Raw genomic sequence first — 72089 nt, 5'->3', positions numbered from 1 at the left:
GTACTAACTAAACAATACAAGAATCTAGCTAAATACAACAGGTGTGACTAGATTACAGAGAGCAGATACAGGACAGGGATAGCAGTAAAGCTGGGCCTTGCTAACTACAAAATAGTACAATAATCTATCTAACACAGAAGTAGTACAGTAGAGTAGGACAGGTGAGAGCACAGGTAAGGTAACTAGTAGAGACTAGAGCACAGAGCAGGGCAGGCACAGGGCCTAGCTGCTGGCTGCAGGCCTGCAGCAGCACCAGTGACAGTCTCCCTCCCTAGTCCCTAATCACACAAACTAAACTGCCTAAAATACGATCTATCTACAATACAAAGCAATACAGGTGAATATCAAGTGTTGGAGTGTAAAAACGCTAGGTGTATTGAACAATAAATGCACTTGCACAGACAAAAAGCACTGGAGCAGTCTCTCAGTAGAGTCAGTCAGTAAGTCGCAAGCAGGACGAGTGAGGCAACATGGCGCCCACTATTTATAGAGGGGGGCTTGGCCAGGCTCCCCCTCTGTGATTGGCTGCAGTCAGAGGGCTGGGAGCCCTCTGATTCGCTTGTGAGGACTCGAGGTGACGTGACGCTATCCGAGCTGATGATGCTATCCGAGCTCGGATAGCTAGGATATCTCCGGATAGCTGCTTGCTATCCGAGTGCGCTCGGATAGCACAGCCCGGATAGCTAATACTATTCGAGCTCGGTATTCGAGCTCGAATAGTGAAAAAAGAGCTAGGATATCCGAGTATCTCGGATATCCTAGCTCGGATGAGCATCACTGATGGACAGACTCGACCAAGAGACAACTCTCTCTCTAATCGAATCTGATCGGAGAGAGATCTTTCAGCTGCCCATACACCACAGGCTGATTCCCAATCAATTTCAGCGTGAAATCTCTCAGCATCCGCTGCCTCGCCGCTGTATGTGTGTGTAATGTGTAAATGTGCTGTAATGTGCGTGTATACGTTACCAGTCCTGTGTCGCGGTGCCCGTCCGTCTTCCGCCTCTCTTCAATTATCCGCATACACGCTGCGGCGTGGCGTGTGTGATGTCATGCGCCAGCGTGCTATGCGCCGCCAGCATGTATGCCGCTAATAGAAGAGTGGCAGAAGACGGACGGGCACCGTGACACAGGACTGGTAACGTATACACGCACATTACAGCACATTTACACTGTGGGAACAGCGCCAGGGGTTTTGTTGCTTTGATTGCTCAGTTGCCATCGCACAACCGGTCAAGCAAGTCAGCCCGACATCTTGCATGTCCGACCGAATCATGCAACCAATTTAGGCCCAAAATTGGTTGCATACACTTGGTAGCAACGATTTTCATCCGATTCTGATAATCAAATCGGATGGTCAGCTGCCAAGTCGCCTGATTGTATAGCCTACTTAAAGTATACCCGAGGTGACATGTCACATGAGGACATAGTCATGTGTATGTACAGTGCCAAGCACACAGATAACTATGCTGTTTTTTTTTTTTACTTCCTCTCCTTGAAAGAGTTAAACATCAGGCATGCAAGTGACAGTTTTGTCTGGGTCGGGACTGGGTCAGACCATAGTGTAACCCTCACTGATAAGGAATTACATGAAACACTTTCCTGGCAGTAAATGCCTTCTGAGAGCTAGAGGAGATAAAAAGGGTCAACAGTTCATAGATTTTAGCTCTAGCATACTTCAATAAATGTGTCATTGAGCCGAGACAATGAAACAGTAAGACATTTAAAAGTACATTTAAAGAGAACCAAAGATGAAGCACCCTCATGTATTTTACCTTATAAATCAGTGGGAACATGACAGTAAACACCTAATCTGCTCTTTGTTTCATTGTTCTCTGTTTAATCTGACTGTTATCACCTCTGATAAGAATCCCCGACTGAGCACTCAGTCTAGCTTTGCTACGGAAAGATTATAGCTGAGTCTGTCTTCTCTGGTGTCTTTTCAAGCCCAAGCCTGCCCCCTTGTGGCTCTGCTATAATGACTCAGCAATAATCATTCCCTGCAAAGCCAGACTGAATGCTCAGTCCGGGATTCTTATCACAGCTGATAACAGACACTTTTAGCAGTGAGGATGTTCCAACTGATATATATGGTAAAATACACAAGGGTGCTTCGTCTCTGGTTCCCTTTAAATATAATATAAAATACTATGTCTAAAAAAATGTTAATTTTAGGAGGAGGACAGATTTATCTCATTAGTTTATTTTGACCTTGTGTTTCCTTTAACATCGCCCCCCAAAAATGGATTGTAATTCTGTTATTCTGGAATTAAAAAGCGGTATGAATTGTGTGTGGCCATGTTTGGAAGCTGTTAGATAGGGAGACCATGTACATGATGGAGAATAATGCGGAAATGACTTGGAGGGATGTAGCTGAAGACAGGGCATCTCTAGGAAAACTACAAATGAGATTAAACTCCTAGAGAGCTTGTCAATTATAATTACAGAAATGTCAAATCTCAGAAGCGAATAGTAAATTGTACACTTGCTAAAACAAATAAAGAGTTGCCACCAAAGGATAATCAGCTTAGACAACTCTTCCTCCCTTAGTTTGTAATTAGGAGGCAAGCGTGGAGAAGGTATTAGTTCCAGGGAGGACATTGTGGCAGCTGTGGCGATGTATATAAGGGGAATGCTGGACCAGGGCAGTAATTCAGCACCCGAGTATCGGACAGCAGATCCAGAGAGGAGAATGGAGAAGAACTCAGTGGTAGCTCTGCTTCTGTGCCTCATCCTCCCCATACAAAGCGCTCCACTACAGGTAACTATGCAAGTTCTTAAAGGGGACCTGAACTCAAAACTTCCTCTCTGCTCTAAAAGATAAGCAACAGCGTAATAACCTTTAAAGGACATCCGAGGTGAAAATAAACTGATGAGATAAACAATTGTATCTATCCTCCTTCTCCTAAAAATGATTTTTTTTTTAGACACCCTGCAGTTTTATTTTATATTATTATATATGTATAACCTAGTTTTTTATGTTTTTACTGTTTCATTGTCTCTGCTCATGCAAGAGCTCAAATCTATGAACTATTGACCAATGGTATCTCTTCCATGATTTTTTATTTTATGTCTGACAGTTACACTTTAAACAATACTAGTTGCCTGGCTATCCTGCTGATCCTCTGCCTCTAATACTTTTAACCACAGACTCATAGATGCTTGTTTCTGGTGTGATTCAGCCACTACTGCAGCCAAATAGATCAGCAGGGCTGCCAGGCAACTGGGATTGTTTAAAAGGAAATAAATATGGCAGCCTCCATCTACCTCTCGCTACAGTTGTCCTTTAAGGACCAGAGATTTCTGGTGCAAAAAACGGGGCTTTCCGACAAATCACTGCACAGACCCGCTACTCCCGCCGCTCACCCATCGCTGAATGCTCCTCGCTCTGCTTTTGTTATGATGGCAGAGCTCTGTGAGCCAATGAGGGGCCAATTTAATTGGCTACTGACCCTGTCTTCAATGTAAGCCAATGGAATTGGCTCAGAGTGATCACGGGGACAGGAGTAACGTCATGGCGCCGGTAGAGCAAGGGGCTTGCGGCAAGAGAGAGATGAGCGGGAGTGGCAAGAGCGGCAAGTCCGCATGGTGCGGTAACTGAAATCTACGCCCTGGCAGCAATAAGCAGCCACAAAAAGTGCATGGATTTCAATTACCCTGGTCCGGAAGCGGTTAAAAGATATTTATTTATTTGGAGAGGAAGTTTTACTTTATTCCTATATATGGCAATTTTACTTCCACAACAAATGGAAATTTCACTTATGATTGTGAAACTAATGATATTTTTACCCCCATAAGGTTTTGGTTAAATAAACTTTTTTTTAAGAATGATACTGCTAAAAGATATTTATAAAACAAAAACCACAAATCTGTTGCTGTCTTCATAAAATGTATTGGCATTCCCAGCTGTACTCTAGAGTTGCCAACCTATTTTTTGTGTTCATGGATAAAAAGAAAACATTTAACATTTTTGCAAGCAAGTAAGAAAAAAGAACATGGTGTGGTTGGTACTGGTAACTTTTTTTTTTTGCTATTGTGACACCCCCATTAGAATCATTTATTGTACTTTTGTTTGACTAATGTAGTGGCTGGATAGTGTACTGGCTAAGGGCTCTGCCTTTCACATGGGAGACTGGGATTTGAATCCTATTATGCAGGAGAACAGAGGCGGCAAAAGGATAAAAGGAAGCTAAATGAGCTTGGTAAATAGAGGAGGTAGTGGTGGACTTACCTCCTCCAAGTAGACACACAACAACTGTAGTAAAGACAGTCAATATATTTTATTTATGAACTCCAAATATGCAACGCGTTTCGCAGGTTTGATCCCGCTTCATCAGGCAATAACAACCGAGCAATAGCATATGTGGTCAGTAGAAGAGCCAGGCACCTCTGTGTCTGGGATTTGAATCCTGGTTAGGGTCAGCACCTATTCAGTAAGGAGTTCAAGGCAAGACTTCCTAAATCTGCAGTTTTGCTTTGAGTCCAACAGGAGAAAAGCATTATATAAATGTTTGGATTATTGTTTGCATACCATATGTCACCTTTGCTCTACTTGGAGGAAAATGTAGATTGTTTTTTATGAACAGAGCAAAGAAGGAAAAAAAGGCTTTTTTTAATACTAATTTTATAGTGGACAACCTTGCCGGGGACCATTTTGTGTGCGAATTATAATGTCGCTGGTGAGCTGGATTCCCGGGGGTGTTAAACACTATTCCCCCTCCCAGTTGTAGCAACTTGGAGGGAGAAGTCATTTAGGGTCCAGCGATCCCTGAATTACCCTTGCCCAGGGCGCGTACTATAGCATCAGTGGGGCCGCCCAGCTTTGGCGCTCAACCATTTCTGCCTCGTATCAGATCAAATGGTTGGATTTGTACTTTGCTTATAGTGAGACATCAGTACCCATTCCACCTGTGGCAAGATCTGTACACAAATGCCAATCCGCCCTGGAGACTGGCATGCATATTTATGCTCTTTCCTTATGCTGCGTACACTTGCGATAACGATCGTTCGTAAACACCAATTAACGATCGCTCGTCCGACAATTGCATAAAGTTCTTTCCGTCGCGATCAGAAGCGATCGTTAAGGAGAGCGAGGAAAGTGCAATCATTGCACGAGCGAATTTTCCAACAAGTTGGATCCTATCGCGCCATCATCGCTGTTAAAGAAAGGTGTGTACAGCAATTGTGCGAGAACGATCGTTACAGAATGTAGTGCGCAACTGCGCAAATAGCTGGAACCTACGTATTTCCGGTGTATTGTGTTTGGTAACGATCGTTCTGTGAGAATTTTGGGAAAAAACAACAAAAAACATCAATCTTGCTGTTAATCCAAATGTTTTGTAAAACATTAATTACGTCATATCCGTGTGCGCACGCAACCATTCGTCACTGATCGTTTGTTTCTGCAATAACAATCGCTGCGCTACGTTCTCAGTTGCCTAATTTGCATTTACTGCTCTGCTCGTCCAACTATCGTTCATCGCGGAACTATCGTTCCTAACGAACGATCGTTATCGCAGGTGTGTATGTACCATTAGTCCCGGGCATTAACATAAAATTCACTAAGAAGGCGAGGTATTTTTGAAACTTGCAACAGCTGTACGAAGAGGAACAGTTCCACTGAAATTTCCACTTTTACTGTATAGATTTTTATACATACCCGTGTATGATTTTTAGTACTAGAACTTTTTCTACAATCTTCTGTTAAAAACTATTACCCATGCAGTTGAGTACTATTACACATTTACTAAATTAATAATATATAAAATGGTGGTGTCTATAGTTTGCATACTGAAAAATGCCATTAGAAATCTAAAAAAAAAAAAATACTCAAAACAATATATAAAAAAAAATAATAATAAAAATATATGACACAAAGTACGGTACTCTCTTGCTAAGTGCACAATAATACTCAAGCACTGCGTATATGATACCAGTATATGAATTTTACTACTATAGCTTTTTCTTTTAATTGTTTGTTCAAAATTATGAACTGCATGTTCAAGTACTAATAGACATGTATCAAATCAATAACATATAAAATAGTGGTGAATCAACATTTAAAAATGTTTTTTTCAAACTAAAAAATATCATTTAGAAATCCAGAAAAAAATACACAATACAAATAAACAGAAATCCAGAAAAAAAAGCAATTTGCAAAAAAAAAAAAATTACATGACAAAAAGCTATTTTTTACTAAGTGCACAAAAAATATTCAGGCAGATGGATGACTATTGACTAACAAATGAAATGGGCATAAAACAATATAAAAAAAATTACATGACAACAAGTACTTTTTTTGCTAAGTGCACAAAAAATACTCAGGCACTGAGTATATTATACCAGTGTATGATTTTTAGTACTAGAAGTACTAATACATATTTAATAAACCAATAATATATAAATGATGAATAAACATTTTAAAAAGTTTGCAAACTGAAAAAATGCTGTTTAGAAATCTAAAAAAAAAAAAATACACAAAGCAATATACAAATAAATTACATGACTTAAAGGTCATTTTTTGCTAAGTGCACAAAAAAATATTCAGGCAGATGGGTGACTAATGACTAACACATGAAATGGACAAAAATGGACAGACTGCATTTCATTTGCAAGCCATCCATCTGTTTGATTTTTCCCCCCTGCAATTACCAGTGGTAGAAAAGGCCTGTAATTACTTTTTTATATTCATTTTTTTTATATTGCTCTTTCAAGTTTTTGATACCGTTATGTGGATTTTATCAGTATGCAAACTTAATTAAAATATATATTTATCAGATGGCTACAGCAGCTCTATGACCACCATAAGAAAGACCCGCGATGTGATCTAATATCGAGGAAAGGTGGTAGACAACAGATATGAGCAGAGCTGGGACAAGGTCCTCCAGCACCCAAGGGTGAGACACCAAAGTGCTCCCCTACAAACCCTACCCTCCCCCCCCCCCCCGCACCCCAGCCATCACAGACTGGTTGCTAATAGACTAAGAGCCTCCCAGGCCCCCCGACACCCCCAACACCTTAATCTCTAGTTGTCTGGCTTGCAATCACTGCCATGTATCCCCTTTTCTTATTTTTCTTTGCTTCAAAAACAATAGGGGAATGATAGCTGAGTGAGTTGTGCGCCCCCTGCTACACTGCGCCCTGAGGCTGGAGCCTCTATCACCTCTGCCTCAGCCTAGCCCTGGATATGAGATATACATCTATTATTTTCCTGGTTTAGATGGTTTACTTTTAATCATTTAGACTAATTGTATATCCCACTTATGGTTGTGGGTATGATTAATAATTTATTGTCATGATTGATGTTGAACAGTGAACCTAGTTCTGGGATTATTTTTTATTTATTTATTTTTTTTATATTTTTTTAAGCTCTTTTAACATTTTAGAATAAAATATAGGAGTTTTAGATGTAAGATGGCATGCGACTTTTCTTTCCTAAATAAAATTAACCCATTCAGGTTCCGTCGTTTTCACGTGAGAAATGTTCACTTCCCATTCATTAGCCTATAACTTTATCACTACTTATCACAATGCACTGATCTATATCTTGTTTTTTCCGCCACCAATTAGGATTTCTTTGGGGGGTACATTTTGCTAAGAGCCACTTTACTGTAAATGCATTTTAACAGAAAGAATAAGAAAAAACGGAAAAAAATCATTATTTCTCAGTTTTCAGCCATTATAGTTTTAAAATAATACATGCCTCCATAATTAAAACTCACGTATTGTATTTGCCCATATGTCCTGGTTATTACACCATTAAAATTATGTCCCTATCACAATGTATGGCGACAATATTTTATTTGGAAATAAAGGTGCATTTTTTCCGTTTTGCATCTATCACTATTTACAAGTTTAAAATAAAAAAAATATAGAAATATTTCATCTTTACATTGATATTTAAAAAGTTTAGACCCTTAGGTAAATATTTACATGTTTTTTTTTTTTTTATTGTAATGTTTTGTTTTTTTTATAGTAAACATTTTATTTGGGTAGTTTTGGGGGGGGTGGGAGGTAAACAATAGATTTATAATGTAAATGTGTGTTCATTTTAATTTTTTTTTCTTACAGGTGTAGTATTACTTTTTGGCCACAAGATGGCGGCCATGAGTTTGTTTACATGACGTCACTCTAAGCGTAACACACGCTTACAGTGACGCATCGGGGAGGGAACAGCCAGAAAAGGTGCAGCTTCCGAGAGAAGCTGTCGCTTTTTCAGCTTGGGAGAGGAATCAATGATCGGGCACCATAGCCCGATACATTGATTCCCTGGCTACCGAATCCGCGGCCGGGAGTGTGCGTGCACGCGCGATCGGCCGCGGGAGCGCGCGGCAGCGCGCATGGTTCCTGGACGTAGAAACTACGTCCAGGAACCAAAATAGGTTAATAATATTCCCCGCTATACTCCCACTGACCATATTCTTAGCTAAATAAGCTCAAGCGCTAGCGTTTTTTAAAGTGCTATTCCAATAATACCCCATGGGCCCGTTCTTACTTGGGCGATTTGCGTTAATCGCCAGCGATTAACGCAAATCGACAAACGCAAGCGTGTAACCTGCACCATTTTCAAGCGATTTCCCAGCGATCATGTTTCAGTGCTATAGAAGCGCTAAACGCGATCGCTAAAAAAATCGCCAAGTGTGAATGGCGATTTTTTTTTGCATTCAACGCTAGCGTTTTGCGTTTAGCAAGTGTGAAAGGGCCCTTAAGGTGCCCATACATCTAGAAATTTTACTGTACGGTCGACCATTTCAAACAATCATTTTATCAAATCGAGAGAGAATCAAGTGTGTTCTAGAATTCCCAATCGATGAAAAGTGGCTGATATCATGTCAAATCGACCAGCTTAGTTGATCGGGCAGGATGGAAGATATCGATCGATCGCACAGGAATCAGCTACTGACTCTTTTTGCATTCAGGGCATGGAGACTAGAGATGTCGCGAACGGTTCGCCTACGAACGGTTCCAGGCGAACTTTGGGGGTTCGCGTTCGCCTGCATCAGGCGAACTTTTGCGGAAGTTCGATTCACCCCATAATGCTCTATTGAGCAAAACTTTGACCCTCCATATAACTGTCAGCAGACACATTATTGCCAAACACAATGCTCTCACTGCTGGAGGCCCTCCCTCCTCCAAGCAAGGTCCTTATACCATTTGACTGGTGCTTTGAGTCCGCCAGGAGAAAAGCGCGATATAAATGCTATTTGTCTTGTCTTGTCTGCCTACACTAATTAGTTATGGGACAGCTGCTACACACTCTGCTAGGGAGATTTTAATTAGCCTCTTGTGGGTCCCCTCCTCCCACCTCCCTCCTACCGGAGGGAGGAGGGTCTCATCTGCCAGGGAATTATACTATTACAAAAACCAGTTTACATCATACCATAGCTGGGAATCGAACCCAGATCTTACTGTGTGGTGGGCAAGTCACCCTAACCACTGTACCACTACAGTAGTAACTGAAGCTGGCCTAAAATTGACCATTGATGCTCAATGCAATAGAAACATTAGGTTGCTTAAAGGGAACCTTAACTGAGAGTGATATGGATGTTTCCTGTAAACAGTACCAGTTGTCTGACAGTCCAGCTGATCTTTGTGACTGCAATAGTGACTGAATCACACCCTGAAACAAGCATGCAGCTAATCCAGTCTGACTTCAGTCAGAGCACCTGATCTTCATGCTTGTTCAGGGGCTGTGGCTAAAAGTATTAGAGACACAGGATCAGCAGGTGATTCAGGCAACTGGTATTATTTTAAAAGGAAAAATCCATATCCTTCTCCGTTTAGGTTCCCTTTAAGGATTTGTAGCATAAAAGCCAACTTACATTGGCTGGGGTTTGAACCTGGGTCTCATTGTGTGGTGGGCAAGCACCCTAACCACTGTACCACAACAGTACTAACTGAAGCTGGCCTAGCATTTACCATTTATGCTCAATACAAGAGAAAAAGTAGACAAGACAAATAACATTTATATCACACTTTTCTCCTGGCGGACTCAAAGCACCAGAGCTGCAGCCACTAGGGCATGCTCTATAGGCAGTAGCCGTGTTAGGAAGACTTGCCTAAGGTCTTCTACTGAATAGGTGCTGGCTTACTGAACAGACAGAGCTGAGATTTGAACTCTGGTCTCCTTTGTCAGAGGCAGAGCCCTTAACCATTACACCATGCAGCCACTGCTTACAGATATGTAGCCAGACATGGCCTGTCTGTTCAGTAAGCCAGCACCTATTCAGTAGGAGACCTTAGGCAAGTCTTCCTAACACTGCTACTGCCTATAGAGCATGCCCTAGTGGCTGCAGCTCTGGGGCTTTGAGTCCGCCAGGAGAAAAGTGTGATATAAATGTTATTTGTCTTGTTTACTTTTTCTCTTGTATTGAGCATAAATGGTAAATTTTAGGCCAGCTTCAGTTACTACTGCTGTGGTACAGTGGTTAGGGTGCTTGCCCACCACACAGTGAGACCCAGGTTCAAATCCCAGCCAATGTGAGTTGGCTTTTATGCTACAAATCCTTAAAGGGAACCTAAACGGAGAAGGATATGGATTTTTCCTTTTAAAATAATACCAGTTGCCTGAATTGCCTGCTGATCCTGTGTCTCTAATACTTTTAGCCACAGCCCCTGAACAAGCATGCAGATCAGGTGCTCTGACTGAAGTCAGACTGGATTAGCTGCATGCTTGTTTCATGGTGTGATTCAGCCACTATTGCAGTCACAAAGATCAGCTGGACTGCCAGACAACTGGTATTGTTTACAGGAAACATCCATATCACTCTCAGTTAAGGTTCCCTTTAAGCAACCTAATGTTTCTATTGCATTGAGCATAAATGGTAAATTTTAGGCCAGCTTCAGTTATTACTGTTGTGGTACAGTGGTTAGGGTGATTGCCCACCACACAGTGAGACCCAGGTTCAAATCCCAGCCAATGTGAGTTGGTTTTTATGCTACAAATCCTTAAAGGGAACCTAAACGGAGAAGGATGTGGATTTTTCCATTTAAAATAATACCAGTTGCCTGAATCGCCTGCTGATCCTGTGTCTCTAATACTTTTAGCCACAGCGCCTGAACAAGCATGCAGATTAGGTGCTCTGACTGAAGTCAGACTGGATTAGCTGCATGCTTGTTTCAGGGTGTGATTCAGTCACTATTGCAGTCACAAAGATCAGCTGGACTGCCAGACAACTGGTATTGTTTACAGGAAACATCCATATCACTCTCAGTTAAGGTTCCCTTTAAGCAACCTAATGTTTCTATTGCATTGAGCATAAATGGTAAATTTTAGGCCAGCTTCAGTTACTACTGTAGTGGTACAGTGGTTAGGATGACTTGCCAACCACACAGTGAGATCTGGGTTCGATTCCCAGCCATGGTATGATGTAAACTGTTTCTTTAAATAGTATAATTCCCTGGCAGATGAGACCCTCCTCCCTCCGGTAGGAGGGAGGAGGGAATAGGTAGAAGGGTAGAAGGGTAGAAGGGTGGGAGGAGGGGACCCACAAGAGGCTAATTAAAATCTCCCTAGCAGAGTGTGTAGCAGCTGTCCCATAACTAATTAGTGTAGGCAGACAACTGAGTCAAATGGCATAAGGACCTTGCTTGGAGGAAGGAGGGCGGGTCCTCCAGCAGTGATGTGTATTTCACTCAATCAGGTGTGCCTCCAGGTATTAGAGCTCTTGAAACATGTTTTCTATCATTTTTCCAGCTGGTAGAATTTTTTAAAATTTTCAAAGTTCGCCCCCCCATTGAAGTATATTGCGGTTCGCAAACTTTTTCGTGAACCGAACCTTTCGCGGAGGTTTGCAAACAGGGTTCGTGAACCTAAAATCGGAGGTTCTCGACATCTCTAATGGAGACACAACATCAGTCAGATCGATTAGTGAAGATGAATTGCATAGGAATCGCTTGTAGTGTGTGGGCCACTAGTTGATCAACTTTTGATCAACCATACTGAACTCGATTCCCCCAAAAAGTTGATCGCTTTGTAGATTGAATCAGAATCACTAGATGTATGGCTACCTTAAGGATCCCAAGCTAATGTACAATACCAATCTATATACTAGTGTGTACTTAAAGCAAGTTCGAAGTTAAAATAAAAAAACAAAAAAAAACAAAAACAGATACTCACTTAACTACTTCCGCCTTTTGGACGTTGCCATTACATCCAAAAGGCTGCATCTGCACTGCTGCGTGTGCCCACGTGCTCCCGTGCAGCTGCTCGTTAGCCCGGTGATCAATGAATGGGAACACAGTCCTCATTCATTGATCAAAGTCCTCGTTAGAAAGATCGACTGGCTTCTTTTAAAAGCCCGGATCTTTCTAAAGAAAAAAAAAGTTTCCCGTCCTCCCTTCACTTCCTGTAATTGAGAGAGCTCGCTTACAAGACTAAAAAAAAAAAATTGGACTGTGGCCTCTTGTGGCCAAATAGTAAACTACATCTACATATATTTTTTTTATAAATACAATTTATTACATTTAAAATTAACTGCTTACCCCCACACTCCCAAAAATACACAAATACATTTTTTATTAAAAAAAAATGTACAATAAAAAAACAAAAAAACAAAACGTAAATTGTTACCTAAGGGACTGGACTTTTTAAATATGCATGTGAAGAGGGAATATTACTATTATTTTTTAAATTATAAGCTTGTAAATAGTGATGGATGCAAAACTGTAAAAATTCACCTTTATTTCCAAATAAAATATTGGCGCCATACATTGTGATAGGGACATAATTTAAATTGCGTAATAACCGGGACAAATGGACAAATAAAATATGTGGGTTTTAATCATGGTAGCATGTATTATTTTAAAGCTATAATGGCCAAAAACTGAGAAATATTTTTTTCCATTTTTTCTTAATATTCCCGTTAAAATGCATTTAGAAAAAAATAATTCTTAACAAAATGTACCACCCAAAGAAAGCCTAATTAGTGATGGAAAAAACAAGATATAGATCAATTTATTGTTATAAGTAGTGATAAAGTTATTGGCGAATGAATGGGAGGTGAAAATTGCTTAGATGCATAAAATGAAAAACGACTGAAGGCTGAAGTGGTTAAAGCAGGGGTCTCAAACTCGCGGCCCACGGGCCATTTGCGGCCCTCGATACAATATTTTGTGGCCCTCGCTGGCAAAAGCTTCCTTATAGTTTGCTTCAGTGCTCCCAAGTAATCCGCCGCATCCCCGCCGCTGAACGAGTCATGCAGAGCCCCCAAATCACCTGAGGGGCAATCCGCCGGCATTTCCTGGAAGGGGCAGAGCTTTCAGCTTCAGCTCTGCCCCTCCTGACGTCAATCGCCACACAGATCGCCGCCTCTCTCCGCCTCTCTCTGTGAAGGAAGAGTGAGAGGGGCGGGCAGAGGCGGCGATGCGCCGCGATTGTGAAACTCCATATGCGGCCCAGCCTCATCCTGACTTTGCCTCCTGCGGCCCCCCAGGTAAATTGAGTTTGAGGCCCCTGGGTTAAAGGATACCCGATGCGAAAATAAACGAATGAAATAAACAATTGTATCCATCTTCCTTCTCCTAAAAATGACTTTTTAAGATATTCCACAGTTTTATTTTATTTTTAAATCTAATTTTTCAGTTTTAACTGTTTTATTGTTTTTGCTCAATGGCACATTCATTGAAGTATGTCAGAGCTAAAATCTAAAAACTGTTGATCCTTTATATCTCTTTCCTGCTCTCTGAAGCCATTTTTCTGCTAGGAAAGTGTTTTATAGTTGGAACTTCTTATCAATGAGGGTCACACTGTAGTCACTTCTTGTCTGGACTGAGTCAGCCACTTATGTACCTGATATTTAACTCTTTCAGGCAAAGAAAAAAGGAACACAGCATAGTTATTTGTGTGCTAGACACTGTACATACACATGTCTATCATCATGTCACATGTCACCTCGGGTATCCTTTAAGAAGAGGGAAGGTTCTGGGACCTATAGAGCCTTCTCGTTCTCCTCCCGGTCTCCTCGTTCCCCGAAAGTCCTCCGTTTGAATATCGCATCACAGGAGACGTTGGAAATCTTTGGGAGCACTCCCAAACACCGGTGGCTCTGTACTGTGCACGTGTGATTGCGTGAGAGAGGGTGCTCACGCGTGCACAGTATGGAGTGGTCCTTCTTTCGGAAACCCGAGTGCTTCTGAAGACTCTTGAAGCCAGTCCAACGTGTAAGAGAGCAGTCTACGACCCATGGGTCGTAGACTGCTAACGGGGTAGCCTGTGGGGGAACGCGGGAACCGTGAGAGCAGTGGGTAGGCTCTATAGGACCCTCTCCCTCTCCTTAGGTGATTATCTGTTTTTGTTTTGTTTTTTACACTTCAGACTCCCTTTAACTGGTCTACTTGAAAAGTCACAGACTTGTGACTAAAGACAAACACTATTTAGAAGTTTTGTGGCTGATAACTTTTGATGGACACAAAAATGTAATAGGCGCAAATTATAAATGTTATTCCTACTTAATTCTCAGTCCAATAGCACTTCCAGAAATCCTTCTTTAATATTCACAGACCCACCACGGGGAAAACTTTGAGAACTACAATCATGAAAATATGGTTAGCGGCGAGCCTGTTAAACACGATGAAATTAGTTTTAAAGAAATAATTGATTGTTTCTGAAAGCGTAAAGGTCTACTAAGGCTCCTAATTAGTTCTTATTTTGTTTTTCAGCTATCTGGTCTGGAAGTGCAGTTCCAAGGTAAGAGATTAAACCCAGCGGTGCTTTGAAATTCTGTAGCTTTAGAAAGTTTATGAAAGATCAAGGACTATTGAACAGAATGCTTCCAGTTATAGTTTTTCTCCTGTATTTATTTTGATGCGAAGTGGAGTATTGCAATGAATGTGAAAATCGTCGTAGGGAAATAGGTAAAGGTAGGAGGTTCCCCAAAAATAAAATAAAAAAATCCAATAAATATCAAGTACGAAATATATGAAGTGGTGTAAAAAACTGGTTGGACTGGCTATCGGGTATCCAAGAAGATAAGCGGTTCAGATCATACTTACCTCCTGTGTAATCTACTCCTCAATCTCTTTCTACTCTCCTGAGTCCCATTTGTCCACTGTGATCAATGGAATTCTCCGTCCTCCATTTAGAAAATGGCCATTACCCCATAACAGCTTCCTGGTCAGCACACTGTTAAACTGTAAAATCACCCACTTGAGCCATAGGGAAACATGGACATTACCTTGCACATTCAGTTGTAACTGACAGCTGCTGATATATAACTAACAGCAACTGCTATATTTCATTCCTGACAAAATCTTGTCAGAACTGGAGGGGATCACTGTAAGAAGAAAATGTTGAGCTTATGAGAGGAACTGACAGTGAGGTTAGTATGTAATATTCATTTGCAGCTATGACGTGTTTATTTTAAATAATTTTACTCACTTCAGGTTCCCTTTAAAGCCAGGTAGTATTCAAAAGTTTTTCTTGAAGAGGAGCTGTCAGCCACACTATCTCAGAAAAAAACCACATATATAAGTAGATAAATACTTGCTCTACTTACGTAACGTATGTGTTGCACTGTCCACATTTTTATTTTAGTGATTTTTTCTATAGTAAAAAAAGAGAACATCCTTCTTAGGATTTTCCATCTTAATGTGTCTATTTTGAAGCCAATCTTGATGTAATTTCCTCCCTTACTCTCCTCTGCCTTATTGTGTATGCATTGCCCGCCCTACTCCCAGTCTTCAGGCACTCTCTTCCAGCTCTGAGTGATTTTCTCAGCTTCTCAGCATGAGAAATATTGGCCAATCAGAGAATGGGGGAGGGGAAACCAGGAGGGAAAGAGGCTTCAGTTAATCAGGCTGCATTAGCTATGTCTGAGGGGAAACCCAGCATGCCCTGCAACTTCCTTTGTGCGGCAGATGTACCAAAGAAGAGCCACAGAATCTGGGGAATGTTGTTTTATGGAGAATAAAAATAAAAAAGATTTGTAACTTTTGGATTGCCTGGTTAGCATCCTTATTACTTCTTTACCAGATAAAAATTAGGAACTGATTTTTTATTTTATGCCCGCCAGTTACACTTTTACTTTATTAAGCACTTTGCTGGACAACGCATTTCACAGTAAAAACTGCTTCCTCAGGTCAATTCTCGTGCCGTCACTCTGGACGCCTATCTTTTTTTATTCTATTTTTTGGGCACCTCGTACTTTTACCTATTTCTCTACAACTGCCCCCTGGTCTCCCGGGCTTGACCCCAGAGGAAAATTTGGGAGTAGCGATTAGCAAAGTACCACCAAAGGCCGAGTGGGGGTGGTACTTCCCAAAAAGCTCTTTCAAGTGGCTACCATCCAGCAACCCTACTTTGTGAGTTTATCATTATAAATATTCTAACATCAGCTCTACAATATAACAATACTGCACCAGATTGGGCTCTCGGTGTCCTTGTGTTTTTTTTTCACAAGTCTGAAATATGAAAGTCAGTTGTTGTCTGCACTGTACTAGCTGGTGAGGAGGCCACTCAGTGAAGCCATTAGTAAACCACTGTGGATAAAGCAGCAAGGACAGCCATACTATCCCAGGGAAAGAAAACACACACGCACGCACGCGCATACAAAAATAGATAGATACTTCTTCTACTTGCATAACATACATATTGTACTGTCCACATTTTGAGTTTGGTAAATAAAGAGAAAACAATTTCAGTGATTTTCCATCTTTACTGCCTCTGACTGAAGCCAATCCTGATGTCATTTCTTCCCATAGTCTTTTTTTTTCTTCTCCTAGAAACTGCACTGTTATATCTAGCTTGCTTGGTAAGCACCCATGAGCACAGCATAGATCATATTTTAGCAGCTTCTGCAGAGGTGTGAGGTGTATTTCCCTTCTCAGCCTCCTGTCACCCTGAACTGCCCTTAGCCAATCAGAGAGAAACAGGAATGTGGGTGGACGGGGAGATGACAAGCTTTCTTCTCCCCGGCAAAATACAAAACAGAGCCAGGCTGACTGAGATAAGATTTTGTACAGCAGAAACAATTGTGAATACATTGGAATGCTTGCAATTCAGGGTCAGGTTTTAGACTGCATTATAAACACAGAGCAGTGGGTAAATGGAATTTGATTTTATGGCTGACAATCCCGCTTTAACCACCCCATAGATTTACTGACGCTTTCTCCCATAATCCTCCAGTACCTCTAATACCTCCCATAATTCTCTGCATTTTTCTAAAAAAAAAAAAAAAACTTTTTAAAAGGAAAGTCTTACAATCCAAGACCTGTTGACATCACAAAATAGAAAAGAGGAACGGCATTCCTGGAAAGAAAGATTGTAGGTGGAGCCCGGAAAGATAAGTCACTACCCTGCATGATGGGAGCGAGGGGGCTACATCTTACTACCTATAGGTAGTCCTGCCATTTATTATATACTAGTTGACCTAAGCCCGTTTACAAATGGGCTCTAGGTCTTTTCACACCGCCACCAACAGTCAGTGCCCTGTCCGCCCTGTGTGCACCTGTCCGTTTTTAAATGGACTCAGGTCAACTAGTAAATAATAAATAGGCAGGTCCTACTATAGGTAGTGAGATGCACCCGTCCCACACGCGCGCACACATCCGCCCGGCTCCCTGGCCCCGTCCTCCTGTCCCAACGCCTGTCCGTCCTGCCCATGCGCAGTAGAGCAACACACGGACACAGGGGTATTATTAGATAGTATTGTATTCATAAAGCGCCAACATATTACGCAGCGCTGGACATTAGTTATGGTAACAGACAATATTTAGGGGTGACTTACAGCAATACGACAATACAGGAATACATGCAAACCAGATCACGCAGCACAGTATGAGTACTGCTAAGTAATGCTTGGATGGAGCCTGAATGGAGCATGGAGATTAGGCAAGTCAAATTCACTCAGATCCATAGGATGGGTGTGCAGTGATGGAGGTGCGTGAACAGGTAGGAGACATAAGGAGGAGGACTCGGCCCGAAGGCTTACAATCTACAGGGAAAGGTAGGGACACGAAAGGTCCCTAATGCTTATCTATACAGCAGGGCTACATCTGGTTAACTCTAGGGGGTCCTGCCAGAGACGTAGCTAGGCTTTTCAGTGTCCGGGGACGACGTGTGGTCGTGGTCCTGGGTAGAGTAAAATGTTCAAGTGCCGTTTAGATAGCCAAATGTGTCCCCCTTTAGTTAGCCAGATGTGCCCCCCCTTTAGATAGCCAGATGGGCCCCCCTTCCCCCTGTTTAGATAGCCAGATGTACCCTCTATAGTTAGCCAAATGTTCTGCTGTTAACACTTCTGTACTCCTCTGCAGAGGGAGGGAGAGAAGCAGGGGTACTTCGGGCAGCCAGCAAGCCGCCTCTCAAGCACATGGGGGTGCGGTGGCCATGATATGTGCCCCCTAAGTGCTGCACCCGGGGCACGTGTTCCTCCTTGTACACCCATAGCTACGCCTCTGGGACCTGCCTATCTATACTGGGGGGTTACATCTGGCTACCTATACTGGTGGGGGGAGCCTTTGGCTTCCTATGCTGGTTTCTACCAGAAGAGCCCCTCTGGCTACCTAAAACTGGTGTGCAGGGAGGAGAGGCACAAAGGGGTCTTATGACTTTTTTTTGGGGGGGGGGGGCATCAAAAATTGAACACAAATTATGCATATTTGCAGGCGTAATTGCGATTCACACATGTAGTATGCAGTACGTGATGTAATCGCAATTACGCAATGTGAAAGTTCGCATAATCAAATTGACCTATTATGAGCACGGTGCACCACTATTCCTGATCCTGACCACACAGCTTCCATCAAGGAGAGAAAGGGATGTCCTCAAGCATACAAAACTGTAGCTACAAGTTCACTCCCTGCTGTACACAGTGTAGGCTACATCAGTGTCAGGAGAGAAGCAGCTTGTTCATTCGATGTCTGGCTATTTCGGAGGCCGGCGCTGATACTTGGTCCGATGAAGTTAGTTGTGTATACTTAAAAAACGCGTTGCCCTAGTGCAAATAGAGTTCCTCTTTACCTTACATCCGTATCATCCTTGAGGAAAGCCACTTCTTACATTTTCAGGATTTTAATTACCCTTCCTGAGTCCCTTTTCCCTTTATTGTTCAATTTTAAAGTGGACCGGTAATTTTGCACAGGACAGAAGGAAAACCTATAGAAATGTAACCTGTATGTATTTAGAGAGTTTAGCCTGTCTAATTCCCCCTCATCTGTGACTAGTCACAAGTGTAATCTGATCTCTCAACTCAGGAATCCCGGCAGCCTCGGCAGAGCAGCTAAGTTGTAAACCCAGGATGTTAACCCTATGGGCTTGATTCAAAAACCCGTGATAACTCTTGTCATGGTTGCGTTAGCGTTTTCGCATGAAAATTGGCGTTTTCTCGCCAAAACGTCCACAATTTTATGCTCCAATTTGCGTTTGCGTGCAAAAACGGCCGCTATAATGCTAGCGCGACCGTGATAATAGTTATCACGGCTTTGTAAATCAAGCCCCATGTCTGCTTCCATACCCAACACATAGCATATTTATTGCAGGATTTTTATCAGCTGTAAAAAAACAAAGGTAAAAAAACAACGGTAAAGCACCTTCTGTAAAGGACCTCTGTCGCGAAAATCTTAACATTTTAAATATATGTAAACATGTACAATTAAGAAGTACATTTCTTCCAAAGTAAAATGAGCCATAAGTTACTTTTTTCCTATGTTGCTGTCACTTACAGTAGGTAGTAGAAATCTGACAGAACCTACAGATTTTGGACTAGCCCATCTCTTTATGGGGGGTTCTCAGGGATATCTTTATTTTCAAAATGCACTTACTGAATGGCAGTTGCTCCGTCTAACTGCCAAAAAAGTGTACAGCGAGCAGAGAGGCTGGCCAGCATCTTTGTATAAAGATTTTTCAAGGAGTGTCTATATAAAGAATAAAGACCAGGCTGAGAGTCCCCTAGGGAGAGCTGGACTAGTCCAAAACCTGTCGGTAATGTCAGATTTCTACTACCTACTGTAAATGCCAGAAACATAGGAGAAAAGTAATTTATGGCTCATTTTACTCTGGAAGAAACGTACTTCTTATTTGTATGTGTTATAAATTTTAAGATTTTCGTGACAGTTCCTCTTTAAGGTTATTCTGCTGTTGCTTATTGTTCAGTGCAGAGAGGAAGTTCTGAGTTCCGGTCCACTTTAAACTTGTTAAACCCTGTGTCACCTATCTAAGAAAGTTGCAAGAATTTAAAAAAAGAACTCTGAGATTTGATAAATAAAACGATCTTTCCTGTTAGATCAATTATTGTAATTCAACTTTAAATACTGTTTTTCACTTGCGCATAATCAGTGGTGCTCTAGGTAACTGCCTATGTTGCCTATACCCAACAACAGCCCTGATTGTAGTCAGGGATGGACAGCATGTCACCACATCCTGGCTCTGATGTTTGTGCATTGCTTTGGAGTAATATTATTATTATTATTATTATTAACATATTAGCAGCTTTAATAATGGTATCTAATTTAAAATAAGTGCTCTGCTTGTGACCTCAGTCGGCAGAACTGGTTGTGCTGTAAATTCTTGGGATGCTTTGATGTCTCTCTGCTAGCAGAAAATACAGAAACTGAAAGCAGAAGTCCTCTGTTATTGTATCACACTGCCCCCTAGTGAGAGGTGGATATCAATACACATTGCAGCAGTACTAATTAAAAGCAGGGAAATGTAACAAATAAGAAAAGGTGCTCAAATAAACTGGCCTGGAGCACTTGCAAGCCTCTAAATAAATTGGCTGCTAAAGGGTTAATATTGTGGTATTTATATAAAGCTGACCCGAGTAATGTACTGTAGTCATGTTATTGTGGTATTATTACTAATATTACTATTATTGTCCTTTTCCAAACAGATTCACAGCCATCAACAAAATCCTCGTTTGATAATGTAATCAGCTCTCTAGAAGAAATGAACAAAGGTAATATATAAATACAGCGTTTGGCTAAAATGCTATAACCTCCCTGGCGGTAATGCTGAGCTAGGCTGGGGCTAGCCGCTGGGAGCTCTATGCAGAGTATTGCACGCAGCAGGAGCTTTTACCCACCTCCCGGGGGATCCAGACGCAGGCAGCCATTCTACTTCCTGTCCTTGGAGGCTCTGAATCACTCTGGGGAGATCACCGTCAGTGATCTCACTACAGAGTTACAGCGCCACCTGGAGGATGGAGGTAAAATTGCAGCACTGGAGCCCAGGGTGGTGAGTGAGAGCAGGGGCTGCTGCTGGCATTCTGGCAGCATAATTGTTTCCTGATTTTAGGGTCTGAAACTTTTTTTAAAGACCCTAAAATCCCAAAATAATCATACCGCTAGGGGGGGTTAAAACTGACGGGGGATACCTGGAAAGTAACAGCCATTTAATCATTTAGGCCCCTTTTATACAAACTGGGGTGAGTCACGTTGCGATACTCTCCCCCGTCACAGCGCGTCACAGTGGCCATTAAAGTCAATGACATGACACACTGCCTGCTGCGGTGCGCCGCGATGCGAAGGGAGAGCTCCGGGCACCGCAGAAGTAACACACAAGCTGCAGTGCATTGCCCTGCAACTCCCAAAGTTTTTCTTTGGTCGCACCATGGCTATAACGCGCACCAGTGTGAAAGCAACCGCAGCGCACCAGTGTGAAAGCAACCGCAATGCACCAGTGTAAAAGCAACTGCAGCATACCAGTGTAAAAGCAACCGCAGCGCACCAGTGGGAAAGCAACCGCAGCACACCAGTAGGAAAGCAACCGCAGTGCACCAGTGTAAAAGCAACCGCAGCGCACCAGTGTAAAAACAACCGCAGCACACCAGTGTAAAAACAACCGCAGTGCACCAGTGTAAAAGCAACCGCAGCACACCAGTGTAAAAGCAACCGCAGCGCACCAGTGTAAAAACAACCGCAGCGCACCAGTGTAAAAGCAACCGCAGCGCACCAGTGTAAAAGCAACCGCAGCGCACCAGTGTAAAAACAACCGCAGCGCACCAGTGTAAAAGCAACCGCAGCGCACCAGTGTAAAAACAACCGCAGCGCACCAGTGTAAAAGCAACCGCAGCACACCAGTGGGAAAGCAACCGCAGCACACCAGTGCAAAAAGCAACCGCAGCGCACCAGTGTAAAAGCAACCACAGCACACCAGTGGGAAAGCAACCGCAGCGCACCAGTGTAAAAGCAACCGCAGCGCACCAGTGTAAAAGCAACCGCAGCGCACCAGTGTAAAAGGCAGAGCGGTCATTTTGGCGCACGCTCTTCCCCGCACTGCTCTTGACCTGGTCGCAGTCATAGACATAATGCTATTATGTCTATGGCCATGCAAGGCCATATTCATTGGTAAATCCGTCCGGATCCCGAAATGCTTCTACGTTACGACTCAGAGGGGTAATAGTAATTAATGCCACCCTGAATTCATGCGGCAGCAGCAGGGCCGGATTTACCATAAGGCAAAGTAGGCACGTGCCTGCAGGCACCTGATGATGGAAAGGCGGCCTATTCCTCTCCCCCAGTGCCTCCCTCCTTCCCTATGCAGAGTCCCGAGCAGAGTGTAAATGAGAGGTTACTCATCCTGCTCTCAGCATTACACTGAGGAGATCTCCCTTCAGTGTGGGGCTGTGGGGCACCACTAGCTACTTAATACTTAGGATAGCTCTGGCTTTATTATACTAAAGGGCACCTGTAGCTACCTATGATGGGCAAGGTAAGTAAGGGTGAAGTGATAGCTGAGACAGCCAGCACACTTGCAGTACAGTACGGTGGGGGTTGTAAGTTCATGGAGGGCGGAGTCTAGGGTGCCAGGACATCTGTGCCTATAGGCTCCTGTGATGTAAATCCAGGCCTAGGCAGCAAGGTGAGCCATCATTTGACACACCCTGCACCAAAATGACTTGGTGCCAAAATGCCACGTACGCCGTAAAAGAACCCCCCTCCCAAAAAAAAATTTTATTCACTTAAATCACTTTATTTAAAGGAAATCTAAGATGTAAATAATGTATATATTTATACTTACATGGTGCTTCCTCCAGGCCCACGAGGTACCCGGGCTCCCTTGCCGTCCTCTTTAGCCACTCCCTTCTTTTTTAGGCCGCGCCCACAGCCCCCGTCACACCCCCACAGCTGGGAGAATGCTGCACCTGCGCAGTAGTAGTACTGCACAGGTGCATAACACTCCTGGGCGCGGGAGCGCGGCAGTGCTGGGCATGTGCAGAAGTGGATGACTGGCCAGAGATCCCAGGGTAGGAGAATATCAAGAAAAGAGAAGCGGCCAGAGAGGATGTCAAGGGACCCCACGCACCTTATGGAGCTGGAGGAAGCACCAGGTAAGTATAAACAGACCCATTATTCACATCTCAGGTGCACTTTATGCATTTATTAGATCTGTATACAAGCCTTTCAGTCCTTTCGTGGTAGTAGCATCGCACTCCTCACCTATAGGTTGGAGGGATGGGGGGGGGGGAGCTTCAAGTTAATAGTGCTAAACAAACAGTTACCAGCATCCTGCTGTCACATGACACGTTATATTACACACAAAGAACACCTTGCATGGCCGATAAAAGCAAACGGCTGCTACTTTCTTTACGATTCTCCCTCTGGGCGATGTTGCTAAACTCTCACAAGAGGCATCTGTCTCTCGCTGTTGTTTTGAAGTTTGCTGTAACATGGCGACGCCCACCGCGAGATGAAGACGCCGAGGGAGGGCTCTGGACACGTTTTCATGCATTACATTAAGATTTTTTACCGCTCTTATCTTCCAGCGCCAAAAACAACAATGCAACCTTCTTCTGCAGAAGACGTCATGAGCATCATAGACCAGCGGAACAAAGGTAATCAGAGCAGCCACCGGATACATAAACAGCAATCATACACAAAGCAGATAGAAACTTAAAGAGGCCCTGTAGTGACATATAGTGGAATGCAGTAAAGAGGCCCTGTAGTGACATATAGCAGAATGCAGTAAAGAGGCACTGTAGTGACATATAGTGGAATGCAGTAAAGAGGCCCTGTAGTGACATATAGTGGAATGCAGTAGAGAGGCCCTGTAGTGACATATAGTGGAATGCAGTAAAGAGGCCCTGTAGTGACATATAGTGGAATGCAGTAAAGAGGCACTGTAGTGACATATAGTGGAATGCAGTAAAGAGGCCCTGTAGTGACATATAGCAGAATGCAGTAAAGAGGCACTGTAGTGACATATAGTGGAATGCAGTAAAGAGGCCCTGTAGTGACATATAGTTGAATGCAGTAAATTATTCTGGATACCCACTTTTATAGCAATTTTCCTGGTTTCAAGAAACATTTCCTATAGCTATATATTGCTGTCTATTAGTATGTAGCCCCACCCTCCCAGTGATGCTTAGCCTAGGCTGTTTAGCTATGCCAAATTTTACAACCAGAGCATTCTGGGAGACCAGGTATTATTTCTACTGGCTTTAGAACAAAGCCAGTAAAATGTGTTGAAATGCACAAAAACACACTTAAAAAAGGCATGCTTTTTGACATGCATTTTAATGCATCACTGTGGCGTAGTGGTTAGCGCTGTCACCTTGCAGCGCTGGGTCCCTGGTTCATATCCCAGCCAGGTCAACATCTGCAAGGAATTTGTATGTTCTCCCTGTGACTGTGTGGGTTTCCTCCGGGCACTCCGGTTTCCTCCAACATCCCAAAAACATACAGATCCGTCCTCCTAAATTGGCAATAGACTACGATACTTACACTACACGATACATACATATACATATGACTATGGTAGGGACTAAATTGTGAGCTCTGAGGGACAGTTAAGTGAGAAGACAATATACTCTGTACAGCGCTGTGTAATATGTTGGCGCTATATAAATACTAAAAAATAAATAAAATAAATTTCAAATGCATTTACTAGTGTGAGCCCTTACCCCTGGCCTTAGACTACAATTGACATATGTTATGACTGTCAGGGCTGGGCCGAGGCATAGGCTGGAGAGGCTCCAGCCTCAGGGCGCAGTGTGGGAGAGGGCGCACAATTCATTCAGCTGTCATTCCTAATTGTGTATGAAGCAGAAAGAAATAAGAAAAGGGGATACATGGCAGTGACTGCAAGCCAGATAACTAGATATTACGGTGTTGGGGAGGTTGTGAGCCCTGTGGCCCTCTTAGTCTAATAGCAATCCGTGTGTGACAGCTGAGGTGGGAGGGATGGAGGGGCGCACTTTGGTGTCTCAGCCTTGGGTGCTGGAGGACCTTGTCCCTGCTCTGATGACTGTGGTAGGGATTCAGGCATGGGCAAACTTGGCCCTCCAGCTGTTACGGAACTACAAGTCCCACAATGCATTCCAGGAGTTTGACAGCCACAGTCATGACTCATAAAGGCAAATGCATTGTGGGACTTGTAGTTCCGTAACAGCTGGAGGGCCGAGTTTGCCCATGCCTGGATTAGATAGTGAGCCCCTCTGAGGACAGATAGCGACAAGACTGTAAATGATTTTAGCGCTGTTGGTGATACATAAATAGTAAAAAATAATAATAATACAAGTATGTTTAAGGTAACCTTCATTGAAAAAAAATAAAAATAACTTACTTGGGGCTTCTACCGGCCCCCTGAAGCCGCCCTGTGCCGATCCTCCGGTCCCCCGCAGCAAGTCAGTTTCGCCTTTGCCGGAGGATTGCTCAGTGACGGTGTGGGCACAGGGCGGTTGCAGAGGGATAGTGGAGGCCTCAGGTAACTTAAATCCCACTCAATTTTTTTTTTTTCAATTAAATGGAACCCGAGGTGAGAGGTAAATGGAGGGTGCCATATTTATTCCTTTTTAAACAATACTAATTGCCTGGCCTGATTCTGTGTCTCTAATACTTTTTTAGCTGTAGACCCTGAACAGGCATGCAGCAGATCAGGTACTCTGGTTTTACTGGACTAACCATTCTGATTCTGATTCTGATTCTGATATGCTTATTCCAGGGTTTTGGACTTTTGACATTTCTTAAGCCAGAAGATCAACAGGGCTGCCAGGCAATTGGCATTGTTTACAAGGAAATAAATATGGCACCCTCTCACCTCGGGTATTCTTTAAAGGGAACCTAAACTGAGAAGGATATGGATTTTTCATTTTAAAATGATACCAGTTGCCCGACTCCCCTGCTGATCCTGTGTCTCTTATACTTTCAGCCACAGTCCCTGAACAGACATGCAGATCAGGTGCTCTGACTGAAGTCAGACTGGATTAGCTGCATGCTTGTTTCAGGTCTATGATTCAGCCACTACTGCAGCCAAAGAGTTCAGTAGGATGCCAGGCAACTGGTATTGTTTAAAAGGAAAAATCCATATTCTTCTCTCTTTAGGTTCCCTTTAAAAGTGTGGTTTTATTGCATTACTTTATTTCAGCCACTAGATGGAGGCAAAGCACAGCACTGCAGTACTCGGGATGAAGGCTGCATAACGTTATTACAGCCACAAGTTGGCACAACACTGATCTGAGCAGCACTTGGGCTAAAAGTGTGTGAGCTTTTATTTAATTCCCTTTCAAACCAGATTATCCCAAGTGCTGCCCAGTATAAACCATTCCTGCACACAGGGCCGGCCTTAGGTTTCACAGCGCTCTGAGCGAAACATGATTTTTGAGCCCCCCCCCCCCCTTCATCCTTTTCCCACGTGCATATACACGCACGCACGCATACACACACACACAAGCCTATATGCAATACCCCTTTTCTCCAGAGATATCTTCTAGGACAGTGGTTCCCAATCTTTTTGACGTCGTGACACATCACGCCAAATGCTCAGATCTCCGTGACACTTCACATATGTATAATAGAAAAATACTATTAATAATCACGAATGGATGGAAAGAGTGCTTTATCCTGAATATACTTAAAAATGAAGGCTAGAACCTTTCAGGAATATTAATAAAAACAATCAGTGGGACAGTTAGCCGCCTCCTCCCCCATTTAGAATGATAGCACAGCACTGACAATTTGCACCACGCATTATAGCTGCAGTGTGCCCCCCCCCCCTCCAAAATGCCCTCAGACTCAGTATAGATAGGTAGCCAGGTATAGGTGCCCCCAGTATAGGATCTCATGTATAGGTGCCCTCAGTATAAGTTGCCAAGCATAGGTGCCCCCGGTATAGGAAGTCAGTTGAAGGTCTCCATCCCCCCCATAGGTAGCCAAGCGTAGGTGCCTCCAGTATAGGTAGCCAGGAGTAGGTGCCCTCCCTCAGTATAGGTAGCCAGCTATAGGTGTCCCCAGTATAGGAAGTCAGGTGTTGGAGCCCTCAGTATAGCTAGCCAGCTATAGGTGCCCTCAGTATAGGAAATCAGGTGTAGGTGCCCACAGTATAGGCAACAGAGCCGGGACAAGGTCCTTCAGCACCCAAGGCTGAGACAGCAAAGTGCGCCCCTCCATCCCTCCCACCCTGGCCGTCTCACACTGATTGCTAGTACACTAAGAGACGCCCCAGGGCCCCCAACATCCCCAACTCCTTAATCTCTAGTAATCTGGCTTGCAGTCACTGCTGTGTCTCCCCTTTTCTTATTTCTTTGTGCTTCAAACACAATTGGGAATGACAGCTGAATGAATAGTGTGCCCCCTCCTACACTGCGCCCTGAGGCTGGAGCCTCTCCAGCCTATGCCTCGGCCCGGCCCTGATAGGCAACCAGCTATAACAAGCTGGCGCCCTGAGCGACCGCTCCGGTCACTCATATCAAAGGCCGGCTATGCGGCTGCACAGAATTCTGAGCACTAGTGTGGGGTTACATCCTGCAGGGCAGCCATCAGAAATTTTGGGGCCCCTCACACATCATCAGGCTTGGGTCCCCCCTTCCCTGGGCCCACCCAATGATTGTTGTGCGTGCCCACCCACTAGCCACCCCACCCCCTTGTCCATCCCTGTGGCTCTTTTGTCCGCCTCTGTTCCCCTGTGCCTCTTTTTTCCCCCAATGTTACTTCTTATCTGTCTCAGCGCGTCCCCCTGCCCTAGCCAGGTGTAGGTGCCCCCAGTATAGTTATCCAGGCATAGGTGCCCCCAGTATAGGTAGCCAGGTATAGGTTCCCCCAGTATAAGTAGCCACCTATAGGTGGTGCCCCAGTGTAGGTAGCCTGGTGTAGATGCCCCCAGTATAGATAGCCTGGTATAGCTGGTGCCCCAGTATAGGTAGCCTGGTGTAGATGCCCCCAGTATAGGTAGCCTGGTATAGCTGGTGCCACAGTATAGGCCAGCAAGATACAGGTGCCCTCAGTACTGGTATTCAACTATAGGTGGTGACCCGGTATAGGTAGCCTGGTATAGTTGCTCCCAGTATAGATAGCCTGGTACGGGTGGTGCACCAGGATAGGTTAGCCAGGTACAGGTGGTGCCCTCAGTATAGGTAGCGAGATATTGGTGGTGCCCCAGTATAGGTAGCTAGGTATAGGTGGTGCCCCAGTATAGGTTAGCCAGGTACAGGTGCCCCCAGTATTGGTAGCAAGCTATAGGTGCCCCAGTATAGGTAGCCAGGTACAGGTGGTGCCCTCAGTATAGGTAGCCAGGTACAGGTGGTGCCCTCAGTATAGGTAGCCAGGTATTGGTCCCCTAGTATAGGTAGCTAGGTATAGGTGGTTCCAGCCCCAGTATAGGTAGCCAGGTATAGGTGGTGCCCCAGTATAGGTAGCCTGTAGCCAGATATAGGTGGTGCCCCAGTATAGGTAGCCTGTAGCCAGATATAGGTGGTGCCCCAGTATAGAAAGTCTGCTATAGAGGGCTCACTCATCTGCTCCCCACGTCCAATTGCTGATGTCACTCTTCTCTCAGTGCTGGAAAGCGGTGTGCTGGCCAGCACATGCGGCCCTTCCAGTGCTTTGGGGGGGCTCTGGGCCCCTAACTGCAGTGTCAGTTGTCCCCCCTGATGGCTGCCCTGCATCCTGTCTCCTCTATGTCACACTGCTTTTTCAGGCCTGGGTGGCATAGAGGACTACCTCACAACTTTTTTAGTTAAAGGACCTCTTTCGCGAAAAAAGCAGGCAGTTAAAAAATGTGACCGATGACAGGTTTTGGGCCAGTCCATCTTTTTAAGGGGGATTCTCAGGGCTTTCTTTGTTTTCAACAGCATTTCCTGAACAGCAGTTTAACTACCAAAATAGCAAGATACCAACCGGCCTCCCTAATCACTTGCACACTATTATGTCAGTTAGATTTTGCAACTGTTGTTCAGGAAATGCTGTTGAAAACAAAGAAAGCCCTGAGAATCCCCCTTAAAAAGATGGACTGGCCCAACACCTGTCATCTGTCACATTTTTTAACTGCCTACTTTTTTCGCGATAGTGGTGCTTTAAGAAAGAGGGACACTTAAGCCACGCCCCTGCCACACCCTAAACACCCCCATCACACATACCATAAAGATTTCATAAGAAAATATGTGTTTTACAGTTCTAACCACACTGGTCCTTTCTATCCTGGTTCATTTTCCTTCATATTAACATTTGAAAATAAGAAATATATCAATATAAAGGATGGGGATAAAGTTTACAGTCAAACACAATTTTCAGTAGAAAAATACATATATTTACATAGATCTGTACATCAGTCCTGAAAGAGGGACAGATGAGGAAAAAAGAGGGACAGAGGGACTGGGTCCCCTAAAAGGGACTCTCCCTCCAAAAGAGGGACAGTTGTGAGCTATGGATGACACAGGAACCAGTGCCTCTATATTTTTAGTGTGTATTTTAATTTTTTTATTTTTTTGTTTTTTTCACTTTACAAAAATATGATTCTCTGTGAAACGTTTCTTTACAATTATATAAATATGTTTATTTACAATTAACAATAATGTTCTGATAAATGCTTATAAAGAATCGGACATGACCGGTGACTGTTGCTTCTGTTGCGTTTGCAGGAATCAATAAGCCGTTGAGCCACAGTGACATTGTGATAAGTAAAGGACGTAGCGCTATGAACTGCCCTGACAGGAACTGCTACTGGCCCGGGGTCGCCAACGGCCTGGTCAACATCCCCTACACACTGGATTCAGCATATTGTATGTGATCGCCCTTTCTCGCTGTCATATCTTTCCTGATGAAAAAAAACAGGTTTCAGGCCTCTTTCACAGTGCAACTTTAAAGGGAACCAGAGACGAAGCAGCCTTGTCTATTTTACCATATATATCAGTAAGAACATTAGAGAAAACACCTACCCTGCTCTCCGTTTCATCCTCACTGCTAAAAGTGTCTGTTATCAGCTGTGATAAGAATCCCGGACTGAGCATCCAGTCTGGCTTTGCAGGGAATAATTATAGCTGAGTCATTATAGCAGAGCCACAAGGGGGCAGGCTTGGGCTTGAAAAGACACTAGAGAAGACAGACTCGGCTATAATCTTTCCGTAGCAAAGCTAGACTGAATGCTCAGTCGGGTATTCTTATCAGAGGTGATAACAGTCAGATTAAACAGAGAACAATGAAACAAAGAGCAGATTAGGTGTTTACTGTCATGTTCCCACTGATTTATAAGGTAAAATACAAGAGGGTGCTTCATCTCTGGTTCTCTTTAAAGTCGCACGTTAGAAAATGTTTTAACGTGGAATAACGCACAGCAATACTAAGTCTGTGCGACATTCACAGTACAGTGTTTGTGTGTAACGTGTAGCATTGTTAGAAAGTGCTGCATGCTGTGCGTTATACACGTTATTAACTGCGTTGGACTGTTTGCACATGCTCAGTAATGACGTGGAAGCATACTTTTATTGCCGGTATGCTCTACTGTATGCGACGATAGCAAGGCATAGAGTTGCGTTGTGACATATTTGGGACGTTGCGTTGTTAGTTTGCTTTGCGACTTTAACGTTGCATCAAAATGCAGCGTCCCACTGTGAAAGTAGCCTTAGAGGCAGAGGATCAGCAGGGCTGCCAGGAAACTGGTATTACTTAAAAGGAAATTAATATGGCAGCCTCCAGATCACTCTCACTTCCTGCATCTAATCAGTTTACATAAAATCATTTGAAGTGAACTAATATTTGAGAGTGTTTGACCTTAACCTTATAAAATTAAAGAGGAACTCCACTGACAATAATTATGTATAAATGATTTAGACAGTGTTTGCCCATTGTAAAATCTTTTAAATCCCTGATTTACATTCAGAAATTTATCACATGGTGATATTTTTACTGCTGGCAGGTGATGTCAGTGGAAGGAGATGCTGCTTGCTTTTTTTTGGCAGTTGGAAACAGCTGTAAACGGCCATTTCCCACAATGCAGCGAGGTTCACAGACAGGAAACTGCCAGGACCACGGTCCTCAGAGTTTCCTGTGGGAGGGATTTCACCACAATATCAGTCATGCAGCGCCCCCTGATGATCCGTTTGTGAAAAGGAATAGATTTCTCATGTGAAAGGGGGGATCAGCTACTGATTGGGATGAAGTTCAATTCTTGGTCACGATTTCTCTTTAAAGAAGCACTGTAGTGACATACAGTAGACTGCAGCAAATTTTACATGAATGATCCTGGATTCAGCATCAGTAACACCTCCGGTAGCTATATATTGGTAAGTAGCCCCACCCCCAGTGATGTCACAGCCTATTCTTTTATAGCTATGTGTAATTCTCCTCCAAGAGCACTTTGGTGTCACTTCAAACATTCCTCAGTGATGCACCTGCCAGCAGTAAAGATGTTGCCGCCTGTGGTAAATGTAAGAATGTAAATTAGGGTAATGAAAGATTTTACATTAGGTGAACACTGACTACATAATTCCTTTTTCTTTTTTAAGTCATATTGTAACAAAATAAGCAATTTTATTCATGAAGTTTTATTCAGTACAATTCATCTTTTAACTACACTTTAAGTAAAGTAAATAAATACATTTTTTATTCAGAATAAATTACGCAGAAACTTTTGTGCAGCATTGATCTGGATTTATTGCAATGTTGTAGGAAACGCTGATTCGCAGATTTTGTCTTACATTTTATTGTTGGAGATTTAACAATATAGTTACCTTAAAGGGATACTGTAGGGGGGTCGGGGGAAAATGAGTTGAACTTACCCGGGGCTTCTAATGGTCCCCCGCAGACATCCTGTGTTGGCACAGCCACTCACCGATGCTCCGGCCCCGCCTCCAGTTCACTTCTGGAATTTCAGACTTTAAAGTCAGAAAACCACTGCGCCTGTGCAGCCATGTCCTCGCTCCCGCTGATGTCACCAGGAGTGTACTGCGCAGACACAGACCATACTGGGCCTGCGCTGTGCGCTCTTGATGACATCAGCGGGATCGAGGACACGGCAACGCAGGCGCAGTGGTTTTCAGACTTTAAAGTCTGAAATTCCAGAAGTGAACCGGAGGCGGGGCCGGAGCATTGGGGAGTGGCTGCGCCAACACAGGATGTCTGCAGGGGACCGTTAGAAGCCCCGGGTAAGTTCAACTCATTTTCCCCTGACCCCCCCTACAGTATCCCTTTAAACGGCAGTATAGTACAAGAACCCCAAGATGTCACTGTGTGTAAAATGTGGTGATGATCTTTTGGGGATTGTTATTTCCTGTATTCACTCTCTTCTAAGTAAGCTGCACTTCCCGATGGTGGTTTATTATATATCTCTGCATGTTTCTCTGTAGTAAAGAGCTCTAACTTGTTATACTGGGTGCCTATCTGCCTGTACAGAACACTCTGCTCCCTCATTTATAAGGTGTTTTCATTATTTTCCCCCAGCTGAGAGTGATAGAAGCACCATAGTGCGGGCCATGATGGAGTTCTCCTCCCTGACCTGCATTCGGTTTGTACCATGGACGACTGAGAGAGACTACTTGAGCGTCATCTCTGACGATGGGTGAGCGCGCTCAGGCTGCCGATCGGACAACTCCTCTTACCGACACCATTTTCTGTAGGATTCATTCTAAATCTCAGTAGAACAACTGTGAGGCCTTGTTCACATTGCGTTCGGCTAGCATGTCCGTGGGCTTTTTTTCCCGCGTTTTTTTTAAAGCTTTTTCCGGTGATTTTCTGCACGTTCGCTCGTTTTTGTAAGCGCTTTTGCAGATGCTTCCGTCTTTTGATCCGGAAAAAATCCGGAAACAATAAACACAATCTATTTTTTTTTAAAAAACGCTCACGCAATCGCTTGCCAAAGCGATTTTGTGAGCGCTTTGCGTTTTTTTTCTATACCTTACATTGAGGCAAATCGCCTCAAACGAACCGCTCTGATATGAACTCTCTGGCGCTTTCAGGGTGATTTTGAAAATTGCCCGCGCCTAACATTTTACAAAAACGCCTATAATGTGAGGAAGGCCTTAAGCTTTGTTCGCATCTAAGATTGAAATCACTGACGGCCGCGTTTAGCGTTTTTGAGAGTGATTTTTTTCCTCCTCCCGGCACTTACCTGCGCGCTACGATTTTGTGTAAAGCGCTTTTGCAGAGCGCTTTCTGTTTTCACTTCCTGACGCAAGTCAGAAAGTGAACTCTTTGACCCCGAAAAGAATAAATACAATGTATTTATTCTTAAAAACATGAACGTAATCACTGCAAAAGCGATTTATGAGCGTTTTGCGTTTTTCCTATACCTTCCCTTAGTAGCAAAATTGCCCAACAAATGGTACAGGCAGCGCTTTTGTCAGCGGAAAGGAGACGGAACGTGCAGATATGAGCAGTCCAGCTACGCGGAAATTGTCAAATTAACCAATCATTGGCCAACGAACAATCAAAATTGGATGTATGTAGGCATGGTATTCAAAATCTGTTGGCTCCCATACTACATGGAAGTGGTAAAATTTGACAACCATTAGCCAATCAAAATTGGATGCCATTGTCCAAGCTGTATTTAGTTTGTATGAAATTTGCATGCAAGCTGAAATTATGTGCGTCACACGGACCATGTCTAAAGATTAACCCTATGTTTCCCCAGCTGTTGGTCTATAGTGGGCCGGGCCGGAGGAGCCCAGGAAGTATCGCTGGATGCCAACGGCTGTATCTTCAACGGGGTCATCCAGCATGAGCTGAACCACGCCATTGGCTTTGTACACGAACACAGCCGCAGCGACCGCGACCTGTACATCAAGGTCCTGTGGAACAACATAATGCCGGGTAAGTCCCACAATAGCAGCCATATCAAATATACCGGTACATCATGTGTGTGCTATTTTACCAAGGACAGGGCCGGATTTACCATTGTAGGCACATGTCTACAGGCGCCTGATCATGAGAAGGCAGCTCGCTTCCCTCTAGTGGTGGGCCGAAATTTCGCAAATGCTAAATTTTGCATCGAAATTAGCAATTACGTGTCGTAATCGTAATGCGAAATTTCAGGGAAAATCGTAATTAATTTGGTATGTAATAGTAGTATTTCACACTTTTGCATAATTTTCATGAAATTTCAAATAATTTGGTGCCGAATTTAGTGGTTCATAGCAAAGCCACCATACATTCTATTGCTACATATGTTAAGCAGAATAGTGGGCACAAGGCAAAAAATTTTTTTTTCAAAAAGACCTTGTAGTTTTTCAGAAAATCAAATTAAAAAATGCAAAGAAAAATGTTTTTTTTTTTAAATTGTCATTTTTCTGAGTTTAACCACTTTACCCCCCGCGGTACGGATATCTCCGTCCTTTTTTCCATCCTTATAAAACCAAGGGATGGAGAAATCCGTACCTCCCGCGCTACCGCCGCTGTCCATGCTCCCGCCGCTCGTGCGCGCTGCCGCCCGCTCGCCCGGAGATCAATGAACGGAAAAATCTATTCCCGTTCGTTGATCTAAGTCCCCGCAATGATCTGCTGCTTCTATGAGAAACAGCGCGATCATTGTGATTTTTCCAGCCTCATAGTGCTTCCTGTAAGCGTCCTTCCGGACACTTACAGGCCGCATGTAAACAGACTCACTGTGGCCATCTTGTGGCCAAATAGTAAAACTACACCCTAAAGCATTTTACATATACAAATACATTAGTTTTACACAATAAATTAACTCACTACCTCCCACACTCCCCAATTTTTATTTAAGTAGCAAAAAGTCTAGAATCGTCCCTGGGTGCAACACTAAACAAAACAAACAAAACAATACACAATACCCACTCAATTACTAGGCCACTAGGGCTGAGAGAGTAAAATCTTTAACAAAACAAACATTTTGTACTAAGGGATCAATTTTAACACCTAGTAGTTACTGTATATTACAATGGATGCAGTGCTGCTCGAATACCCCTTTTCAAAATCCGAATTGAATTCGGATCCGGATACCCAGATATCCGGATCAGAATCGGATATCCGAATCCAAACTTTTTGGTATCCGAGTAAACTCAGATATACAAACTCAATATCCTGGATATCCGGTCGGATTCAGATATCCGGATAGAAAACCAGAAGTGACCTGAAAATCAATCTCTCTCTCTCTCTCTCTCTCTCTCTCTCTCTCTCTCTCTCTCTCTCTCTCTCTCTCTCTCTCTCTCTCTCTCTCTCTCTCCCTTCGAAAGGGATCTTTGCCAGTCAAGATGATTTTAGCTTCTGCTCGGATATCTGAACAAACTATTTGGTATCCGAGTAAACTCAGATATACAAACTCAATATCCTCGGATAGTGCTATTCAGATTTAAAAAAATATCTGAATGGCTATTCAAAGTTCAGAGAGTGGAAAAAGTTCGGATTATCTGGGTAGTTCAGATACCCGAATATTGGATGAGCACCACTGAATGGATGTACTGCATCACATTTTACCCCACCTAGGTTTGAAAGATCCACTTTAGCTTACAGTTCTAAGCTTTAAGGATACATCCGAGGACATCTAAAATAAAAAAAATCCACTTACCTGGGGCTTCCTCCAGCCCCTGCTATCTGTCCTGTGTCCACGCCGCCGCCCGCTCGACCGGAGATCAATGAACGGGAAAAACCTTTCCCGTTCGTTGATCTAAGCCCCCCGCCATGATCAGCTGCTTCTACAAGAAGCAGCGCGATCATTGTGAAAAAAAGTTTCCCAGCCTCCCTTAACTTCCTGCAAGCGTACTTCCTGTACGCTTGCAGGTCGCATAAACAAAAACTTACTGTGGCCATCTTGTGGCCAAATGGTAAAACTACACCCTAAGGGCTCGTTTCCACTGTAGCGGTGCGGAATCGCCTGGATTCCACCGCAGAAGAAATCGCATGCAGGTGCGTTTTTTTACGCGTTATTTTACGCGATTACGCATGCGATTTCGCATAGGTTAGGCTATGTGCGTTTTTAACCATGTCACTGCCTGTGTTAATTTACATTGGTTCCTATGCGGAATCGCATGCGTAATCGCGTAAAATAACGCGTAAAAAAAACGCATGCGATTTCCCTATTAAATACATTAGCGGCGATTCGCATGCATTCCACTAGCAGGCGAATTCGTTGGCTCTTTTGTGCGTTTTTTCACCGCTCATAAAAACGCACCACGCAAACGCTACAGTGGAAACAGGTCCATTCACTTGTATTACATGTGCGAATCTGCATGCGTTGGACGTATGCAGATTCGCGATAGTGGAAACGAGCCCTAAAGCATTTTTCATACATACAAATATATTAGTTATACACTAAAAATTATCTCATTACCTCCCACACTCCCCAATTTTTATTTTTTTTTGTAATTAAAAAAAAAATTACATTTAAAAAAAATACATAAATAGTTACCTTAGGGACTGAACTTTTTAAATATTTATGTCAAGAGGGTATAACACTGTTACTTTATAAACTACGGGCTTGTAATTAGGGATGGATGCAAAACTGAAAAAAATGCACCTTTATTTCCAAATAAAATATTGGCGCCAAACATTGTGATAGGGACATAATTTAAACGGTTTTATAACCAGGACAAAGGGGCAAATAAATTTCATGGGTTTTAATTACAGTAGCATACATTATTTAAAAACTATAAACTATAACTATAAAAATAATACATTTTTCCCATATTTTTTCCTATTTTCCCATTAAAACACATTTAGAATACAATAATTCTTGGCATTATGTTCCACCTAAAGAAAGCCTAATTGGTGGCGAAAAGAACAAGATATAGTTCATTTCATTGTGATAAGTAATTATAAAGTTATAGACGAATGAATGGAAGGAGCGCTGAAAGGTAAAAATTGCTCTGGTGCTCAAGGGGTAAAACCCCTCAGTGGTGAAGTGGTTAAAATAATACCAGTTATCTGACTCTCCTGCTGATCCTGTGTCTCTAATACTTTTAGCCACAGCCCCTGAACAAGCATGCAGATCAGGTGCTCTGACTGAAGTCAGACTGGATTTCCTGCATGCTTGTTTCAGGTGTGTGATTCAGCCACTAATGCAGCAAAAGAGATCATCAGGACTGCCAGGCAACTGGTATTGTTTAAAAAAGAACCATCCATATCCCTCTTAGTTTAGGTTCCCTTTAACCACTTGAGGACCCACCCTTTACCCCCTCTTAAGGACCAGCGCAGTATTCTGTGATCTGTGCTGGGTGGGCTCTGCAGCCCCCAGCACAGATCAGGCAGCACGCAGAGCGATCAGATCGCCCCCCTTTTTTCCCCCCTATGGGGATGGTGTGCAGGGGGGGTCTGATCGCTCCTCTTGGCTGGCATGTTGCGGGGGGGGGCACCTCAAAGCCCCCCTCCGCGGCGAAATTCCCCCCCTCCCTCTCCTACCTGTCATCCCCGGTGATCGGGGCTGCACAGGACGCTATCCGTCCTGTGCAGCCAGTGACAGGACGTCCCCTGTCACATGGCGGCGATCCCCGGCCGCTGATTGGCCGGGGATCGGCGATCTGCCTTACGGCGCTGCTGCGCAGCAGCGCCGTACAATGTAAACAAAGCGGATTATTTCCGCTTGTGTTTACATTTAGCCTGCGAGCCGCCATCGGCGGCCCGCAGGCTATTCACGGAGCCCCCCGCCGTGAATTGACAGGAAGCAGCCGCTCGCGCGAGCGGCTGCTTCCTGATTAATTAGCCTGCAGCTGGCGACGCAATACTGCGTCGCTGGTCCTGCAGCTACCACTTTGCCGACGCGCGTTATGAGTGCGCGGTCGGCAAGTGGTTAAAGGGACACTTAAAGAGAACCAGAGATGAAGCACCTTCTTGTATTTTACCTTATAAATCAGTGGGAACATGACAGTAAACACCTAATCTGCTCTTTGTTTCATTTTTCTCTGTTTAATCTGACTGTTATCACCTCTGATAAGAATCCCCGACTGAGCACTCAGTCTAGCTTTACTAGGGAAAGATTATAGCTGAGTATGTCTTCTCTGGTGTCTTTCCAAGCCCAAGCCTGCCCCCTTGTGGCTCTGCTATAATGACTCAGCTATAATTATTCCCTGCAAAGCCAGACTGAATGCTCAGTCCGGGATTCTTATCACAGCTGATAACAGACACTTTTAGCAGTGAGGATGAAACAGAGAGCATGGTAAGTGTTTTCTCTAATGTTCTTACTTATATATATGGTAAGATACACAAGGGTGCTTCGTCTCTGGTTCCCTTTAAGCCAGGAATGAAAAAAATCAGTTTTACTCGCCTGGGGCTTCTACCACCTGCCCCCGCCGCCAGCTCGTTTCATTTTCGCTAACAGGCAAATGAATGAATTAATAAATAACTACATAATAAAAGGCTGCCATCTATTTTATGACGCAGGGTACAGTGGGAATTTCAATAAAGTCAACACGAGCAACATGAACCTGGAATATGATTACAAGTCAGTGATGCACTATGGGAGGTGAGTACATCCAGGTTACGCCCATGTGTCACCGCGGGCAGATCCGTGACAGATGGTGACCGCGACTTTTGACATTTGGTGTAATTTTGGGGGAGGGGGTGGGGGATAGATAGATCTTTCCGCAACCTGGCACTGCAGTCCTGATTACAGGAGGCTTTGGAAGCAGCTTCATCCCCTCCCAGTTATTAGAATGGGGTGCACTGTAATGGGGGCACTATTATGGGGGCACTGTAACAACACTCTTAGAGGGGCACCATAATGGGGGCACTGTCATGGAGACACTATTATAGGGGCACTGTAATAAGATAGTATAATGGAAGCACTAATATAATGGGACACTATTATAGTGGAACTGAAATGGACCATAGTAATTCATACCTCCCAACTTTTTGAGATGAGAAAAAGGGACACTTAAGCCACGCCCCTGCCACACCCCTGGTCATGCCCCCACCACGTCCCTAGTCACTCATACCATATAGAAAAATATGTTGTTTTATCATTCAAACCACACTGGTCCTTTCTGTCCTGGTTCATTTTCCTTCAGAGTAACATTTTAAAATTAGTAATATATCAATTTAAAGGATGTGAATAAAGTTTAGAGACAATCAAACACACTTTTAGTATAGAAATATATATATTTATATAGAAAGAGGGACAAAGTCCTGAAAGAGGGACAAATGACAGAGAAAAAGGGACAGAGGGACAGGGCTTCCAAAAAGGGACTGTCCCTCTGAAAAAGGGACAGTTGGGAGCTATGGTAATTGGGGCACTAGTATGGGGGCACTCTAATGGGGGCACTATATTAGGGGGCACTACACTATCCATATGGAAATGTAAAGAACATTTATTTATTTAAATTGTTTTAATCAGAAATTGGAGCAGGGTCAGGAATGTCTTTGGTGGATCTTCTACGAGTGTGGAGCGTTTAACAGGAAGTAACTAACAAACATTATTTTTTTAAACCTAACTATCAACTGCCGGTAGTCAAGGCAGCCGTTGAAGGTTGTCAAGGAATACAATGTGAGTCGCTCGTGAGAGGAGGGCACAAACATGACTGAATAATCGCTATGGCGTCTTACACGTGTCTCCTTCTTTGCAGATCCTCGTTCAGTGTAGACCCCAGACTACACACCTTTGATACAATCCCCAATCCTTCCGTCAGTGTGGGGCAAAGAGTGGGACTCAGCAGCCTGGATGTGGCCAAAATCAACAAACTCTACAACTGCAGTAAGTTCCTCTGACACCTCGGACGCATGCATGAAAAAAGGGCGCCGTGATAAAAAAGGGCTCGACTTATTAACGAATTTGGCTCCAAGTATTACCGAAATGTGATAACGAGAACTATTGTGGTCAAGCTTTATTAACGATATTTACTGTTGCAAAATATTAACGTTAATTGACGTTGCGTTTTTCATCAATATTGCTTAACCTCCCTGGTGGTCTATTAAAACCGCCAGGGGGCAGCGCAGCACTTTAATTTTTTTTATTTTATTTTTTTCAAATCATGTAGCTAGCCTAGCGCTAGATACATGATAGCCCCTGTGCAGCGGCATCCCCCTCCCCTTCCGATCGCCTTCGGCGATCAGAGCAAATAGGAAATCCCGTTCAGAATGGGATTTCCTGTTTGGCTTCCCCCGTTACCATGCCGATGATCGGGATGACGTTATCCACGTCATGGTGTCGGAGGGAGTCCCGATCCACCCCTTAGCTCTGCCCGGTGGTGATTGGCCAGGCTGCGCAAGGGGTCTGGGGGGGGGGCAGCACGGTGCGGCGGGTAGCGGTGAATTGGCGCGTATCGGTGGCGATTGGTTTGTACACGCAGCAACAAAAAAAAAATTATGCAAATCGACCCACCAGGGCCTGAGAAATCCTCCGCGGCGACTTAGCCCGAGCTCAGCTCGGGCTTACCGCCAGGGAGGTTAACCCAACCCTACCCTCACACAGAACCCCCCCGGTGGTGCCTAAAACTAACCACTCCCCTAGTGGCACCCCCATTTCTGGTGGTGCCTAACCTTAACCACCCCCCTGGTGGTGCCTAACCCTTACCACCCCCCTGGTGGTGCCTAACCCTCATCACCACCCCTGGTGTTGTCTAAAACTAACCGCCGCCTAGGTGGTGCCTAACCCTAACCACTCCCCCTGGTGTTCCTAACCCTAACCACTCCCTCTGCAGAAACACCCTTTTACATATATTAACGATACCTTTGAAAATGCAAAATCTGTACTTATTAACAAAATAATATAATATGGCAACAAAATTTTTCGCGACGCCCTTTTTCCTGCTTTTTTCGCCGTATTAACGATAGTTGCATTAAAGTCTATGGCGGCGCCCTTTTTGTCCATCCTCAGCCGACGCCCTTTTTTCCTGCTACCCCTCGGACATAGAATGCTGTACAAACAGAAAACCTCAGGCTTGAAAGGCAGGGCATGCGAGATTTACAGCTACACAAAGATTTTGTCATTCTGAGTAGTGGTGGTTATGTCAAGGAGAACTCTGGTAGAAGCATGTGATCCAGAGGCATTGCGAGGATCTCAAGAGACCCAGGGCACCTTGGGGCACTCCAGCCAGAAAATGGGTGTGGCCATGCACCAGAATATGGGTGTGGTCATGGGTGGAGCCAAATTAACATGAACTTAACAGCAGTCTAAGTAGGCCTGCCCAGCAAAATGTTGGAAGAAGACCCCTCTCCTTTAACCTCCTTGGCGGTAATCCCGAGCTAGGGCACTGCTTCCTGCTGGTGAAATCGCCGGTTGTCGTCATGACGACAGCCGGAAATCTCACTTTACAGTTGCAGCGCCACCCGGAGGATGGAGGCATAACTGCACCGCTGGAGCCAGGGAGGTGAGTGATTGCTGGGGCTGCTGCAGATCTCCCTGGCAGCATGATTTTTTCCAGGTTTTAGGGTCTGAAAGGGTGCAAAAAAATTACACCGCTTTTAGACCCTAAAATCTGGAAAGAATTCATGCGGGTTAATACAAAAAAGCAGAAATGCTGCCTATCACATAAATAGGCAGTGCCACTTAACCATTTGCCGGCAAACTAACGTATTAAAACGTCATGCTTTTGCCTGTTAAAGGACTTACGAGCCCAAACTGTCTAAAATAGCAAAGTACCTGTAAGCTGTTTAAATGCACGGAGGACGCCGTCCGCGCCCTCCGTGCAGTTCCGCCGGGTCCCCTTCCTGAGATCGCCCCCCGCGCCGACCCCGACCCCCCAGGCCGGGTCGGGCTCTCGTGCCACTCTCAATATGGCCGCTTCCATTGGCCGCGGCTGCGCAGTCCGCCTGACCGCGAGTGCGGCTGCGCAGCTCTACGGCCAACCCCCCGAACCACGCACTGTAGCGTGGATCAGAGGGGTTGGCCGTAGAGCTGCGCAGCCGCACACGCGGCCAGGCGGACTGCGCAGCCGCGGCCAATGGAAGCGGCCATATTGAGAGCGGCACGAGAGCCCGACCCGGCCTGGGGGGTCGGGGTCGGCGCGGGGGGCGATCTCAGGAAGGGGACCCGGGCGGGACTGCACGGAGGGCGCGGACGGCGTCCTCCGTGCATTTAAACAGCTTACAGGTACTTTGCTTTTTTAGACATTTTGGGCTCGTAAGTCCTTTAATGGCAACATGACGTTTTAATACGTCGCACATTCCCGCCGCCGCTCCGCACGTGTTCGCACCGCTACCGCCGCCGTTTCCATCGGGTTCCCGTGCTGGGTGATTGGGGAAGAGGACCGAGCGGTCCTCTACCCAATCGCACTGCCTGGAGTGAATGGACGCGACCGCGAACAGCGGCCACCTCCATTCACAAAAACAGGAAACTGTAACAATTTAATAAAGTGTAAAAAAAAAAAAAAAGTGATCACTTCCTATACGGGAGCGTGTTCACTAGTGCCATCTTGTGGCCAAAAAGTATATTACAGGTACAAAGTACATACATACACAATTACATACACACTATTAATAAAATTGATGAAATTACACTTCCAACCCTCCCCCCCCTCCCCCCCCCCCCCCCCCCAAAAAAAAAGCACTTGTAAAAAAAAAAAAATCAGCTTCAAATAAATAAATAAATAGTTGCCTTTTTTAATCTATGTTTTATGGGGGGGAATTTTATTTTAATTTATTATATAGGGGCTTGTAATTATGGCCAGAAGAAAAAAAAACAGAACAGAAAAATAACACCTATATTTCAAAATAATATATTGTCGCCATACATTATGATAGGGACATAATTTAAATGGTTTAATAATCGGGACAACTGGGCAAATAAAATATATTGGTTTTATCCACAGGAGAATGTTTAATTTTAAAAGAATAATGGCTGAAAACTGAGAAATAATTTTTTTCTAATTTTTTTTGTTTTTTCCCATTAAAACGCATTTATAATAAAAAAATTCTCAGCAAAATGTACTACCCACAGAAAGCCTAATTGGTGGTGAAAAAAACGAGGTATAAATCATTTTCTTGTGATAAGTAGTAATAAAGTTATTAGGGAATAAAAGGGAGGAGCACTGACAAGTGAAAATTGCTCTGGTCCGTTAGAGTGAAAACTCTTGGGGGTGAACTGGTTAAACTAGAGTGACCAGATTTTTGTAGGCTCAACCTGGGACAGGGCGGCGGCGGGGGCGGCGCACGAAGCGCGCCGCGCCAAATAATGGGGGCCTGCTGCCCCAACTAACGAGGTGCTTGCGGCGCGCGCAGCGCCGAAAAATGGGCGTGGCCATGACATTCTATGGGCGGAGCTAACCTAATGATGTAACAGAGAGGCATAAGAAAGCAGTGTTTATGCCGTGATGTGGTCAAACGAGGATTCGCATCATGGGTGTGCAGAAACTGTGTGATGCTATTTAATAGTATACCGTAACCCCAAAGCAGCAAACATAGCCAACTATGACCATTAAATAATAAATGCAGTAACAGTTATCCCAGACACCACAAAATAGACGCAATGGGCAACATGTCAGCACAAAATAAACGTATTGCGGGCAACATGTCAACACAAAATAAATGTATTGCAGGCAACATGTCAACACAAAATAAACGCATTGCGGGCAACATTTAATTCAGCACAAAATAAACGCATTGCGGGCAATATATCAGCACAAAATGAACGCAATGGGGGCAAACATGTCAGCACAAAATAAACGCATTGCGGGCAACATTTCAGCACAAAATGAACGCAATGGGGGCAAACATGTCAGCACAAAATAAACGCATTGCGGGCAACATGTCAGCACAAAATAAACGCATTGCGGGCAAACATGTCAGTACAAAATAAACGCATTGCGGGCAAACATGTCAGTACAAAATAAACGCATTGAAGGGCAACATGTCAGCACAAAATAAACGCAATGGGGGCAAACATGTCAGCACAAATTAAACGCAATGGGGGCAAACATGTCAGCACAAATTAAACGCAATAGGGGCAAACATGTCAGCACAAAACCGCAATGGGGGCAAATATGTCAGCACAAAAACGCAATAGGGGCAAACATGTCAGCACAAAACCGCAATGGGGGCAAATATGTCAGCACAAAAACCCAATGGGGCAAATATGTCAGCACAAAAACACGATGGGGGCAAACATGTCAGCACAAATTAACCGCAATGGGGGCAAACATGTCAGCACAAAAACGCAATGGGGGCAAACATGTCAGCACAAAAACGAAATGGGGGCAAACATGTCAGCACAAAAACGCAATGGGGGCACATTTCACCTGGAAAAAAAAAAAGCATGTAACCTGACAGAAGTCCCTTCACGCAGCCGGCCTCTGGTGTGTGTGCAGCTCCTCCGGACGATCCTCCTTCAATCTCCCGCTCTCCTCGCACAGCCAGGCAGAGCGGGGTTACGGCAAGATGGCACAAATAGTCTCCAATACAGGGCTCCGCCTCTGGACGCCATCTTGCCGTAGCCCCGCTCTGCCTGTACCTGCTGGAGCACAATGCAGGCTGCTGGAGCGGGGCTGCGCGGAATGAACTAGCACAGCGTCTATAAGACGCTGCGGCTAGTTCATTGTACGGTGACCAGAGTCCCGAGGCCGGGACGTCCCGCTGCTAAAAGCGGGACGTTTCCCGGGACCTCATGCAGCCTGGGACAGCGCCCCCCGAAGGCGGGACGCGTCCCGGGTAAAGCGGGACGTATGGTCACCGTACTTAAACATAACTAGGCAGTTGCCTGGCTTCTGTGCTGGCTGGTCTGGCTTTCTGCTGGGCGGGCTGGCCTGCTGACAGGTTATCGGGCAGTCCCCCTCATAGCAGTCCCTGACCTTCTAGTGGACCCCCTCCCATGCTCCCACTGATGCACCTCAACTTCCAGCATGCCCCCATAGAAGAACCACAGTTCCTTGCATGCCCCCATAAAGGCATCACAGAGCCCAGCATGGCACCACAGCACCCAGTATGCCCACATAGAGGCACCACAGCACCCAGGATACCACCCATTGATGCATCACAGCTCCCAGCATGCCCACCATTGAGGCAACACAGTATAGATCCGGTGCTAACTTCCACCAAATCTAACCAACACATAATCCAGGAGGCCATCAAAGTTGCTATCTTGTCTTGGGCCCTATTCCACCTTAACCTATTTTGGTTCCTGGACGTAGAAACTACGTCCAGGAACCATGCGCGCTACCGCGCGCTCCCGCGGCCGATCGCGCGCGTGCACGCGCACTCCCGGCCACGGATTCGGTAGCCACGGAATCAATGTATCGGGCTATGGTGCCCGATCACTGATTCCTCTCCCCCGCTGAAAAAGCGACAGCTTCTCTCGGAAGCTGTCCTTTTTGGCCGTTCCCTCCCCGATGCGTCACTCTAAACGTGTGTTACGCTTAGTGACGTCATGTAAACAAACTCATGGCCGCCATTTTGTGGCCAAAAAGTAAAACTACAACTAAAATTAAAAAAAAATTAAAAACAACACACAATTACATTATGAAACTATACTTTACATCCCACCCTCCCAAAAATACCCAAATAAAATGTTTAATATAAAAAAAAAAAAACATTACAATAAAAAAAAAAAAACATGTAAATATTTACCTAAGGGTCTAAACTTTTTAAATATCAATGTAAAGATGAAATATTTCTATTTTTTTATTTTATTTTAAATAGAGATAGATGCAAAACGGAAAAAATGCACCTTTATTTCCAAATAAAATATTGTCGCCATACATTGTGATAGGGACATAATTTTAACGGTGTAATAACCGGGACATATGGGCAAATACAATACATGAGTTTTAATTATGGAGGCATGTATTATTTTAAAACTATAATGGCTGAAAACTGAGAAATAATGATTTTTTCCTTATTCTTCCTGTTAAAATGCATTTACAGTAAAGTGGCTCTTAGCAAAATGTACCCCCCAAAGAAAGCCTAATTGGTGGCGGAAAAAACAAGATATAGATCAGTTCATTGTGATAAGTAGTAATAAAGTTATAGGCTAATGAATGGGAGGTGAACATTTCTCAAGTAAAAACGACGGAACGCGAATGGGTTAATCTGTCTCTGCCGAAGACCTGCAGCATCCTTAATAATAACGATATTTCTATTAATAACACAATTTATAAAACTATTGTTAAAGTGAACCTCCAGACTAAAAATCGACTCAGCAGCACTGAAAAGACTTGGTGTTTCTTTAACAGTTTCACAGCATCAGAACTTTTTTTCTCTTATACAAGCCTCATTTTTAGCTGCACAGAAGAAAACTGCCCGGGCAGTTTTCCCCTTATGCTGTGCAAAGCATGATGGGATTTCTGATGATGTTGCTCTCGTTCTGCTGTTTTGGTGCAATTTTTTTTACATTTTAAATTTGACATTTGAAGCCTAGTGTGTGCAGCTGGGAGGGGTTATCAGGACACAGGACAGTTGGAACTGTGTCTCATGCTCCCTGTCACCTCCTTTCAACCAAAAAGATGGCTGCCCCCATGACAAAGATGGCAGCCCCCATGAATCACAAACATTTGCCTGTTCTTTTAAAGCGTAACTGTCAGGCTGCAGAAGCTAATTTAAACCTCTATTCTCCTGTGTTAAACAGTTTAGACAGAAGCCAAAAAGACATTACTAAAGATAAAAATCTCTCTTACATTTAATGTGTGCTTATCACCAAAGCTAAGCTCCTAAGGAGGACGCAAGCCGCATTCCATACTGCAAAGCATTCTGGGGCCCTCCCCTCGGCTGCTAAGGAGAAGACGGGATCAAGTTTCAGCAGCTTCTAAACTCAGTCCAGCCACAGCACAGATAAATCTCCGGGAAGAGTACTCTGCAGGAGTCCGCTATTGTTCCTAGCCACATGGCTCATTAATATTCACTGCACACTGTGTTATTCTGTACGAGCTCCTCTGTGAATAGGGAAGCAGGCAGGACATGACGACACATTTGGCTTCACAAACATGGAACCTGCCATGGGCTGTCAGGAGCATCATTCTCTGCATATACTATATAAAAATTCTGTGAAATCCAAACGTGGACAGTGAAATGCATATGTAATGTAAGTACAGCCAATCTTTAGCTACTGATATATGTGTTTATTTTCTCTGAGACCTTATACCTAACAGCTCCTCTTTAAAGCAGGGTGGGTAACAGATTGTGTTACCCATCTATTCTAATTAACATAACTAATGTAACTTAATAATAGTATGTTTGTTTAGGCTGACGTTCCCCTTTAACACCCAGGCCTGGATTTACATCACAGGAGCCTATAGGTACAGATGTCCTGGCACCTTAGACTTTACCCTCCGTGAACCTACAAACCCCCACCGAACTGCACCGCAAGTGTGCCGGCTGTCCCAGCTGCCACCTCTCCCTTACTTCCCCTACCCGTCATGGGTAGCCACAGGTGCCCCTTAGTATTAGGTAGCCAGAAGTACCTTCAATATTATGTAGCTAGAGGTGACCCCAAGTATATGGTAGCTAGAGGGGCCCCTGGCCGGGTGAGTAACCTCTCACTTACACTCTCGTCATCAAGACTCTGTATAGGGAGGGAGGTGCTCGGGGAGAGGAGTGAGCCGCCTTTGCATCACCAGGCGCCTGTAGGCATGTGCCTACAGTGCCTTTTGGTAAAATAGTGGGAATATGCCCAGCAATAAAAGTGAGGCCCCTGCCTACCCCAGGTACCCAGGGCCAGATTTGTACTTTGCATCACCCAAGGCCTGGGGGGATTTACAAGTCCAGCCTGGGGAGAGAACAGGAAATGGATAAAGTCATTAACAGAGTCTGACCAGCTATACTGTTCAGCTTAGCTTGAGTTGTGAAGTGCAGCTGATAATCGTGCGAATGTAAACCTCTTCTCTACAATGCTGGCACTACACTGAAGCTTGTGTATGTTCCTGGATCATAAGGAGATAGCACTGTCTCATCGCACACCAGGAAGTATGGAAGATGCACGGAGCTCTGGAATTCAGACTGTGTGTCCAGCAAAGCCGGGGCAGCTTCGGAGCTGGAGAGATGATTTATGTTGACATGCAGCCTCTTATCTCTCCCCAAGTCCTGCCGCCCTTCTAGTTTTTCAGCGCCCAAGGCCATGGCCTTTGTGGCCGTTCAGAAATCCGGCCCTGCTGGTACCCTATAGACATTTCGGATGGATTCTCTCCTTTTTCACTGGATGAATTGAGAGAGGCGACAATCTTGTTGTTGTTGTTGTTTTGTTTTAAATAACTGCATCCCTTCATAAAGCAATTATAAGTTATATAAAGTAGAACTCTAACAGTGCGTTCACACATCCAATTGTGATTGGCCAATGTTACAACCTCCATGTAGTGCTTACCTACACAATCTGCTCATAGTATTCAAAAATCTGTTGGCCCTCGTACTACATGGAGGTGGTAAAATTGGCTAGTGATTGGCCAATCAGAATTGGATGTGTGTACCAGGCTCTGTAGTGATAATGATGTGCTTCTCTGCAGACATGTGCTCCTCTATCCTGAGTGACACCAGCGGGACCTTCTTCTCGGCATCCAACCCATCAAACTACCCCAACAACTACAACTGTACCTGGCTCATCCGCCTGCCATTCAGCCCCTACCAGGTAACCATGGCTGCATGACTGATCCCCCTGAGAAAGTTCTGCTGTATTCACTAAAACGCTAGACTTTCCCTTTTAAAGAGGCCCTTTAGTGACATGACATATAGTAGAACGCAGTAAATTATTCAGGATACCCACATCTACGGTAATTATCCTGGTTTTAGCATCAGAAACACTCCCTATATCTATATATTGCTGTATATTGGTATGTAGCTCCTCCCTCCCAGGGATGTTTAGCCTAGGCTATTTAGCTATGCGGAATAGAAGCACAATGATAGGAAAAGGGTGCCACGATTACCATGTTATAACGGTGTCCCTGAGATAGGGCTAATCACGGCAGTTTAAAAATGCAATCAGAAACGCAGCCATTTACAAGTAGTGGGTGAAGGCAAGGATCACACAAGATTGATGGGAAGGAGGTAAGTGAGGGCCACACAGGCGGAGACTGAGGTCAGCAGCGTCAGCCACGGTGAGCACGCTGACGTGACACGCTGACTGCACAGGCTGGGTTGGAGAGAGCGATGCTGGGACGTGGCACCATCACCATGGCAATGGGTGCCGCTTGCTCGCAATTTCAGAAATTCATACCGCAGCAGCAGATATTAGGGCTGAATAACGTGCTGATGAGGCCCCTTAGACTCTAAAATGGGGCCCCAATTGACTGATTGTGTTGCCTGGTTGGTAATCCAGCCCTGATGGGGCTCGCTAAACTAGGTTCGGGGGTCATAGATAAGTCAGAGTTACACGATTTAGCATCCATACAAGCATTTGATACTTCCTTCTCCTGTGTTACCCATCCTATATCTGGATCTTCCTGCAGGTTCAGCTGCAATTCCTGGCGTTTGATGTACAATCCTCTAGTGGGTGTACAGCGGATTATATCAGAGTGTATGACGGACCCGGCAAGATGTCCCCTCTGCTGCTGGATAGGTCATGTGGCTCCGGACAGATGCCCACCCTGGTGGCCTCCTCCGAGTTGATGCTGGTGGAGTTTATCACAGACGGGTCGATCACGGCCACTGGATTCAAAGCTTCATACAGCGCAGGTAGCAGAGCAATATAATGAGTATTTAAAAACTATTGACAGATCAATAATATACTGCGGCATATTTCATGTAAAGCAAAGCAGCCTTACGCCTATCGATCAATCATGGATCTGGTCACATGATTACAGTTCCCCTGCATTAGATTTAGCTGATATTAGTTAGGAGGAGGGACTGTGTGTGTAGCCAACAGGCAGCCCTCTATCTGCTTCAAGCTGGGAGTAATGCAAGGTTTCCAGGCTGGAAGTAATGCAGAGTTTTCAGGCTGGGAGTAGGGCGGGGTTTTCAGGCTGAGAGTAGGGCAGGGTTTTCAGGCTGGGAGTAGGGCGGGGTTTTCAGGCTGAGAGTAGGGCAGGGTTGTCAGGCTGGTAGTAGGGCAGAGTTTTTAAGGCTGAGAGTAGGGCGGGGTTTTCAGGCTGAGAGTAGGGCAGGGTTTTCAGGCTGGGAGTAGGGCAGGGTTTTCGGGAAGGGAGTAGGGTGGGGTTATCAGGCTAGGTGTAGGGAGGAGTTTTCAGGCTGGGAGTAGGGCAGGGTTTTCAGGCTGGGAGTAGGGCGGGGTTTTCAGGCTGGGAGTAGGGCAGGGTTTTCAGGCTGAGAGTAGGGCGGGGTTTTTAGGCTGAGAGTAGGGCAGAGTTTTCAGGCTGGGAGTAGGGCGGGGTTTTCAGGCTGGAAATAGGGTGGGGATTTCAGGCTAGGTGTAGGGTGGAGTTTTCAGGCTTGGAATAGGGCAGGGTTTTCAGGCTGGGAGTAGGGCGGGGTTTTCAGGCTGGGAGTAGGGCGGGGTTTATAGACCTGTATAGCACCCATGGCCACACAGCACTCAGTCTGCCCACCTCTAGTCCACTCTTCCACAACCCCCACCAATCTTCCACCACCACCCAACTACTTTAGTTCTCCCCCACTGACTTGACCTAAAGGGAAAAGCAGCTGACGATGCCAGGTTGTAGCCGAAGGCGCAAAACAATGGCAGCCGTGACACCTGGCTCTCAGTCCTTTCCACTCTTAGCCCCACCCGCACCAGCCCCAGTGTTGTCTTATATTGTATTACACTACTGTCTACCACAGTCACCTACTGTATATTCCAGGGCTGTGGAGTCAGTACAAAAATCATCCAACTCCAACTCTTACTCCTCAGTTTATGAAACCACCGACTCCGTCTCCAGGTACCCAAAATTGCTCCGACTCCTCGACACCGACTCCTTAGTCTAATTCTTACCAGGGTTGTGGATTTGGTACAAAAATCATCCATCTCCGACTCCTCATCAGTTTATGAAACCACTGACTCCAACTCCGACTCCAAGTACCCAAAATTGCTCCGACTCCGACTGTATGACTCCCTGGTAAATTCCTTTCTGTACCTAACCTGCATGTTTACATTGTACCATCGCTGAACCTGTTTGATTCAAAATAAATTCCGGGTACAGCCCCCTGTTGTATCTGCCGAAACAAAGCTGGTTCTGAAATGTGCGCGCTGTTGTGTCTTTCAGTGCAGTGTGGCGGGACATTCTCCGCTTCATCGGGAAACATCACCAGTCCCGGATATTACACTCAGCCAGAGTACCCCCCGTTCAGCGACTGCCTCTGGACTGTTCTTGCTCCTTCCGGATTCCGAGTAAGAACTTTATTTGTTTTCCCAACAGGGGCAACTGAGGGTTATCTTAAAACCTTACTAACTTTATTTGATGATACTGGCCTCAATTCACTAAGATCATGCTGGTAATAATAATACAAGTGAAAACTTATCACCACACATCGATCTGTATTTTCAGTGGTAATTCACTAAAGAAGTTTGCATGATTAAGGTGTAGTGATACGTTTTCACAGTGAGAGTGTGTCTTATCACTTCAGTCCTTAAAGAGACACTGTAACATCAAAAAGATCCCCTGGGGGGTACTCACCTCGGGTGGGGGAAGCCTCCGGATCCTAATGAGGCTTCCCACGCCGTCCTCTGTCCCACGGGGGTCTCGCCGCAGCCCTCCGAACAGCCGGCGACTGTGCCGACTGTCAGTTCAATATTTACCTTTGCTGGCTCCAGCGGGGGCGCTGTGGCGACTTTCGGCACGGAAATAGACGGAAATACCCGATCGCCGTCGGGTCCGCTCTACTGCGCAGGCGCCGGTAACTTGCGCCTGCGCAGTAGAGCAGACCCGACGGCGATCGGGTATTTCCGCCTACTTCGGCGCCGACAGCCGTCAGAGCGCCTGCGCAGGAACCAGGAAGGTAAATATTACGTCACCGCTGCACGGAGGGCTGCAGCGAGACCCCTGACGGATGGAGGACGGCGTGGGAAGCCTCATTAGGATCCGGAGGCTTCCCCCACCCGAGGTGAGTACCCCCCAGGAGCCGTTTTGTCGTTACAGTTCCTCTTTAAAGAGGAACTCCAGTGAAAATAATGTAATAAAAATAGTGCTTCACTGTACAATAATTATGTATAAATGATTTAGTCAGTGTTTGCCCATTGTAAAAACCTTCCTCTCCCTGATTTACATTCTGACATTTATCACATGGTGACATGATTACTGTTGGCAGGTGATGTTGCTGCTGCTTGCTGTTTTGGCAGTTGGAAACAGCTGTAAATAGCTATTTCCCACAATGCAACAAGGTTCACAGACAGGAACCTGCCAGAACCCTGGTCCTCAGAGTTTCTTGTGGGAGAGGTTTCACCACAATATCAGCCATACAGAGCCCCCTAATGATCCGTTTGTGAAAAGGAATATATTTCTCATGTAAAAGGGGGTATCAGCTACTGATTGGGATGAAGTTCAATTCTTGGTCACGGTTTCTCTTTAAGTTATCACCTCTGTAGTTATTCTCACATGCAGTAGATAGGGAGGAGAGGAGCACAAGCAGGATGCAGCTCCACCCCTCCTGCTGCCAGGACGATTACAGCTAGCCTGTATAGACAGCCAGGGTAGGAGAGAGAGAGGCTGTGGCTGGGTATGTGTGTGTATGGCTGGGTATGTGTGTCTGTGTGTGTGCCTGTGTGTGTGTTTATGTGTGGCTGTGTATATATATGCTTAGTGTCTCTCTCCCTCCCTCTCTGTGTGCCTGCTGAGTCCCTTTCTGCATAAACCAGTAAATAATAAAGCAGACAGGTCAGAATGCTTCACTTTACATTGCAGTCTGTAGCATAGCTCCCAGCTGAGGGACAGCCCCTCTTTGGGAGCCCTGTCCCACTTCCCTCCTCATTTGTCCCTCTTTCAGGACTTTGTCCCTTTTTTTTATGTAAATATATATACTTTACTACTGTGTTTTATTGACTCTAAAATGTATTCCCATCCTTTAAATTGATATATTACTAATTTTCAAATGTTAATATGAAGGAAAATGAACCAGGATAGAAAGGACCAGTGTGGTTTATATTATAAAACAACATATTTTTCTTATGAAATCTTAATGGTATGCGTGACTAGGGGTGTGCTGGGGCGTGATCAGGGGTGTGGAAGGGGCGTGGCTTAAGTGTCCATCTTCCTCATCTCAAAAAATTGGGAGATATGCTGTAGTAACACTCCACTTAACGACAGCTCAGGCCAGGTGATAACCTTTCACATACTTTACACTTGCATTGTCTGTCTGCTTCAGGTTCAGCTCACCTTCCAGAGCTTCAGTGTGGAGCCAGGCCCAAAATGTTCCTACGACTCCCTTGAGATCAGAGACGGGATCCTGCCCAGCTCTCCCCTGATAGGAGGGCTGCACTGTGGCAAAGAATCCATTCAGCCAATCGCATCTTCCAACATTGGCCTCGTCCTGCACTTCAAGAGCGACAGCGACAGGGGGAGCACCGGATTCCTGGCCACGTATTCCTTCAGTAAGTCCCACCAAAACTTCTCATTCAGTTTCCACTCTTAAAGTAAAATCTGCCAGTTCAGGAAACACAAGACCTGGATGCTTACCTCTGAATCAAAATAAGTAGTGGGAGGCCTCTGAATGGCTCAGAACACATACTCCTCAATCCAGGGACGGTTATAGCTACAATAGGAGCCTGAGGCAGAAGTAACTTCGGGGGACCCCTGACGCACCCCTGTGGCCCCTGAGCTGGCTGCTAGGCCCGATCCACTAACCCCCCCCCCCCCTCCCCCCACACACACACACACACACTGATTGCTATTAGAGTAAGAGGTGCCACGAGGCCCCCAACACCTTCATCTCTAGTTATCTGGCTTGCAGTCACTGCCATGTAGCCCCTTTTCTTATTTCTTTCTGCTTCATACACAATAGGGGAATGATAGCTGAGTGAGTTGTGCGCCCCTCCTACACTGCGCCCTGAGGCTGAAGCCTCTCTCGCCTCGGCCCGGCCCTGCACTCCCTCTTACACTGCGCCCTGAGGCTGGAGCCTCGCTCGCCTTTGTCCCTGGGTGTCCATCATATCATATGTCCCCTAAAAAGCATTTTTGGGGCTCCTATACAGAGTAAACACACAGCATTCCCCACTGTCATTGGTCACCATAGCTGGAGGGGAGGAGTGGAACTTTGGAGTGGCCCCACAGGATCTAGGGCCCTAGAGCAATTGCCCCCTTTGCCTCTATGGAAGCTCTGGCTCTGCCATGACTCTCTTCTTCTTCTGGCCATGCTTCCGTCCATGTACAAGCATCATACTGTGCATGCATCATACTACAAGCATCATACTGTGCATGCACCAGCACCACCTGTGCCTACCCTAAACGGGGCGCAGCCACAAGAGTACAACTGATAAGCCCTCGTTGGATGTGCTTAGAGGGTCCAGTGCTGGATCGGTGGGCTTGGGGACGATAGGGGATGCCTCTGGACTACCCAAGCTTTCTGCTACTAAGGTAAGTATCTAAATTTCCTTCCCAAACCCACATCAGGTTCACTTAAACCCAGGGCTGGGCGAACTTCGCACTGCAGACCGCAGGCTTCATTCTTAAGATTCCTCCCCTCCCTCCCTCTCTTCAAAGTCATGAGTGGAAGAAAATGGAGGGTTAAAACTCACCCATTCCAGTGTTGCGTCTACATGGCAACAGGGCGTCACATGACACACCATCAGGAGTCAGGATGTGCCAGCGCTGACTGCCGATTGGCTCATAGAGATCACAGCCATGGTCAGGAGCCAATAAAATCAGCTCCTGACCTGCTGTCATAGCGACTGCAGAGCGAGTGGACTGCAGCTGCGGGAGAGCGGCGCAATCGGCGCTGGTAGCATGCGGCAAGCTATTGGAAATCTATAGCAAAGAGTAGAAGAAGCTGGTTCCCCACCTGGGTTTTGCAATATTAGCGTAATTTATTAGTGGTAACATAGCCAACGTTTCGGCACACAGGCCTTTATCAAATGCTAACACACTCACAGAAGTGACATCATTATAAAACGTTTTGCATAAACACACCCACTAAGGGGTGGGCACAACCTTAAAGGGAGAGTAACATTTTAAATAGCCTTTATCCATTCCTTCACATGCAGATACTCTTTCCAATACACACCATCGTTGGTCGCTGGCTGTATGATTGCATTTGAAAAAATGGCGTCCTATGGGGGAATCAAATTTCTTTTTATTTATGTCCCTCTTTTCAACATCTGCCTGAAACCTCCTTCTTGAGAAGAGAAAGCCGCTGGATAGACAAGCTTAGCACTCTTACTCCAGATGGTTTGAATAAGGATTTTGATGAGATGTTTTCTATGATTGATGAATGGCTATTTAAAACGTTACTCTCCCTTTAAGGTTGTGTCCGCCCCTTTAGTGGGTGTGTTTATGCAAAAAGTTTTATAATGATGTCACTTCTGTGAGTGTGTTAGACAGAGGCCTTTGTGCTGAAACGTTGCGCTTTCTGTGGCTATGTCACCACTAATAAATTAAGCTAATATTGCAAAATCCAGATGGAGAACCAGCTTGTTCTATTCTTTGCTCCTGACTGTATTCCCCTGTGGGATCCGGGTGTACGCTGGTTGACTCCCGGTGCCAGGACTGTCAGTGTTTGGAGATCTGGGTCAATCCTTTTTTGTGGTTTAAAGTGGATCCGAGATGAAAAACTAACTATAACAAGTAACTTGTATATATATCTTATCTAAAGTTTACAAAGCAAATCTAGCTGCAAACAGCTTTAAATAGAATATGATTATTTCTTGCTGTGATACAATGACAGCAGCCATGTTGTTTGTAAACATTACACTGAGGCAGGCTTATCTGCATCTTGAGCTAAAAAAACGAATCACCCTCCTCCTCCCTCCTCCCCTCTGCCTCTGAAATCTCTGGCTAGTAATACCTCCCCCTCCTCCTGCCCAGACTGAGCTCCCATGAGCCCTTGCTACTGTCTGAAAGTGCCTTGGCTCTCTGAGAACCTGTGGGCGTGGCTTGTTTAGTTTATAGGGAATTAGAGTATTAAAACAAAAACAAAAAAGTGTTTGGCTTGAGCAATGCCCTATAAACAATAGGAAAGGAACACAATTATGCAATGAGTAAAAGTTCATCTCGGATCCACTTTAACTGAAATCTATACCCCGGCAGGGATAACAGATCCCATCCAGGGCATAGATTTCAATTACCAATGTCCATAAGTTGTTAAAGAAATGGTCTATCACCGCGGCAGACTTTTTCATAGATAAAAAGGCAAGTGTGGTTTAGATACAATCAGGTCCGGATTTATCATAAGCAGGCCCAGATTTATATCATAGGAGCCTATAGGCACAGATGTTCTGGCGCCCTAGTCTCCGCCCTCCAAGAATCTACAAACTCCTGCTGAAGCGCACCACAAGAGTGCTGGCTGGCCCAGCTGTCACTTCTCCCTTACCTGTCATAGGTGTCCCTTAGCATTAGGTAGCCAGAGGTACCCTCCGTAGGTAGAGGTGCCTCTGACTGAAGGGAGATATCATCAGTGGGATGCCGAGAGCAGGTAGAGTAACCTCATTTACGATCAGCTCGAGACCCTGCATAAGGAAGGAAGGAGGCACTGGGGGAGGGGATTGAGCCGCATTTTCGTCATCAGGCGCCTGTAGGCACGTGCCTACAGTGCCTTATGGTAAGGCACTAAAGGCACGTGCCTACAGGCGCCTAATGATGGAAACTCCCCTTCCCCGAGTGCCTCCCTCCTTCCCTAGCAGAGTGTAAATGAGAGGTTACTCACCCTGGTCTCGGCATTGCACCGACCAGATCTCCCTTCAGTCAGGGCACCTCTAGCTATTTAATATTGAGGGTACTTCTAGCTACCTAACACTAAGGGACACCTGTAGCTACCTATGACAGGCAAGGGACGTAAGGGAGAGGTGACAGCTGGGACAGCCACGGTTCAGTGTTTGTAGGTTGATGGAGGGCGGAGTCTAGGCTGCCAGGAGATCTGTGCCTATAGGCTCCTGTGATGTAAATCCAAGCCTGGATACAATGGCAACTTGGCTTCTTGAATGCTGCAAATTGATTAAATACTATCCTTTCTTTAAGTTAATTTTATCGAAAATAATATAATTGTTTGCTACAAATTGAAATCGCACCTTTAATGGGCACTTTAACTCGACTTCCTGCAGATTCCTCAGTAAGGGTTCGTACACACATCCAATTTTGATTGGCTAATGACTGGCCAACCTCCATGTAGTGTGAGGGTCAGATTGTGAGTACCAAGTCTATATTGTGTAGGGAAGCTCTCATAGCACAGGAAGTAGTAAAATTGGCCAGTAATGTATGTATCCTATGCATCCAGCCTAAAGCTTTATACGCACTTCAGACTACTGTCACTCTGCAGGGATCAGGACACGATCTCTCGGGGGACAGTTTGAGGCCAACGCTGTACAGACATGCCCCAGCCTGCAGGCAAGCTACTTGTTCAGTCGCTGTGGAGGGCGGCAGACGATGGAGGGGGTGTGGGAGGGAACAATCAGAGCCGGTTCTCTCATGAAGCAAGGTGAAACAGTTGCATCAGGCTCAGAGATTACACGGGCAGCATGTTTGCACTGTGTGTTTACAGTAATGGCATGCAGTCAGAGTAGGAGGAGAAGCGGGAGGAGACCGAGGTGAAGAGGTCATCATTGTGGAAAAGCAGCTTGTTGTGCTGTGTGAGGAGTCTGACAGTGAGTGAGGAGGGGGAGGCAGGAGAGCACCGTTGGGGAAAAGCAGCTTGTTGTGCTGTGTGAGGAGTCTGACAGAGAGTGAGGAGGGGGGGGAGGCAAGAGAGCAGCAGTGTCTCATTTGACTTGCACAGCAGAAGGGAGGAGGTGGCCCTCCTGTCCTGACTGAGGAGGAATGGAGTGGCTAAGGGTGAGCAGCTTGTTTGTCACAGACTCACAGCCAGCCAGCGTGCTATTGTGATGAGCTGCAGCATGTCATGTGAGAACATTAGACACAGAAGCGAAAAAAAAAATTATGATATGATTTGCATGTGTTGTACAGCTAAGAAATAAAACATTAGGAGCAGAGACATAAGTCTAATATTGTTTCCAGCACAGGAAGCGTTAAGAGACTCCAGTTTTTATCTACGCAAAAGAGCCATTGAGCTCCACAACTTTCAACGTCGCAGAGAGCTCTGTCTTCTGAAGCTTGTTATCAAGTATGACTGTATTTTCTTTTTCTCTCCAGAGGACATGTCAATAGTTCACTGGCCTGCCCTGTAAAAACATTTAGAACGCTGAGTAGTGTGTAAAGTGCAGAATGATGCAATATTATTAAAAAAAACACGATATAACTGAAAAAAATGAGAATATTTTCTTTGCTACTAATCTTCTAGTAATTATCCGTACTACCCAACCAATTCATTATATCATAATTCCCCCCCCGCTTCAGTGTCTCTCTAAGGCTTCTTGCACACCAAGACGTTGTGTTAGGTGGCACGTTAAGGTCGCATAACGTGCACCTAACACAACGTATGGTGCTGCAAAAGCCGACGGTAGAGTGAGCCGCGTTAGGCTGCTCGATGCCCATAATATCTCCCAGAGTGGCGCTGATTGGCCAGCGGGACCACGTGATGCGGAGCGAGACACTCCGCATCACGTGGTCCCGCCGGCCAATCAGCGCCCGCCAGTGCAGTGAATATTAAGTAGCCATGTGCGCGGCTACTGTAGCTGGCTCTCCCCGCCTCCTCCGCCCCCCACTGCGCATGTGCAAACAGTCTAACGCGGCTATAGCCGCTCCAACGCCGTAGCATGCTGCACTTTGCACAGAACGTGCAGCGTTACATGTAACGCAACGTGGGCTGTGTGAACAGCCCACTTGTGTTACATTGCTGTGCGTTGGGGGAGCGTTACAGGCGCACTAACGTGCGCCTGTAACGTCTTGGTGTGCAAGCAGCCTAAATGAAGCAGAATAAATTGTCGGGTGCTGTGTGATCATTCCAGTGATTAATATGTCCTATTAACACATTTTAACTGCTATTTTTAATCATATTTCAACTTTCTTTCAGTTCCATCTCCCCAAATTCGCAGCGACAGCCGCGCAGTGACGCCCCAAACTGTGCTTCGTAACACAATCCCGTAACTAACAGAAGCTAGCAAGATTCAGGTCGGATGGAAGACAAACTGCAGCTGTGCTCATCATGATAACAATAAAAGTACCATGCTGATTATACAGTATATGATACTAAAGGCTCATACACACATCAGACCATAGTCTTTGGAAAATGAAAGATCACAGACCAATCTTACCCCCTTCCATGTAGTATGAGAGCCATACCTACACAGTCTATTCTATGGAGCTGAACTCCCCATCAGACAGAAATCTTTGCAAGATGCTGCACACACAGATGCTGTACACATTCAACAGATCAGGATCTGCAAAAGATCTGTTCCTGCAAACGATCCGTTCCTGCAAAATGCATTCATAGTCTATGAGATCTGCAGATCCTCATACACACCTGGTTTAACAGACATTCATCTGCAGATCAAATCCACCAGGATGGAACTTCAGATCTGCAGATGATTGTCTGATCTGCAGATGAATGTCTGTAAAACAAGGTGTGTATGATGATCTGCAGATCTCATAGACTATGAATGCAATTTGCAGGAACGGATCGTTTGCAGGAACAGATCCTTTGCAGATACTGATCTTTTGTGTCTGTACAGCATCTGTGTGTGCAGCATCTTGCAAAGATTTCTATCTGATGTGGAGTTCAGCTCCATAGAAAAGACTGTGTAGAGTATGGCTCTCATACTACATGAAGGGTGGTAAGATTGGTCTGTGATCTTTCATTTCCCAAAGACTTTTATCTAATGTGTGTGGCCACCTTTAGAGTTGGTCGCACATCTGAGCCTTCTTCCGTTCTGTGCATATTGTTCATGCTCCTTGCTGGTGATTGATGTTGATTATGTTTTTCACGATATGTAATGTGCTAAGTAGGCGGTCCTGCATAAGGCTACGTTCACAGTGATAGGTTGCGTTGTGTACGCTGTAAAAACACGATGCCAAAAGCAGCAGAGGGGAAAAGTCGCATTGTGCATTACAGTACACCTGTGAAGCCTACTGTGGAGAATACAGAACTTACAAACAGTGGTGCTCGGATTCCCACAATCACAGATTCGAGTAAATTCAATCACAGCAGTATCGAAATCCGGATACGGCGTGATCGTGATCCTGACTTGATTCCCAATTCCGAATTCCACTCGGATTTTAACCGTGATTAAAAGTGATATCCGTGATCACGATTTGACTTTAACGGTTAATAGCGATGCCCCCTTATATGCTAGAAATTTGCCAGATATGTTAAAGGATACCCGAACTGACATGTGACATGATGAGCTAGACATGTGTATGTACAGTGCCAAGCACACAAATAACTAGGCTGTGTTCCTTTTTTTCCTTCTCTGCCTGTAAGAGTTAAATATCAGGTATGTAAGTGTCTGACTCAGTCCTGACTCAGACAGGAAGTGACTACAGTGCCTCACTGATAAGAAATTCCAACTATAAAACACTTTCCTAGCAGAAAATGGCTTCTGAGAGCAGAAAAGAGATAAAAGGGGGAATTTTTTTTATCAGTGAGGGTCACACTGTATTCACTTCCTGTCTGAGTCAGCCACTTACATACCTGATATTTAACTATTTCAGGCAGAGAAAGAAAAAAAAGGAACACAGCATAGTTATTTGTGTGCTAGGCACTGTACATACATATGTCTATCTCATCATGTCACACGTCACTACGGGTATCTTTTAAAAAGAACAGTGGGAACTGAGGGAAAAAACATTTTACAAAAAGACCTTATAGTTTTTGAGAAAATCGATTTTAAAGTTTCAAAGGAAAAAAAGTATTTGTGATTAAAACCCTGCCAAAACCGTCCGACTTTAGCGGTTAATAGCAAAGCCCCATTACATGCTAGAAACACCAAATTTGCCAGATACACTATAAGGTCTTTTTGAAAAAAAATTGTTCCTCTTGTTCTCAATGTTTTTCCTAACATTTCTGGCAAATTTGATGTTTCTAGCATGTAAGGGGTCTTTGCTATTAACCGCTAACATCGGCGGATTTTTAATCACGAATACCGACTAGTGACTCGTGATCACGAGTTGGGTAACGAGTGCAATTGCGAGTGCATTCGTGATCAGCATTCGGGATCGAGAGACGATCACGATTGCCGATTACGACCTCGTGATCGGCAAAAACAACTCATGATCACAAGGTCGTGAAGAGCACCACTACATACAAAGTATGCTTCACTGCCACTGCAAATCCGCATGCTGTCCGTTAACGTACCGCGTTTATGCGCATGGATTCTGTCGCAACGCGCTGCTAAATGAGCTGAGTGATGAGCAGTGAGCACATACATTTCACATGATCATAATTTTGCATCATCACTCACAATTACAATGTGAAATCATAATTAATTTTGTTTTGTAAATGTAATCAGGGACCGTTATTTTGCAATTTTGCGTAATATTAATGTAATTTCATGGCAACTTTAGCAGTTAAAGGACACCCGAGGCCAAAATAAACGAATGAAATAAACGATTGTATCTATCTTCCTTCTCCTAAAAATGACGTTTTAAGATAATCCACAGTTTTATTTTACGTTTAAACCTACTTTTTAAGTTTTAACTGTTTTATTGTTTTTGCTCAATGACACGCTCATTGAAGTATGCCAGAGCTAAAATCTATGAACTGTTGAACCTTTTTATCTCTTTCCTGCTCTCAGAAGCCATTTTCTGCTAGGAAAGTGTTTTATAGTTGGAATTTCTTATCAGTGAGGGTCACACTGCAGTCACTTCCTGTCTGAGTCAGGACTGAGTCAGCCACTTACATACCTGATATTTAACTCTTTCAGGCAGAGAAACAAAAAAAAGGAACAAAGCATAGTTATCTGTGTGATTGGCACTGTACATACCCTTGTCTATCTCATCATGTCACATGTCACCTCGGGTATCCTTTAATAGCAAAGCACCCCATACATGCTAACTTCACGTTTGTTGCAATTACAGCCATATGTAATTACGATTTGGCCATTCAACTGATTTTGTGTAATCCATTCGTAATTTTTGCGTAATTTTGTGGTGACTTTAGTGGTGAATAGCAAAGTCACCATACATGCTGTCATCACCAAAATTGCTACGTGTGTTAAAGAGAATTGTGGGGATAAGGTAAAAAAAAGACCTTGGAGTTTTTGAGAAAATCGATTTTAAAAATGCAAAGGAAAAATGTTTTTTAAACTTATTTTTCTGAGTATAAAAATAATTTTTCCTTTGCATTTTTAAAATTGACTTTCTTAGAAACTAAAAGGTCTTTTTAAAACAAAGATATAAATATTGCGCTGTTCCCACCTTTCTCCTTAATATAGTTAGCAAGGTGACCATAGCATGTATGGTGGGCTGTGCTACTATTACCCACTAAAGTCGGCACGAAATTACACGAAAATGACATGAAATTACAAATGACACAAAATCAGTTGAATGTCCAAATCGTAATTACAGATGGCTGTAGTTGCAAAAATGTACACAAAATGTTGCGTAATTGTAAGCAGCAGATTATGATCACCACTAGCACCGATGTGATTGTACCAATGCGATTATATTGCCTGACGCAAAGCACCGCAATGTGTCACTGTGAATGTAGCCCTAGTCGCACTTAGTTTAGCAGCAGATCTCAGCCTATTGCTGCTAGCCCATCTATAACGCTTTACAAGTCATATCACGCCTTGACTCGTTGCCAAGGGGAACTGCGGTACAGAGGGTCGGTCAGTGCCAACTGAATTTACTTCTTATCGATTTGGATTGTTCCGATTCAAAAATTCTGAACATTTTCCTCCCATCCTCTGAAGCAGCCAACAGTCAAATAAAATCATTCTAATTTGTTTGCATAGACAAGGGAGGCATCTGTGTATGTCTGACAAATGTAACATAAACAGTAAGCTACTATAAATCCTAATTAGCTATTAACTTCTGAATGAGACCATGACTAATGTTAATCTGAACGTTTTTATGTATTTGCTCTGTTGTCTTATTTGAAAACTTTTTTTTTTTTTTTTTTGCTTTCTTTTTGTTTGTTTTTTTACCTGGTGCTTGGTGTATTGCCTATGTATTACTTTATAAATTATACAATATTGTTTTAAATATGACACAATATTGTTTTATATAATAATACGCTATAATTTTATATATGATTCAAGATTATTTTATACAATGATACAATATTGCAATAAATATAAAGATTTAAGATTGTTTGCATGAGGGTCCTTTTTTCCTCTAGGAAGTTTCACCTTTCGTTATTAGAATGCATCGCTAAGTGCTGTTCGCATGATTGCATGCCTGTACTCCCGACGCAATGTCGTGGAAACGACTGCTCTTTGCTCAAAAAACCTCCGGTTGTCGGAAAAATCGTCGGGACATTTGTGTGGTGGGTACGGGCCAGAATAGCAGTCCATTCACTGCTGCTTTTGTCCCCCAGGTGGCAGTATTCATCTAAGAACGTCAGCAGTCCGTGCATTGCCACTATTGTCCGCCAGGTGGCAGCATTCTTCTAAGAACGTCAGCAGTCCGTGCATTGACACTATTGTCCGCCAAGTGCATTCCTCTGGCAGGGGTCACACTTACCGGCTTTCGTACGCGTTTTCTGCACAGAAAAACTGACTTCAACTGAGAACTCATGTTAATCAATGAGCTAGGTCACACTGTAATGCAGATTTCGCATGCAGAAAAAAAACTGACATCTTGCGCAATTTGTCAGTTTTCTCTATAAATCTCTATAAGGCAGGGGTCACACTTGTCTTTCAGTTTCTACAGTTTTCAGAAAACTGAAAGACAAATGTGACCTCTACCTTACAACAGCTAATGTAATTTATAGAGAAAACTGACAAATTGCGCAAGATGTCAGTTTTTTTTCTGCATGCGAAATCTACATTCAAGTGTGACCTAGCTCATTGATTAACATGAGTTCTCAGTTGAAAACAGTTTTTCTGTGCAGAAAACGCGCACGAAAGCCGACAAGTGTGACCCCTGCCTAAAAGGTCACATTTGTCTTTCAGTTTTCTGAAAAGTGTAGAAACTGAAAGACAAGTGTGACCCCTGCCTCTAAGAACATAAGCAGCCCGTGCATAGCCTTTGTTGTCCGCTAGGTGGCAGCATTCTTCTAAGAACATCAGCAGTCCATGCATTACCGCTATTGTCCGCCAGGTGGCAGCATTCTTCTAAACGTCCACAGTCCATGCATTGTCACTATTATCCGCCAGATGGCAGCATTCTTCTAAGGACAGCAGCTACTCGTTCTACTGCCAGACTGCTTGATGGTTCATGTGATTTTAACCTAGCAATTAAATAAAGAGATTCAAACGTAAATTTGATGTAGATTCAAACTACTGCATTTCTTGCTTGGTGGGAGCTTTAATAGCAGGGGCGTAGCAATGGGGGTTGCAGAGGTTGCGAATGTTTTGGGGCCCTTGGGCCAGTGGGGACCTCAATTACAGTAATAGCTCTCTATTGGTCCTGTGCTCATAATAATCACTTCTATAGATCCTTTGAATAGTGGTAATCAATAACAAACTGTTCCCCATCCCCTTCTTGCACCTCTGACACTGTAGTTGCCATTGGCAGGTTTTGGTGCGCTGTATCAATTATTATGTATATGCTTGGGGGGCCCAATGTAAAACTTGCATCGGGGCCCACAGCTCCTTAGCTACGCCACTGATTAAAAGTATTTTAATGATAATGTTTGAAAATATCTCTATAGAAAAAACAGGAGAAAAGTTAGTCCTTTGTGTTATAATGGACCTGTACCTATAAAGCTAGCCATACACTACCGTAATTGATTGCAGCCAGAAGTGGCAAAACGATTGGTCCCTCTGCGATCGGAATCTGATCAGAGAGGGATCAATTTGTAATCGATTTCAGCAGGACAGCTAATTATAAAAAACTCCTTCAAACCACAGGGTTGCACTGTTCAAAGCAATGCTACGCTATTAGACATCAGTTCACCACCACTCCTTCCCCGCAGTACCGTTGCGACACAGCTGATTTGTTAAAATTGTCAGGAATCATAAGGGGTGAAAACCCCGGAATGCGAAGTGGTTAAACTATGAAACAGAGCAGAGCTAATGAGCCGTTGAACTTCCTTGCAGTAAAATCTTCTCTGAAGTGGTCTTTCACTGTTTGTTTGATGTATAAGTGCATCAGGAAATAGCACTGTAGCAGACCAAGTTTGGCCAGACAGCTCAGAGAAGATCTTTTGCATAGATAACAAGTGAAGTTTCTTAACTATTCCTGTACTGGAAACAATATGAGACTCATTTCTTTGCTGCTAAATGTTATATTTCTTAGCTGTGCTATACATACAAATCAATATACCGTAAGTTTATTTTCACTTCAGATTCCCTTTAAGCACATAAATTATAAGGGAACTTGAAGTGAGAGAAATATGGAGGCTGACATATTTAATTATGAACAATACCAGTTGCCTGGCTGTCCTAAAGATCCTCTGTCTCTAATACTTTTAGCCATAGGCCCTGAACAAGCATGCAGCAGATCAGGAGCTCTGACTGAGGTATTGCTGGATTAGCTTCATGCTTGTTTCAGGTGTGTGATTCAGACACTACTGCAGCCAAAGAGATCAGCAGGACATCCAGGCAACTGGTATTGTTTAAAAGTAAATACAAATGACAGTGTCCATATACTTCTGCTTTCAGGTTCCCTTTATAAACCTCTAGACAGGACACCTAGAGTGATAGGTATATGGAGGCTGCTATATTTATTTCCTTTTAAACAATACCAGTTGCCTTCCTGTCCTTATACTGCCCAATATACCCTCCCTACCCCTATGGACTGTATACCCCTTATACTGCCCCCTATTCCCTCCCCACCCCTATGGACTGTATACCCTTTATACTGCCCCCTATACCCTCCCCACCCCTATGGACTGTATACCCTTTATACTGCCCCCTATACCCTCCCTACCCCTATGGACTGTATACCCCTTATACTGCCACCTATACCGTCCCCACCCCTATGGACTGTACACCACTTATACTGCCCCCTATACCCTCCCCACCCCTATGGACTGTATACCCCTTATACTGCCCTCTATACCCTCCCTACCCCTATGGACTGTATACCCCTTATACTGCCCTCTATACCCTCCCCACCCCTATGCACTGTATACCCCTTATACTGCCCCCTATACACTCCCCACCCCTATGGACTGTATACCCCTTATACTGCCCTCTATACCTTCCCTACCCCTATGGACTGTATACCCCTTATACTGCCCTCTATACCCTCCCCACCTCTATGCACTGTATCCCCCTTCTACTGCCCCCTATGCCCTCCCCACCCCTATGCACTGTATACCCCTTACACTGCCCTCTATACCCTCCCCACCCCTATGGACTGTATACCCCTTATACTGCCCTCTATACCCTCCCCACCCATATGGACTGTATACCCCTTATACTGCCCCCCTATACCCTCCCCACCCCTATGGACTGTATACCCCTTATACATCCCTCTATACCCTCCCCACCCCTATGCACTGTATACCCCTTATACTGCCCCCTATACCCTCCCCACCCCTATGCACTGTATACCCCTTACACTGCCCTCTATACCCTCCCCACCCCTATGGACTGTATACCCCTTATACTGCCCTCTATACCCTCCCCACCCATATGGACTGTATACCCCTTATACTGCCCTCTATACCCTCCCTACCCCTATGGACTGTATACCCCTTATACGTCCCTCTATACCCTCCCCACCCCTATGCACTGTATACCCCTTATACTGCCCCCTATACCCTCCCCACCCCTATGCACTGTATACCCCTTACACTGCCCTCTATACCCTCCCCACCCCTATGGACTGTATACCCCTTATACTGCCCTCTATACCCTCCCCACCCATATGGACTGTATACCCCTTATACTGCCCTCGATACCCTCCCTACCCCTATGGACTGTATACCCCTTATACGTCCCTCTATACCCTCCCCACCCCTATGCACTGTATACCCCTTACACTGCCCTCTATACCCTCCCCACCCATATGGACTGTATACCCCTTATACTGCCCTCGATACCCTCCCTACCCCTATGGACTGTATACCCCTTATACGTCCCTCTATACCCTCCCCACCCCTATGCACTGTATACCCCAGCCTCCTATACTGTCTCCTATAACCTCCACAGCCTTCTGGTCTGTATATAATAACCCCTTATTCTACCGAATAAAACCCCTTTGTCCTGCGACCCCTGTCCTTGTGTCCCTGTGTCCCTGCATTTTGCCAGCCTGCATGCCTGGCACACGGACATTACAAACAAGACGAGGGAAGGGGGGTTGGCCATTGGTGCGCGTGGCGGGGAGTGCGGCCTACACGCGTTCCCGCAGGAAGTGCAGACGTGCGTGCATGCAGCGGGGAGCGTAGGCGGGTGCCCTTGGGAAGGGGTTGCGTTCCAGCCGTAGCGCCCGTTTTTAATGGGCGGGCTAATTACCTAGTAACCTATAATTCCACAATCAACCCCTCCCCTCCAATGCTAAAGAGGAACTGTAGAGTAAAATGAGCCATAAATTACTTTTCTCCTATGCTGCTGTCACTTACAGGAGGTAGTAGAAATCTGACATTACCAGCAGGTTTTGGGCTAGCCCATCTTCTCATAGGGGGGTTCTCAGGGTTTTCCTTATTTTAACACTTAGGGACCAGGGGATTTTCCAATGATCGGTGCTGCGTGGGCTCTCCAGCCCGCAGCACCGATCAGGTAGTAGGCAGGGTGATCAAACTTCCCCCCTTTTTTCCCCACTAGGGGGATGTCCTGCTGGGGAGGTCTGATCGCCGCCGGCTTGCTTTGATTTGCGGGGGGGGGGCTCCTCAAAGCCCTCCTCCGCAGCGATTTCCACCCTCCGTCCCCTTCCCTCCCTCTACCTTTCTCTGTGGGCTGCGCAGGATGGATATCCGTCCTGCGCCGTGTAGGATAGGCTTCAGCCTATCATATGCTAGCGATCCCCGGCCAATCAGAGGCCGGGGATCGCCAAGCTTCTTTACGGCGCTGCTGCGCAGCAGCGCCGTATGATGTAAACAGCGAGGATTTCTTCCCCGTGTGTTTATATTTAGCCTGCGCGCCGCGATCGTCAGCTCGCAGTCTGTTCACGGAGACACCCTCCTTGAACTGACATGGAACGCCATGGGAACACCACTTCGACCTGCCGACGCCTATCGGCGTTAGGCAGTCGTTAAGTGGTTAAAAACACTTAGTGGGTGGCATTTGCTCCGTCCAACTGCTAAAATACTGTGCAGAGCTCAGGGAGGCTGGCTAGCATGTTTATATAAAATTTTTTCAGGGAATGTTTTTATAAAGAATAAAGGCCATGCTGAGAATCCCCTATGGAGAGATGGACTAGCCCAACATCTGTCAGTAATGTTAGATTTCTACTACCTACTGTAAGTGACAGGAACATAGGAAAGAAGTAATTTATGGCTCTTTTTACTCAGGATGAAATGTATTTCTTATTTGTATGTGTTTTACATTTTAAGATTTTCGCGACAGTTCCACTTTAAGAGTTTTGCTTTGGCAATGATTTGGTATTTAGTCCTGCCAATAAAGCTTTTTTTGGATTTGGATTTGAATAGTAACAAGCATGCAGCTAATCAAGTCATCTTCATGCTTGTTCAGGATCTGTGGCAAAACATATTAGAGGCAGAGGATCAGCTGGACAGCCAGGCAATGTGCATTGTGTAAAAGGAAATAGATACATCAGCCTCCATATCCCTCTGGAACCTAAACTGAGAAGGATGTGGATTTTTCCTTTTAAAATAATACCAGTTGCCTGACTCTCCTGCTGATCCTGTGTCTCTAATACTTGTAGCTACAGCCCCTGAACAAGCATGAAGATCAGGTGCTCTGACTGAAGTCAGACTGGATTAGCTGCATGCTTGTTTCAGGTGTGTGATTCAGCCACTACTGCAGGCAAATAGATCAGCAGGACTGCCAGGCAACTGGCATTGTTTAAAAGGAAACATCCATATCCCTCTCAGTTAAGGTTCCCTTTAAGGGGGGCTTTAATCTCTCGATGTGGGAAGATGTGATAGGGTCACTTTAAGCGGCTGCCTCCATGCTGAGAGGCTGAGGATAATGACATCTGGGCAGCGTGGTGGTGATTAGAGTTCTGCGCGCTCCGTAGCCTGGAGCTCCTCAGAGACACACAGCAGCCTGGTGTTACCGCTTGTCTTCATTCTTCGCACACAGACATTTCCAGCAGAGCCTGAAGTTCGGAGCCTGAGGGAGGAGAGCGCCAGAGTCCTGCGAACAGCTCCGTCTCCTCCGCTGACGTGAGCAGGATTCTTCTCCGGAGAACCTCGCAGCTCGCTAGCTGCTCACACCAGCCTGTCTGCATTCCAGGAATCTCTCTCCACCACCAGGCATGGACTACAGAGGTCCACACACATCTGGGGAACTCCTGACCTGAGGTCCCACCACACCTGAGGAGCTCCTGACCTGAGATCCCACCACATCTGAGGAGCTCCTGACCTGGGATCCCACCACCCCTGAGGAACTCCTGACCTGAGGTCCCACCACATCGGAGGAGCTTCTGACCTGAGGTCCCACCACATCGGAAGAGCTCCTGACCTGAGGTCCCACCACACCTGAGGAGCTCCTGACCTGAGGTCCCACCACACCTGAGGAGCTCCTGACCTAAGGTCCCACCACATCGGAGGAGCTCCTGACCTGAGATCCCACCACATCTGAGGAGCTCCGGACCTGAGATCCCATCACACCTGACGAGCTCCTGACCTGAGGTCCCACCACACCTGAGGAGCTCCAGACCTGAGGTCCCACCACACCTGAGGAGCTCCAGACCTGAGGTCCCACCACATCGGAGGAGCTTCTGACCTGAGATCCCACTACATCTGAGGAGCTCCTGACCTGAGATCCCATCACACCTGAAGAGCTCCAGACCTGAGATCCCATCACACCTGAGGAGCTCCTGACCTGAGGTCCCACCACACCTGAGAAGCTCCTGTCCTGAGGTCCCACCACTCCTGAGGAGCTCCTGACCTGAGGTCCTACCACCCCTAGGGAGCTCCTCAAAGCTCTTGAGATGTTGGGTGCCCCGCTGATCGCCATGGGAGCCACCCTGGGCACAGCGAGTGCTCTCATTGCCCTGTGTGCCTTTCTGTGCCTCTGCAAGCATCTCCATAGGAGGAAGATGTCACCGGACAGCGGAGAGGGGACCCCGGTGACCATGGCCAGCGTTCTGCAGCCGGGGCAGGTGGTAAGTACAGCAGCATGGGGGTACCTGTAGGTCAGGCTGGGGTTTCTGAGCCACCTGGCTTGGAAGGATCCCAAGCTCTGACCAGGAGGGGTGACATGGATGGACAAGGGGTTGTCATCAGAAATGTATAGATTTCAAGTCAGGGGGCTTCCCTGTCGGACCTCTGCCTCCTAGTCTGCTCGACCTCACTATCACCTGTGTGCCGAAACCTTCCCAATGACCATAGATTACAGCTGCCCGATACCAACACTCACACCACTACTGCCTGCTGTACTGTCCTATCGAGAGGGTAGGAGAGGCAGGGGGCTGCATGTGCTGTCCTATGGGGAGGGGATACAGGAGGCTGCATGTACTGTCCTATGGAGAGGGGAGCAGAGGCAGGAGGCAGCATGTACTGTCCTATGGAGGGGGGAGGAGAGGCAGGAGGCTGCATGTACTGTCCTATGGAGAGGGGAGGGGAGGGGAGGGGAGGCAGGAGGCTGCATGTATCATCCTATAGAGAGGGGGAGGGGAGGCAGGAGGCTGCATGTACTGTACTATGGAGAGGGGGGGAGAGGCAGGAGGCTGCATGTACTGTCCTATGGAGAGGGGAGGAGAGGCAGGAGGCTGCATGTACTGTCCTATGGAGGGGGGAGGAGAGGCATGAGGCTGCATGTACTGTCCTATGGAGAGGGGAGGAGAGGCAGGAGGCTGCAAGTACTGTCCTATGGAGAGGGGAGGCAGGAGGTTGCATGTACTGTCCTATGGAGAGGGGAGGAGAGGCAGGAGGCTGCATGTACTGTCCTATGGAGAGGGGAGGAGAGGCAGGAGGCTGCATGTACTGTCCTCAGGGCCGGATTTGTACTTCTTACCGCCCAAGGCCGACTATTACCAGCCGCCCCAACCGTATCCTACCACCTCTCTCCACACACATCCATCAAAAAAAATTTGGGCCGATGGTGTCCACTATTGGGGCTAGTGCCGCGGTCTCCATGGCAACGTGAAGTGAATCAATCATGTCACACGGGGGAACTGGTCAATCAAGCGATCTACAGGTGATGGGCGTGGTAGGAGCCTTCCACGATACACACATAGTCAAAAGTGGCTCACAATTGGACATTGGGTGGGGTCAGCAACACGTAAAAGTGAGACCTGTACCCACTGCTGTCTCCAGGGTAACAGCGCTGGCCAATCAATAATTAAGAAATGGGTACTGTTAGAGGCTGCCTTCTGTATTCTGTACTATTTGCTGGTGCCCCTGGTCCTTTCATCCCCCACACCAAGTGTGTGAGACCCGGCCTTCTGTAACTGCCTGGAGCTGCTGCTATGTCATTGGACAAGGTCTGGCTTTTTGCTAGTCACACACTGTTCACAAACGTTTGGTTAACGGACTGCAGCTGCCTGTAGCACAGCACAGGCAGATGCCAGCTGGTACTAATAGTGCAGTTATCCTGACCACTTTCATTTGTTTGGACACTTGCAAATAATGCCCTGCAAATAATGCCCACTGTGTGCAGGACGCCCCTTGTTTATCTGGTGCCCTAGGCCATGGCCTATGTGGCCTTGCTAGAAATCCGGCCATGACTGTCCTATGGAGTGGGGAGGCAGGAGGCTGCATGTACTGTCCTATGGAGAGGGGATGAGGCAAGAGGCTGCATGTACTGTCCTATGGAGAGGGGGGAGAGGCAGGAGGCTGCATGTACTGTCCTATGGAGAGGGGAGGAGAGGCAGGAGGCTGCATGTACTGTCCTATGGAGAGGGGAGGAGAGGCAGGAGGCTGCATGTACTGTCCTATGGAGAGGGGAGGGGAGGCAGGAGGGTGCATGTACTGTGCTATGGAGAGGGGAGGAGGCAAGAGGCTGCATGTACTGTGCTATGGAGAGGGGAGGAGGCAGGGGG

General features: G+C 45.3%; 2 protein-coding genes across 2 annotated transcripts in view; both read left to right on the top strand.

The window, feature by feature from the left end:
- Positions 1–29807: 29807 nt before the first annotated feature.
- On the top strand, positions 29808–59072 carry LOC137539159 (embryonic protein UVS.2-like). Its single transcript, XM_068261657.1, has 10 exons — positions 29808–29924; positions 32581–32698; positions 33770–33948; positions 38470–38551; positions 39651–39778; positions 48447–48568; positions 49386–49611; positions 51096–51220; positions 53191–53416; positions 58942–59072. Exons 1-10 carry the CDS (start codon positions 29840–29842, stop codon positions 59013–59015), a joined length of 1365 nt encoding a protein of 454 aa, XP_068117758.1. The 5' UTR covers positions 29808–29839; the 3' UTR covers positions 59016–59072.
- A 10001-nt stretch (positions 59073–69073) lies between these two features.
- Positions 69074–72089, top strand: part of SYT13 (synaptotagmin 13) — a 75258-nt gene continuing 72242 nt past the window's right edge. The window contains exon 1 of the mRNA XM_068259695.1: positions 69074–70211. Within this exon, the coding sequence (XP_068115796.1) occupies positions 70038–70211 (174 nt within the window). The 5' untranslated portion in view covers positions 69074–70037. The remainder of the gene's footprint in view (positions 70212–72089) is intronic.

Source organism: Hyperolius riggenbachi, chromosome 11 (assembly GCF_040937935.1).
Source record: "Hyperolius riggenbachi isolate aHypRig1 chromosome 11, aHypRig1.pri, whole genome shotgun sequence".
Lineage (NCBI taxonomy): Eukaryota > Metazoa > Chordata > Amphibia > Anura > Hyperoliidae > Hyperolius > Hyperolius riggenbachi.
The sequence above is the reverse complement of the archived record's forward strand: the minus strand, read 5'-3'. Positions and strand labels throughout refer to the sequence as shown.

What these genes read in the sequence shown, in the direction of transcription:
- LOC137539159 (XM_068261657.1), top strand. Translation starts at nt 29,840, where the DNA reads ATGAACTGCCCTGACAGGAACTGCTACTGGCCCGGGGTCGCCAACGGC. An exon ending in CAACAAACTCTACAACTGCA is followed by an intron (nt 39,779 to 48,446) that starts GTAAGTTCCTCT and finishes GCTTCTCTGCAG; the next exon opens with ACATGTGCTCCTCTATCCTG. An exon ending in TTGCTCCTTCCGGATTCCGA is followed by an intron (nt 51,221 to 53,190) that starts GTAAGAACTTTA and finishes TGTCTGCTTCAG; the next exon opens with GTTCAGCTCACCTTCCAGAG.